The following is a 72,089-nucleotide window of genomic DNA, read 5'->3' on the forward strand; positions in this document are numbered from 1 at the left end:
CCCAAACCGTTATAGGTATATGCAAATATTACAAGTTTTAGAATGAAAAGTTGTTATTTCTTAAACTGACAAGTTGTTAGAAATGGAACATATTGTTTTGCACACAATGTTTCAGTGAATATGGTGTTCAGACTTTAGGACGCCATTTTGTCCTCGATTAGTGTAATTCCCCAAGTCAGGGAATTTTCCATGTTGTGTGCACCCTTACGTTTTAGTCTAAACATAATTAAGATGTTCCCATGTGAAATTACCAAGTTATGGCCTCGTATCTTTGCCAAGTTAAGGTAGGTCCTAAAATGACCTAATTGAACAGCTAAGGTATAAATATGTGTTCTTATTAATATTAGGACACAGAGGAGACGCTCTTCCATTTTATCATGACCGAGAGGTTGACCCCACGTTATTCTATTTTACTGATATTGCAAGCATATACTATAATGTTATAAACTCTGCTATAAATTATTGTAATGGTTTATGTTTTTATATGTCTATATTTGTATTTTTCTTTATTCCATCATGATTCCCTTTTATTCCAGAAGTTGTGTCCGTAAGGAGTTAATAAAAGATTTAAAAAGACAAACATTTATTGCTTCCAAGACAATCCCTATTTTATATAGTATTGTCATTTTATTTATATATTTTAAATAGAGGGACTCTTACTAACTATATAATATTATGGCTAAGATATCTGTACATTCTATGCTTTGAGACATTAAAGTGGTAAATAGGGGAACCGGCTGCGTTTACAAAACAAATGGATCTGTCCGTTATTTACCTGTGAGCCTTATTTATTGAATACATTTACAGGTAAACCCCGGATGGATCAGATTAAATAGAATCAGAACCACCTGAAATAGAATCATACCACCTGAAATGCAGTTGTGCAAAATCTGTTATTCGCTAAACTGGAATGTTAGCCCAACTATTGTACAGCGCTGTGGAATATGTTGGCATTGACCTTATAAATAATACGTCCTTAGTTTGACTGTGCTGCCCTCTGCTGGCCTCCTGTTATTACTGCATGTGTGCCATGTGTTGCTACTAGATATTTGGATATTCACCCAAGTGTTTATTGATGGGTGATTTGAAAGTGTGTGTCAAATTTCAGGCCAAAATAGTCAAAAAGAGCACAGTGTAGACTTGGAGAATGTTTCTAAAACGGCCTATCTTTTGAGATTGACTTTGAATAACTTGCAACTTTTTGTAACAAGACGAGCAGGTAAGGTGCCCACGTGTCCCGTATAGTCCGGGACAGTGCCGCATTTTGTGGATCTTTCCCGGGTTCCTTCATTCCGGGACAATGTAATGTCCAGGAATGAGCTCTGCCCCATATTAGTGAAGAGGGGGCCCCACTGGCTTCCCCACTATGACAGCGCCACAGGCCCCCATTTGCTGCCCGCCTGTGGAGATATGCGAGCGGCAACCCTCCCTCCCAGCACTGCGAGGAAGTGAGGTCACACGCGATGACATCACTACCTACCAGCGCTCTTTGCAAACGGCCGCGCGGGAGGAAAGAGAGAGGAGCTCCCAGGACCAGGTAAGTGGATGGAATGAGGGAGGGGGGTGAACTCTTTATCATGGACTCACTAGTACTACTTCCATGATAAAGATTTCACCCCCCTTCCTCTCAGTGAGTCAGTAGTGGGTAATGGACATGAAATACGGAGGGGATGGACATGAAATATGGGGGAATGGACATGAAATGGGGCGTGTACATCAAATATAAGGGGTAATGGACGCTGAAACCCACACTACGCCGCTGTGTCTGGGGTGAAGAGGGGGTCCAAAAGGGGCAAGGAAGCGTCCCTGAATGGCATTTTCAAAATGTGGTTACCCTACGAGCAGGACGCACAGGAACAGAAGATGTTCTAAGAGGAGTGGGGTAAAACGACACGAGAGGGAAGGGTAAGATGCGTTCCATGTACGGGAAACAAAGGTTTCTGGAAGAGTTTACAATGAAGGCTGTTTTTTAGATGATGGTGCAGGAGAGCGGGGTTAGTGATATGCGGAGAGATAAAGCTGTAATAGTTTAATTGATAAACTATCTTGAATAAATGATTTTTATAGTGATTTTTTTTTTTTTTTTTAAAGGAACTGAGGTTGGGTGACAATCTAATGGAGCCGGGAGTTCCATAGGACAGGGACTATGATAAGATTCCCATACTGTGTGGAGCCAATGCCCTCAGACCATTCCAGAACCAACTCAGTTAAAGACCCAGCATTGTTCCAGTTAAAGACCCAGCGCCGGTCCAGTTCAGAATCTGATCAAATCTGGCTGATCAGCAGCCCCAGGGTTCAATCTCACAAGTACACCTCAAATCTTAATGTAGTCTATCAGATATTCTAACGTTCTGGGACTCCTTAAAGAGAAAGTAATGCTGTATGAGAAGCACATCTAGACATGTTTGGATATACAGGCAATATATATGGGGGGAGGGGGAGTTATTGCTTAGTGCTCCAGGTAATGTGTTCATTATTTCATTAAAAAATAAAAACACAACAAAAAAACACCAGTTCAGATACTAAGGATTTAATTCACTATGTTGGGTATTTCACAAACAGGGTTATTTACACAGATAATGGTGAGGAATTCAGCAGAAAACTGCAACTCAGAGCTGGACCTAGAACGCACTTTTCCAATTCCCTGGTGAATTCCTAGCCATTCACAGGTTTATGAATAACCAGTTTTTTTTATCTAAATTCTAAACCCTGTTATGGTTATATGTTACATTCAGTTTCAGGGCAAAGAGAACCCTCGCAAACACAATGTAAACAGCCTGGCTCCCCAACTGCAACAGACACAATGTAAACAGCCTGGCTCCCCAACTGCAACAAACACAATGTAAACAGCCTGGCTCCCCAACTGCAACAGACACAATGTAAACAGCCTGGCTCCCCAACTGCAACAAACACAATGTAAACAGCCTGGCTCCCCAACTGCAACAAACACAATGTAAACAGCCTGGTTCCCCAACTGCAACAAACACAATGTAAACAGCCTGGCTCCCCAACTGCAACAGACACAATGTAAACAGCCTGGCTCCCCAACTGCAACAAACACAATGTAAACAGCCTGGCTCCCCAACTGCAACAAACACAATGTAAACAGCCTGGTTCCCCAACTGCAACAAACACAATGTAAACAGCCTGGCTCCCCAACTGCAACAGACACAATGTAAACAGCCTGGCTCCCCAACTGCAACAAACACAATGTAAACAGCCTGGCTCCCCAACTGCAACAAACACAATGTAAACAGCCTGGCTCCCCAGCTGCAACAAACACAATGTAAACAGCCTTGCTCCCCAACTGCAACAAACACAATGTAAACAGCCTGGCTCCCCAGCTGCAACAAACACAATGTAAACAGCCTTGCTCCCCAACTGCAACAAACACAATGTAAACAGCCTGGCTCCCCAACTGCAACAAACACAATGTAAACAGCCTGGCTCCCCAACTGCAACAAACACAATGTAAACAGCCTGGCTCCCCAACTGCAACAAACACAATGTAAACAGCCTGGCTCCCCAACTGCAACAGACACAATGTAAACAGCCTGGCTCCCCAACTGCAACAAACACAATATAAACAGCCTGGCTCCCCAACTGCAACAAACACAATGTAAACAGCCTGGTTCCCCAACTGCAACAAACACAATGTAAACAGCCTGGCTCCCCAACTGCAACAGACACAATGTAAACAGCCTGGCTCCCCAACTGCAACAAACACAATGTAAACAGCCTGGCTCCCCAACTGCAACAAACACAATGTAAACAGCCTGGCTCCCCAACTGCAACAAACACAATATAAACAGCCTGGCTCCCCAACTGCAACAAACACAATGTAAACAGCCTGGCTCCCCAACTGCAACAAACACAATGTAAACAGCCTGGCTCCCCAACTGCAACAAACACAATGTAAACAGCCTGGCTCCCCAACTGCAACAAACACAATGTAAACAGCCTGGCTCCCCAACTGCAACAAACACAATGTAAACAGCCTGGCTCCCCAGCTGCAACAAACACAATGTAAACAGCCTTGCTCCCCAACTGCAACAAACACAATGTAAACAGCCTGGCTCCCCAACTGCAACAAACACAATGTAAACAGCCTGGCTCCCCAACTGCAACAAACACAATGTAAACAGCCTGGCTCCCCAACTGCAACAAACACAATGTAAACAGCCTGGCTCCCCAACTGCAACAGACACAATGTAAACAGCCTGGCTCCCCAACTGCAACAAACACAATATAAACAGCCTGGCTCCCCAACTGCAACAAACACAATGTAAACAGCCTGGCTCCCCAACTGCAACAAACACAATGTAAACAGCCTGGCTCCCCAACTGCAACAAACACAATGTAAACAGCCTGGCTCCCCAACTGCAACAAACACAATGTAAACAGCCTGGCTCCCCAACTGCAACAAACACAATGTAAACAGCCTGGCTCCCCAACTGCAACAAACACAATGTAAACAGCCTGGCTCCCCAACTGCAACAAACACAATGTAAACAGCCTGGCTCCCCAACTGCAACAAACACAATATAAACAGCCTGGCTCCCCAACTGCAACAAACACAATGTAAACAGCCTGGCTCCCCAACTGCAACAAACACAATGTAAACAGCCTGGCTCCACAACTGCAACAAACACAATATAAACAGCCTGGCTCCCCAACTGCAACAAACACAATGTAAACAGCCTGGCTCCACAACTGCAACAAACACAATGTAAACAGCCTGGCTCCCCAACTGCAACAAACACAATGTAAACAGCCTGGCTCCCCAACTGCAACAGACACAATGTAAACAGCCTTGCACCCCAAATGCAACAAACACAATGTAAACAGCCTGGCTCCCCAACTGCAACAAACACAATGTAAACAGCCTGGCTCCCCAACTGCAACAAACACATTGTAAACAGCCTGGCTCCCCAACTGCAACAAACACAATGTAAACAGTCTGGCTCCCCAACTGCAACAAACACAATGTAAACAGCCTGGCTCCCCAAATGCAACAAACACAATGTAAACAGCCTGGCTCCCCAACTGCAACAGACACAATGTAAACAGCCTGGCTCCCCAACTGCAACAGACACAATGTAAACAGCCTGGCTCCCCAACTGCAACAGACACAATGTAAACAGCCTGGCTCCCCAACTGCAACAAACACAATGTAAACAGCCTGGCTCCCCAACTGCAACAAACACAATGTAAACAGCCTGGCTCCCCAAATGCAACAAACACAATATAAACAGCCTGGCTCCCCAACTGCAACAGACACAATGTAAACAGCCTGGCTCCCCAACTGCAACAAACACAATGTAAACAGCCTGGCTCCCCAACTGCAACAAACACAATGTAAACAGCCTGGCTCCCCAACTGCAACAAACACAATGTAAACAGCCTGGCTCCCCAACTGCAACAAACACAATGTAAACAGCCTGGCTCCCCAACTGCAACAAACACAATGTAAACAGCCTGGCTCCCCAACTGCAACAAACACAATGTAAACAGCCTTGCTCCCCAACTGCAACAAACACAATAAACACGAGATGATAAAATGATTCACTTTATTAACGCAGCGTACAAACATTATTCGACACCTAGTACAATTCATTGAATGAGCGAGAGTAGAATCGTTTGACAGATTGGCACAGGATGCAGCCCTAACATGTATATCTATATACATACCTGGAACACAGACAGATCTGGTCACTGTGTACTCCTGTCTGTGGTTATCAAATAACCTGATCACATTTACAGTACATGTTGCCCCACAAATACATAGGAATTCCCTAGAATGGATGAATACTGAGCCATCATGGGAAATGTAGTTTGGAATCCACCTACAGAACCATGATTGGTCAGCATATATCTGACTCCGTAGTCTTTTAATAAAAAGTTCACATACCGTAATAATAAAATAAGTGCCAATGCACTGTATAAAAAATAAATACATGGTCTTCAAGCACAGTCTATACTTTCTATGTGATCATTATTAAATCTGTCTGACGCTGGTTTTAAGCCAGCATGTGTATCCTTTGGGCTTCCTGCATATCCAGATAAATTAGGTTATTCAAACATGAACACATTTCCCATGATGCCCAGCTAGGAGACAGGCTGCCGATTATGACACAGTCACAGTGGGAAAGTCTGCCATCGCTAGTGATTAGATCAGTATTGGGTTTGCCCTGATCTGGACAGTTGGGCTCACGGGTGTAAAACATTTCATAGACAATCACAGGTCTACAATACATTACAGACACGTTACAAAAATCTAATTAAAATCATAAGAAAAAAATATCCTCTAAAAAGCTCCGTAGATGTTTATATTATAAAACACACAATAGTAGTCATCATTCACTATAAAATGAATATGAAATAAATATTAAAGCTTTAATTCTGATTCTGCAGGATTACTTTCACCCAGAAACATCTGTACAAATAATCTGACATTCTATTCAATATACTACACATCTGTCTTCTTATACAAATATAAACTGGCAGTGCTACACACAGTATCAGAAATGCTACACAAATTACACAGAACAATGTCATAAAAACAACTATTTCTCCAGATCAGCAATTCAGTTTTCAGTTCACTACAATTTGGGATTTAGCAAATAACTGTAAAAAACAGTGCAGTGACGAAAGTGCTAAGCTTATATATCATTTTAAAGAGGCCTAAGATGTGCAGTTCCTGGCTTATTTAGGGATTTTCCCAGGATGCTCTGCAGTGGAGCGCAGGATGCTAATAAGCAGTTAATCAGTAGGTGAACCGGGAGGAAGACCTCCTGTATTATGGCTGCACTCTCTCTGCGTGCTTAGGAAGGATTCTCTGTATTAATGCGTTATCCCACATAGTGCCAGTAATGGGCACATTACATTTTCCATAAAATCCTCGTTAATTCATCTATCCATCCACCTACCTAAGAATTAGATGGAGGAGGGCAGAGTGCATGTGACATCAGAATGTCTGTGGAAGTATTACACAGCTAAATAAATCCACCCAAAGCATCGTACAGTGTATGCTGTAACCCTTGTGCTAATCTTTTAGTGGGAGTTCAGGTAGCGGACTAAATCAAGGAGGTGGGAATGCCCAGACATTTGTTTATTTAAAGGGATCGTTTTTAAATGTGTAAGAGAAGTAGAAAGCCATACGGATGGTAAGAAAGATGCTCGGCCCTCACAGGCTTCCTGAAAAGTAACTGCGTAAAGATGGATTTTTGCTATGTATTAGTAAGAAGGCAAGCTAGAGCCTAAATATATTGGGTTCTATGAGATACAGGGTTGTGGTTTTCATTCTCCTTCTCATAATAAACAACATAGTTTAAAAGGTGAAATTAAACTTTCAGTACGAGAATAACAAGCCAAAACCAGCAGCCTGTGTATCAGAGTAATTGCAGGCTTATCACCCCTGTGGCATTTGAAGGGTTAATAAAACCAGTGCAGAGGAAGAATGTCTCTGCTCCTCATTAGTCTCACTTGTCACCGATGGGAAGTTTCTAGTTATGCGCTGTTACACAGTTTGTTTCGTAACAAGCAAAGTCGGCACACAGCAAGCCTGGCTTCTGGTGATGGTTATAATTAATTCAGTACGACTAGGATTGAATCAAACGTGCTCTAACATGTTCACTCATCGTGAACTCTGAAATGGTTTCTGACCCTCGACAATGAGATTTTCCATTAATTATTATTATTATTGCCATTTATATAGCGCCAACAGATTCCGTAGCGCTTTACAATATTATGAGGGGGGATTTAACTATAAATAGGACAATTACAAATAAACTAAACAGGAACAATAGGTTGAAGAGGACCCTGCTCAATCAAGCTTACATTCTATAGGAGGTGGGGTGTAAAACACATTAGGACAGGAATTTATATTAGTTTTATAAAATATTTCCCGTAGTGCTGTACAATGCATTATTTCTCCGGCCACACAGATCACGCACTTTCAGAACGTCGCTACCTCCTGCAGGAAGGGTCCTCTGGAACTTTCGATGCGCAGAGTGTGGACTCCCAGGTTGAAGCTGGCGCAGAGGATTGATGTGTTGTCGCAAACTGCCAGGGATGACAGAGGTCCTGACCCATCCAGCCACAAGCTGCTCCGACACACTTTATAGGCAGAGAGTCAACACAATGCTCACTGACTGTTATTGGGTACAAATTCTCACTACACCAACACTGTTCTCTTAAACAGAAGATTTCTAATTAAAATACCAAGGCACTAAACATACACAGCGTTACTTACTAAACAGAGAATTGTTGAACATTCTAAATGAATTTCAAATGCCAAAATAACTCAGCTGGAAACCCTCTCCAAGTCAGCTATGCTTTGAGTTTGACTATTTTAGTTAAAAATGTGAATTCACGACAATTATTATTTTAGTAAATAACTGATAATTTTGTTACCAGTATCTCGGAATAGACTAAATTAAAATATTTACATTAAAATTAATCTCTGCTTAGTTCCAGCCCTACTATTTACTAAGAGAAATAATAAAAACTGTATTCAGTATTCTACTAAATGGAGTTAAAAAGTTACATGTCACATAATAGTCATTATGGTATAATCTTGTACAGACACATGTGTACACAGAAATGTTTAATCACTAAGCAGGGAGTTGTGGTGAAATGATCACCAGATAATTCTAAAGCCACTGTACCCAAACAGCTCACTGTTCAGTGGGTAAACACGTCAAGAATCCCTTTCTGTAAGACTACTCGTCATTCTCAGACTATTATAGTGTAAATATTAGAAAAAAGATGGGGTGTGAGGGTGCTGTACCTCCTGAGTCTCTGTCCCAGATCTTCACTGTGCAGTCATGTGACGAGGTGGCTATTAAAGGCATTGCACACATACTTTTGGGCAGAAAGATACAAGATGCAGTAGTTTGAAGATGTCCCTTGTATTCACGAACCTGGCCTTTTGTCTGCCGCAGGTCCCAAAGCTAGAAGAAGTTAGAAGAGCACAGGTAATTCCACAAACCGGTAAATCAGAGAAAGATTGATTTTTTTATACAACGTTATTGTGCCAAATTGTTCAGTGACCAGAGACTCCTCGCAGGCTAATTCTGTTTGTTAGCTGAACATCTCACATTGCAAAATATGATGTGAGCAGCGACAGAAACACAGACATGCTTCATTTCTAAAGCTTAACTTTTTGGTATTATGGAACGCATAGAAAGCGGCTGATCCCTCCCACATCGCGGCATTGTGACCTTAGATTCCTGCATGACTGATATAGCAGCTTTCTGGCTAACATCAGCCAATCACAGTATAACAGCTCTGTATTCGCTGCCAATAAAAATACTCCGTGTGATGAAAGACAATACTTTCTGCCAATAGACGTTTAGGGAAGGTTAGCCAATAAAAGCCTGGTAACACGTGGGAAGAACAGAAAGCGAAAAGAGAGAGCTGGCCAGCTTACTTTACTAACACTGAAAAGATTTGTTTTAAAACTAAAGGTGGCTTTTCCACATCAATTTTCTTTTGATTTTTTTATGCAGACAATAACCGGTTTCCTGTAACTTCTATTAATGGATCACAATATAGCAATGGTAGAGATTCTAACACAGACCCCATATAAAACATTGTGCTAAACGTACTAAAACCCAGTGTGTTTCTGTCTCACCGTGGCCTCACATCCCTGGCCACCGAAGCCGTTGCTGCAAGTCAAGCAGTAGTTTCCATCTTCACTGACGTCGCAATGCATCTGGATGTACTGTTTCATGGGAAAGGACTGAGCAGCCTGCAGGTTCCGAGAATCCCACACACTGAAAACAAGGCAAAGCAACATGTGAGGATCGACAGACACCGGCTAGTCAACAGAACACCAGAGAGACCACAAAGCATTGCAAAGAGAAACGGTGCCCATCTGATATATATATGTAGTTTGTGCTTTTTTACACACGTCTAAAATTAAATATAATAAAAACGATAAAGTAAAATAGGCTGATTGTAAGAATTTTATCATGCTATCCCAGAAACGAGGCCTGTTTAGAGCAACAAGAGAACGGGCCTGATAAACATGCAGACTGTGGCCTACTGACCGGATCACTTTGTCCTCAGAGGTCTGGACCACGTAGGATTTTCCTGGAACCCAGCACATGTGTGTAACCTGCAGGGCACAGATATGGCGTTACTCATCTGTCCAATACTATAACTACATATAATGCAGCAAGCTCGGCCCGTGGAGAAATTAAACTGCCTCGGAAAGCAAGAAGGAATCTTTCCATGAAACAACGTCCATTATCTCTTTTTTTTTCTTTGGGGAGGGAGTGTTATTTAAAAAGATCTGACTTAATGGACTTACTGTTTTTTTCTGAATAAACCAATGTGAAATCTCTTACTAGATTTCTTGAGATTGTGTTTTTCAGCAGACACTGCCCGGACTCCACATCCCACTTGCACAATGTGTTGTCCCGGGAGCCAGTAAGGAGCTGCATGGAATCTGCAAACAGTAAAAGTCACAGAATAACAGAGCCTGTTAGCTGACAGAGCCTGCCTGCAGCACCAAACTATCTAATCTCAGGGTGTTCTTGTAACTGTATAGCTGACACACTAACATTTACAGAGGGATATTCTTAAAATGGACATGAGCAGGAGACAGATCGGAAATGTAACAACTTCATGTACATTTACGGCTCGGCCTCTGAGCTTTTCGGGAGAGGCCAATAATCGAGACACAGCAAGCATTGTGTGACTATGGATATATAATGGTGCAATAAAGAACACTAAGCAAATGGTTTTTAACCTATACCTGTAGGTATAAAGAGATCTAAAACGCACAAGAGAAGAAGGCTCAGAGTATTTAGGTACCATAACCACTACGCTGCATTCTAATAATATACCGATCTATACAGTACGGGTTAAGTGGATTAGACTGCTCCTTTAAAAATAAACAGAACTGAGCAAGAGTACAAAATGGGGCACATGTTCTGCAATGAAGCCATCCAAAAAACAAAAACCTCACTTTTAGACTTAATTATTGACATGGCTGGATGTGAAATTTCTGAACCATGATTCGATTGCTTTTGGAGCCACAGGAGCTCTGATACCCATTTCTGGCAGTAATTATTTTATAGATTAATGCAAATAATATGCCTTAATGGACTGCCCACTGATACCTTGTTATAGGTAAACCTTTGCACATCTCAAACTATTTGAGTAAAGATTTATTTATTTACAGCAGAGATAAACTTCCTATTATTATTATTATAATAGACAGAACGGGATTGTAACCAAATATTTAAAGAAGTTACAAGATCCTGACTAACACTGAGTTTTCAATCCTTAGATGGTATTTGATGTGGAATATCTTTTGTTAGTGCCTCTATTAAAACTACTTCCAGATGTGTTGCATGTTTCTGTAAAACATTGCTGATTTTCACCCATACAGTGCAATGAATATGTATTAGTTGGATATATTCAGGATTTCAGTTTGCTAGATAAAGCTAGTTAGTGTGTATCTTGCTGACAATATACTGACTGCCAGGCTAATTTAAGCTCTTTGTAGGTCGTCAAGGATTAGGTATTCTTTGTATATTGAGTAATCCACACACAGTGCTGCGATCAATCCATTTACCAGACTATTCATTGGAAAGTGACGCACACAGCAACATTCCTGCCTGTTGTTAATCTGATTAGTGCAAACTCACCCGGACTAACAGCCAGTCCAGTCACTGTTAACTGGTGCCCCAGAAACTTCTGAATGAACCCCAGCTTGCTGTGCAGATCCCACATTAAGACAGTCTTGTCTCTGGAGGAACTGAAGAATCGGTTTGAGCCAAAAACGCAAACAACCTGCAAGGAAAGAAGATCTTGCAATCAGGGTCAAACTTCCAAATGTTTTTATTTGCACAAAATCCAGCAATGATTGGGCCAATGAAATGGTAAAAGAAATGGCTGCATGTTACCATCCAACCTACCACCCTGGCTGATTTGATAGAAGTGCAAGATTTATTCAGCGAAACATTACTGCGGTTTATTTACTAAACTGAGAATTGTGGCAAATTGACAGAGTAATTGCAATCTTTTCCAACTTCTCAGATTAGAGAATAAACCCCAGACTTGACCCCGATTATTTTACTGTTACCATTTTTTTTTTTTTTTTAAATCACCTTGTTTACTTCTCGATCGTGTCCCACAAATCTCTTGAGAGCGGTTCCCGTCCTCCAGTTCGATACAACAACAGCCTTGTGGGATAAATAACAAAATAAATAAAATATCCTGTCTGGGCATCGTGTGGTCACATTCAGCCAGTACCATTATCCGTTTGAAGTTACATTTATAGACAGCCAGTAAAGGACGGCAAGTTGTGTCCCTCTTACGCTAAGCATTCTAAGCTTACTCTGGCTTGGAGAGGAATATGCTGGGGTAACATCTAGCTAACGGAAGGACAATGATGTCATGCAAGTAAACAGAGGGATGTCTGCAGTTTCAGAGATTTTTACAGCACATTTCATTACCTCCTGACACCTGGGCTCATAAAGAACTGGGATTATTAAATAGCCTTAAAAATCGGTGGTGCAGTTTTTGAAGACTTGTCTATTCAACAGTCACCACCTACTACACTCTAAAATTGGTTTTATATAAAAAAACATAAAACACAGGAAAATGTCACGTGGCTAGTCACACAATCTTTACCTGTGTTTTAGGTTTTATCATATAAAACAGTTTTTTGAGTGTAGTATGGAATTCAATGGCTCGACGATACGTACTTTGTCCTTGCCTCCTGACACACACAGGTCGGATTTCAGAGCTACAACAGCGGTAACGGCGTCAGTGTGAGCGCGGCTTTGCTGCTGGATGACTTGCGGAGGGGGACTCTCCCTAACATGGCTGTCAGCCCTGCGTAGAGTGAAAGAATAATAAGATTAACACATTATGTAAAAAGCCAGTGCAGAAATCTGAGTGATAATTTAAATGATTTCAAAACCTGAGAAGCAGATGCTTGGAACAAACCTAACAAGCACTGTATCCAGATATACAGAAAAATTAAACTTGCCAAATACTAAATATAAGCAGATACATCATAATAATCAGGTGTGCTGCAATCATAACGTGCACGGACTATGCACACACTAATCACTAAATAAGGACTATGTGTAAGCTGACATAATTCCAAATAGTCACATTTTTAAAGGAACACTTAAAGCACAGCAAGATGCAGTGGTTATGGTGTCAGGAGTGAGCCTGAAGTTTGTAACTTGAGCTTACCAGACACCAGCTGGATTATTCACTAAACCATTCATTGTCAGGAATTCACTGAGGAATGGCTAATTCGGGGCCAAACTATCTGAATTGGGAAATTCTCAGAGTTATGCTCCCACCTTGGCTAATTTGGTGTTAAATGTAAAAATTCCTTGATTGTTTTCCAATAGTTTACAGTTCAATAAGTAACCCTGCAAGCAGTTTGTCTACCTATAACTGCATTCCTCCTTTAGCCTCAGGTCATTAGATATGGCTTCCAATACAGCTATAACTATCCCATCTAGCTGATCACTGAGCGATTACATTGAGGACAGGGGCATGACGACACTGCGCTTCCTTTACCTATATTTGCTGCTGTTCCTTCTGAATTTGCTCTGTAATTTGCCCATGGCTGGGATCCGATGAGAAAGCAGCTCCAATCAACCGCAACTCAAGAGTCTCGCAAACATCTACTGATCTAAGGGGAATATAAAAAGCACACCATCACCTCCAGTCTGTGCTGGTGCCATTAACTCTTACCTTGCACAATATATTGTAATTCACGTACTGACGGAGTTTAGAATAAGTTTGTATTCTCAATTCACTCCGATTAAACGTAATGAATGAGAAGTGACTTACCTGCATCATGTGACTACAGAGCACAAGCATTCTCAGCCTGGGTAGGTTGCTACTTCTTCTCATCTCACTGATTAAAAGAAAGGAGATACGTTAAAACACTGAGTTACAAAATACCTCCATTAATTCATGGAGCCAACAAACCCTTCACCTGTTCACCTACTGCACCTGTAGGCTAGTTATACACAGACCCAATGAGAGCACACACTACACTTTGTTGGCCGTGATCTTACTTGATATCCTGGTAATTCTATCTGTATCAGCATTTTTTCTAAATGTAACTTCAATATTTTCAACTGTTTCTACAAGAAATCCCATTTATCTTTAAAAAAAAAAAAAAAAAATTTGGAAAAGAGATTGACCTGTCAGATCATCGGGTGCAGTTTGAAAATAAATAATCTCTGGAATTAGGAGGATGTTATGACTGGAACATGGGATTTAATGACAAGGCTGGACGCGTGAGAGTCATAATGTAAGACACAGCTTTAATGAGTCATTAGGAGATAGTCCGATCTTCTTTAGATACTTAGCAGATTACTGGATGTAAAGAGATCGGTCCATACGCAGAAACCTCAATCCAGAATTTCATTATAACTTTCTGAACGCTGTATCAACAATGAAATGGTCTAAACGTTTTACATTGAAAAAACATGTGCTGGAGAGTTATAAAACATGAGATAAGGGAGCTAGGGGTGTCCAATTGTTCATTATCCATCCTTCTATCTATCTATGGTAAAACACCTCCTAAATCCCCTCAGCACCAACATGACCGGCAGGTGACCAATGAGAAGAGCTTCTGAATTATAAGGAGAGGTGTGATTAGTGATAGATTTGCATAGTGCAATGCAGGTAGCCTGGCTCTGAGCTGGAGGAAGGTTTTGCCACAGCACAATGCAGCAGATATAAATACCATAGATTAATTTAATGCACAATATAAATGTCATCATATATAAATAGTACACACATACGCAGTCAATATTAGTGGGTATTTCAACCCTAAGAAGCTATTGCTATCCTTATTACTGCCTCTCTTCTGTTAATGATATGTTGGGAGAAGAGCTGGGGAGGGACAATCACACTGGCCACTCTTGGCATATCAATAATGGGCAGCCTGGTATACATATAACCTTCACTGCCTCCCCAGTTCCTTCTACCCAGCCTCCACTGCCCCAGTCTTTCTGTATCCAGCCTCCACTGCCCCCCTCTCTGTAACCAGCCTCCACTGCCCCCCTCTCTGTAACCAGCCTCCACTGCCCCCCTCTCTGTAACCAGCCTCCACTGCCCCCCTCTCTGTAACCAGCCTCCACTGCCCCCCTCTCTGTAACCAGCCTCCACTGCCCCCCTCTCTGTAACCAGCCTCCACTGCCCCCCTCTCTGTAACCAGCCTCCACTGCCCCCCTCTCTGTACCCAGCCTCCACTGCCCCCCTCCCTGTACCCAGCCTCCACTGCCCCCCTCCCTGTACCCAGCCTCCACTGCCCCCCTCCCTGTACCCAGCCTCCACTGCCCCTTCCCTGTACCCAGCCTCCACTGCCCCCCTCCCTGTACCCAGCCTCCACTGCCCCCTCTCTGTACCCAGCCTCCACTGCCCCCTCCCTGTAACCAGCCTCCACTGCCCCCTCCCTGTAACCAGCCTCCACTGCCCCCTCCCTGTACCCAGCCTCCACTGCCCCCCTCTCTGTACCCAGCCTCCACTGCCCCCCTCTCTGTACCCAGCCTCCACTCCCCCTCTCTGTACCCAGCCTCCACTGCCCCCCCTCTCTGTACCCAGCCTCCACTGCCGCCCTCTGTACCCAGCCTCCACTGCCCCCCTCTGTACCCAGCCTCCACTGCCCCCCCTCTCTGTACCCTGCCTCCACTGCCCCCCTCTCTGTACCCAGCCTCCACTCCCCCCTCTCTGTACCCAGCCTCCACTGCCCCCCCTCTCTGTACCCAGCCTCCACTGCCCCCCCTCTCTGTACCCAGCCTCCACTGCCCCCCCTCTCTGTACCCAGCCTCCACTGCCCCCCTCTGTACTCAGCCTCCACTGCCCCTCTCTGTACCCAGCCTCCACTGCCCCCCCTCTCTGTACCCAGCCTCCACTGCCCCCCTCTCTGTACCCAGCCTCCACTGCCCCCCTCTCTGTACCCAGCCTCCACTGTCCCCCTCTCTGTACCCAGCCTCCACTCCCCCCTCTCTGTACCCAGCCTCCACTGCCCCCTCTCTGTACCCAGCCTCCACTGCCCCCCCTCTCTGTACCCAGCCTCCACTGCCCCCCCTCTCTGTACCCAGCCTCCACTCCCCCCTCTCTGTACCCAGCCTCCACTGCCCCCCCTCTCTGTACCCAGCCTCCACTCCCCCCTCTCTGTACCCAGCCTCCACTGCCCCCCCTCTCTGTACCCAGCCTCCACTCCCCCTCTCTGTACCCAGCCTCCACTGCCCCCCCTCTCTGTACCCAGCCTCCACTCCCCCCTCTCTGTACCCAGCCTCCACTGCCCCCCCTCTCTGTACCCAGCCTCCACTGCCCCCCCTCTCTGTACCCAGCCTCCACTGCCCCCCCCCCTCTGTACCCAGCATCCACTGCCCCCCCTCTCTGTACCCAGCCTCCACTCCCCCCTCTCTGTACCCAGCCTCCACTGCCCCCCCCTCTGTACCCAGCCTCCACTGCCCCCTCTCTGTACCCAGCCTCCACTCCCCCCTCTCTGTACCCAGCCTCCACTGCCCCCTCCCTGTACCCAGCCTCCACTGCCCCCTCCCTGTACCCAGCCTCCACTGCCCCCCCCTCTCTGTACCCAGCCTCCACTGCCCCCTCCCTGTACCCAGCCTCCACTCCCCCCTCTCTGTACCCAGCCTCCACTCCCCCCTCTCTGTACCCAGCCTCCACTCCCCCCTCTCTGTACCCAGCCTCCACTGCCCCCCTCCCTGTACCCAGCCTCCACTCCCCCCTCTCTGTACCCAGCCTCCACTGCCCCCCCTCTCTGTACCCAGCCTCCACTCCCCCCTCTCTGTACCCAGCCTCCACTGCCCCCCTCTCTGTACCCAGCCTCCACTGCCCCCCCTCTCTATACCCAGCCTCCACTCCCCCCTCTCTGTACCCAGCCTCCACTGCCCCCCCTCTCTGTACCCAGCCTCCACTCCCCCCTCTCTGTACCCAGCCTCCACTCCCCCCTCTCTGTACCCAGCCTCCACTGCCACCCCCCTCTCTGTACCCAGCCTCCACTGCCCCCCCTCTCTGTACCCAGCCTCCACTGCCCCCCCTCTCTGTACCCAGCCTCCACTGCCCCCCTCTCTGTACCCAGCCTCCACTCCCCCCTCTCTGTACCCAGCCTCCACTGCCCCCCCTCTCTGTACCCAGCCTCCACTCCCCCCTCTCTGTACCCAGCCTCCACTCCCCCCTCTCTGTACCCAGCCTCCACTGCCCCCCTCTCTGTACCCAGCCTCCACTCCCCCCTCTCTGTACCCAGCCTCCACTGCCCCCCCTCTCTGTACCCAGCCTCCACTGCCCCCCCTCTCTGTACCCAGCCTCCACTCCCCCCTCTCTGTACCCAGCCTCCACTGCCCCCCCTCTCTGTACCCAGCCTCCACTCCCCCCTCTCTGTACCCAGCCTCCACTGCCCCCCCTCTCTGTACCCAGCCTCCACTGCCCCCCCTCTCTGTACCCAGCCTCCACTCCCCCTCTCTGTACCCAGCCTCCACTGCCCCCCCTCTCTGTACCCAGCCTCCACTCCCCCTCTCTGTACCCAGCCTCCACTGCCCCCCCTCTCTGTACCCAGCCTCCACTGCCCCCCCCTCTCTGTACCCAGCCTCCACTCCCCCCTCTCTCTGTACCCAGCCTCCACTGCCCCCCCTCTCTGTACCCAGCCTCCACTCCCCCCTCTCTGTACCCAGCCTCCACTGCCACCCCCCTCTCTGTACCCAGCCTCCACTGCCCCCCCTCTCTGTACCCAGCCTCCACTGCCCCCCCTCTCTGTACCCAGCCTCCACTCCCCCCTCTCTGTACCCAGCCTCCACTGCCCCCCCTCTCTGTACCCAGCCTCCACTCCCCCCTCTCTGTACCCAGCCTCCACTGCCCCCCCTCTCTGTACCCAGCCTCCACTCCCCCCTCTCTGTACCCAGCCTCCACTGCCCCCCCTCTCTGTACCCAGCCTCCACTGCCCCCCCCTCTCTGTACCCAGCCTCCACTGACCCCCCTCTCTGTACCCAGCCTCCACTGACCCCCCTCTCTGTACCCAGCCTCCACTCCCCCCTCTCTGTACCCAGCCTCCACTGCCCCCCCTCTCTGTACCCAGCCTCCACTCCCCCCTCTCTGTACCCAGCCTCCACTGCCCCCCCTCTCTGTACCCAGCCTCCACTGCCCCCCCTCTCTGTACCCAGCCTCCACTCCCCCCTCTCTGTACCCAGCCTCCACTGCCCCCCTCTCTGTACCCAGCCTCCACTGCCCCCCTCTCTGTACCCAGCCTCCACTGCCCCCCCTCTCTGTACCCAGCCTCCACTGCCCCCCCTCTCTGTACCCAGCCTCCACTGCCCCCCCTCTCTGTACCCAGCCTCCACTCCCCCCTCTCTGTACCCAGCCTCCACTGCCACCCCCCTCTCTGTACCCAGCCTCCACTGCCCCCCCTCTCTGTACCCAGCCTCCACGGCCCCCCTCTCTGTACCCAGCCTCCACTGCCCCCTCTCTCTGTACCCAGCCTCCACTCCCCCCTCTCTGTACCCAGCCTCCACTGCCCCCCCTCTCTGTACCCAGCCTCCACTGCCCCCCCTCTCTGTACCCAGCCTCCACTCCCCCTTCTCTGTACCCAGCCTCCACTGCCCCCCCTCTCTGTACCCAGCCTCCACTCCCCCCTCTCTGTACCCAGCCTCCACTGCCCCCCCTCTCTGTACCCAGCCTCCACTGCCCCCCCTCTCTGTACCCAGCCTCCACTGCCCCCCCTCTCTGTACCCAGCCTCCACTCCCCCCTCTCTGTACCCAGCCTCCACTGCCCCCCCTCTCTGTACCCAGCCTCCACTGCCCCCCCTCTCTGTACCCAGCCTCCACTCCCCCCTCTCTGTACCCAGCCTCCACTGCCCCCCCCTCTCTGTACCCAGCCTCCACTGCCCCCCCTCTCTGTACCCAGCCTCCACTGCCCCCCCTCTCTGTACCCAGCCTCCACTCCCCCCTCTCTGTACCCAGCCTCCACTGCCCCCCCTCTCTGTACCCAGCCTCCACTCCCCCCTATCTGTACCCAGCCTCCACTGCCCCCCCTCTCTGTACCCAGCCTCCACTGCCCCCCCTCTCTGTACCCAGCCTCCACTCCCCCCTCTCTGTACCCAGCCTCCACTGCCCCCCCCTCTGTACCCAGCCTCCACTGCCCCCCCTCTCTGTACCCAGCCTCCACTCCCCCCTCTCTGTACCCAGCCTCCACTCCCCCTCTCTGTACCCAGCCTCCACTCCCCCCTCTCTGTACCCAGCCTCCACTGCCCCCCCTCTCTGTACCCAGCCTCCACTGCCCCCCCTCTCTGTACCCAGCCTCCACTGCCCCCCCTCTCTGTACCCAGCCTCCACTGCCCCCCCTCTCTGTACCCAGCCTCCACTGCCCCCCCCTCTCTGTACCCAGCCTCCACTGCCCCCCCCTCTCTGTACCCAGCCTCCACTGCCCCCCCCTCTCTGTACCCAGGCTCCACTGCCCCCCCTCTCTGTACCCAGCCTCCACTCCCCCCTCTCTGTACCCAGCCTCCACTGCCCCCCCTCTCTGTACCCAGCCTCCACTGCCCCCCCTCTCTGTACCCAGCCTCCACTGCCCCCCCCTCTCTGTACCCAGCCTCCACTGCCCCCCCCTCTCTGTACCCAGCCTCCACTGCCCCCCCCTCTCTGTACCCAGCCTCCACTGCCCCCCCCTCTCTGTACCCAGGCTCCACTGCCCCCCCTCTCTGTACCCAGCCTCCACTGCCCCCCCCTCTCTGTACCCAGCCTCCACTCCCCCCTCTCTGTACCCAGCCTCCACTAACCCCCCCATGGCTCCCTCCCCCCCCGGAATTACCCGCTCTGTCCGGCCGTTGTGGCCCCGGGGCTCCATTCTCCCGCTGCCAGGAGTCGCCGTTACTGTGGAGACGGTTACTATGGAGCGAGTGTCACCCCGATAGCCGTCCCCGCCTGACCGCGAGCATTGGTTCCGCCTCCACCCAGACCACGCCCACTCCGACCCCGCCCACTCACACTATGTAAACATAATATTATATAAGCAGGTCACCCAAACTGTGTATATAGCATGGCCTGTGTATATATAATATAACCTCTCAGTATATAATATAACCTAACTGTATATAATATAATATAATATAACCTAACTAACTGTATATAATATAATATAACCTCTCAGTATATAATATAATATAACCTCTCAGTATATAATATAATATAACCTCTCAGTATATCATATAATATAACCTCTCTGTATATAATATAATATAACCTCTCTGTATATATAGCATGGCCTGTATATATATAATATAACCTCTCAGTATATATATAATATAACCTCTCTGTGTATAATATAATATAACCTCTCTGTGTATAATATAATATAACCTCTCTGTGTATAATATAATATAACCTCTCTGTATATATAGCATGGCCTGTATATATATAATATAACCTCTCAGTATATATATAATATAACCTCTCTGTGTATAATATAATATAACCTCTCTGTGTATAATATAATATAACCTCTCTGTGTATAATATAATATAACCTCTCTGTGTATAATATAATATAACCTCACTGTGTATAATATAATATAACCTCTCAGTATATAATATAATATAACCTCTCTGTGTATAATATAATATAACCTCTCTGTGTATAATATAATATAACCTCTCAGTATATAATATAATATAACCTCTCTGTGTATAATATAATATAACCTCTCTGTGTATAATATAATATAACCTCTCTGTGTATAATATAATATAACCTCTCTGTGTATAATATAATATAACCTCTCTGTATATAATATAATATAACCTCTCAGTATATAATATAATATAACCTCTCAGTATATAATATAATATAACCTCTCAGTATATAATATAATATAATATAACCTCTCTGTGTATAATATAATATAACCTCTCTGTGTATAATATAATATAACCTCTCAGTATATATATAATATAACCTCTCTGTGTATAATATAATATAACCTCTCTGTGTATAATATAATATAACCTCTTAGTATATAATATAATATAACCTCTCTGTATATAATATAATATAACCTCTCAGTATATAATATAATATAACCTCTCAGTATATAATATAACCTCTCAGTATATAATATAATATAACCTCTCAGTATATAATATAACCTCTCAGTATATAATATAATATAACCTCTCTGTGTATAATATAATATAACCTCTCAGTATATAATATAATATAACCTCTCTGTGTATAATATAATATAACCTCTCTGTGTATAATATAATATAACCTCTCTGTGTATAATATAATATAACCTCTCTGTATATATAGCATGGCCTGTGTATATATAATATAACCTCTCAGTATATATATAATATAACCTCTCAGTATATAATATAATATAACCTCTCAGTATATAATATAATATAACCTCTCTGTGTATAATATAATATAACCTCTCTGTGTATAATATAATATAACCTCTCTGTGTATAATATAATATAACCTCTCTGTATATAATATAATATAACCTCTCAGTATATATATATAGCATGGCCTGTGTATATATAATATAACCTCTCAGTATATATATAATATAACCTCTCAGTATATAATATAATATAACCTCTCAGTATATAATATAATATAACCTCTCAGTATATAATATAATATAACCTCTCTGTGTATAATATAATATAACCTCTCTGTGTATAATATAATATAACCTCTCAGTATATAATATAATATAACCTCTCAGTATATAATATAATATAACCTCTCAGTATATAATATAATATAACCTCTCTGTGTATAATATAATATAACCTCTCTGTGTATAATATAATATAATCTCTCAGTATATATATAATCTCTCAGTATATAATATAATATAACCTCTCAGTATATAATATAATATAACCTCTCAGTATATAATATAATATAACCTCTCTGTGTATAATATAATATAACCTCTCTGTATATAATATAATATAACCTCTCAGTATATAATATAATATAACCTCTCAGTATATAATATAATATAACCTCTCAGTATATAATATAATATAACCTCTCTGTGTATAATATAATATAACCTCTCTGTATATAATATAATATAACCTCTCAGTATATAATATAATATAACCTCTCAGTATATAATATAATATAACCACTCAGTATATAATATAATATAACCTCTCTGTGTATAATATAACCTCTCTGTGTATAATATAATATAACCTCTCTGTGTATAATATAATATAACCTCTCTGTATATAATATAATGTAACCTCTCAGTATATAATATAATATAACCTCTCAGTATATAATATAATATAATATAACCTCTCTGTGTATAATATAATATAACCTCTCTGTGTATAATATAATATAACCTCTCTGTGTATAATATAATATAACCTCTCTGTATATAATATAATATAACCTCTCAGTATATAATATAATATAACCTCTCAGTATATTATATAATATAATATAACCTCTCAGTATATTATATAATATAATATAACCTCTCTGTGTATAATATAATATAACCTCTCTGTGTATAATATAATATAACCTCTCAGTATATAATATAATATAACCTCTCAGTATATAATATAATATAACCTCTCAGTATATAATATAATATAACCTCTCTGTGTATAATATAATATAACCTCTCTGTGTATAATATAATATAACCTCTCTGTGTATAATATAATATAACCTCTCTGTATATAATATAATATAACCTCTCAGTATATAATATAATATAACCTCTCAGTATATAATATAATATAACCTCTCAGTATATAATATAATATAACCTCTCTGTGTATAATATAATATAACCTCTCTGTGTATAATATAATATAACCTCTCAGTATATAATATAATATAACCTCTCAGTATATAATATAATATAACCTCTCAGTATATAATATAACCTCTCAGTATATAATATAATATAACCTCTCAGTATATAATATAATATAACCTCTCAGTATATAATATAATATAACCTCTCTGTGTATAATATAATATAACCTCTATGTGTATAATATAAAATAACCTCTCTGTGTATATAGCATGGCCTGTATATAATATAATATAACCTCTCAGTATATAATATAATATAACCTCTCAGTATATAATATAATATAACCTCTCTGTGTATAATATAATATAACCTCTATGTATATAATATAATATAACCTCTCTGTGTATATAGCATGGCCTGTATATATCTAATATAATATATAAATATAACCTAACTAACTGTATATAATATAATATAACCTAACTGTATATATAGCATGGCCTGTATATATATAATATAACCTCTCAGTATATAATATAATATAACCTCTATGTATATATAGCATGGCCTGTATATATATAATATAACCTCTCTGTGTATATAGCATGGCCTGTATATATATAATATAACCTCTATGTATATATAGCATGGCCTGTATATATATAATATAACCTAACTGTATTTAATATAACCTCTCAGTATATAATATAATATAACCTCTCAGTATATCATATAATATAACCTCTCAGTATATAATATAATATAACCTATCTGTGTATATAGCATGGCCTGTATATATATAATATAACCTCTCAGTATATAATATAACCTAACTGTATATAATATAATATAATATAACCTAACTAACTGTATATAATATAATATAACCTATCAGTATATCATATAACCTCTATGTATATATAGCATGGCCTGTATATATATATAATATAACCTCTCTGTATATAATATAATATAACCTCTCTGTGTATATAGCATGGCCTGTATATATATAATATAACCTCTCAGTATATCATATAATATAACCTCTCAGTATATCATATAATATAACCTCTCTGTATATAATATAATATAACCTCTATGTATATATAGCATGGCCTGTATATATATAATATAACATCTCAGTATATAATATAACCTCTCAGTATATCATATAATATAACCTCTCTGTATATAATATAATATAACCTCTCTGTGTATAATATAATTTAACCTCTCAGTATATCATATAATATAACCTCTCTGTATATAATATAATATAACCTCTCTGTATATAATATAATATAACCTCTCTGTGTATATAGCATGGCCTGTATATATATAATATAACCTCTCAGTATATAATATAACCTAACTGTATATAATATAATATAACCTAACTAACTGTATATAATATAATATAACCTATCAGTATATCATATAATATAACCTCTATGTATATATAGCATGGCCTGTATATATATATAATATAACCTCTCAGTATATAATATAACCTAACTGTATATAATATAATATAATATAACCTAACTAACTGTATATAATATAATATAACCTCTATGTATATATAGCATGGCCTGTATATATATAATATAACCTCTCTGTGTATAATATAATATAACCTCTCTGTGTATATAGCATGGCCTGTATATATATAATATAACCTCTCAGTATATCATATAATATAACCTCTCTGTATATAATATAATATAACCTCTCTGTGTATATAGCATGGCCTGTATATATATACTGTGAGTATTATTGCTGGGGAGCTCTGTGATACACTCATACACACTGCACATTACTGTGCGTTTTATTGCTGTGGAGCTCTGTGATACCCTCATACACACTGCACATTACTGGGAGTATTATTGCTGTGGAGCTCTGTTATACACTCAGACACACTGCACATTACTGAGAGTTTTATTGCTGTGGAGCTCTGTGATACACGCATACACACTGCACATTACTGGGAGTTTTATTGATGTGGAGCTCTGTGATACATTTATACACACTGCACATTACTGAGAGTTGTATTGCTGTGGAGCTCTGTGATACACTCATACACACTGCACATTACTGTGAGTTTTATTGCTGTGGAGCTCTGTGATACACTCATACACACTGCACATTACTGAGAGTTTTATTGCTGTGGAGCTCTGTCATACACTCATACACACTGCACATTACTGGGAGTTTTATTGCTGTGGAGCTCTGTGATACACTCATACACACTGCACATTACTGTGGGTTTTACTGCTGTGGAGCTCTGTGATACACTCATACACACTGCACATTACTGGGAGTTTTATTACTGTGGAGCTCTGTGATACACTCATACACACTGCAGATTACTGGGAGTTTTATTACTGTGGAGCTCTGTGATACCCTCATACACACTGCACATTACTGGGAGTTTTATTGCTGTGGAGCTCTGTGATACATTCATACACATTGCACATTACTGGGAGTTTTATTACTGTGGAGCTCTGTGATACACTCATACACACTGCACATTACTGTGGGTTTTATTGCTGTGGAGCTCTGTGATTCACTAATACACACTGCACATTACTGGGAGTTTTATTACTGTGGAGCTCTGTGATATACTCATACACACTGCACATTACTGCAAGTTTTATTACTGTGGAGCTCTGTGATACCCTCATACACACTGCACACTACTGGGAGTTTTATTGCTGTGGAGCTCTGTGATTCACTAATACACACTGCACATTGCGGTGAGTTTTATTGCTGTGGAGCTCTGTGATACACTCATACACACTGCACATTACTGGGAGTTTTATTACTGTGAAACACTGTGTTCTAAACTGTTAAGCGCAAGTAATAATAATTAGTAATAATTTATAATGAGAAGGTATCGCACCCCTGGGAGGTAATCTTTATCCGGTGAATCTCTGACTGTTTAAATGAATCTGGTAATGATACCGCTCAGTAAACCAGGACGCCAGCTTGCGATGCTGTGTCTGTATCTAAGGAATGGATCAAAGGACATCAACAATGTTGTATTTTGTAAAATATTTTGCAAGGTGGCAATGCTGGGTTCGCCCACTCTCAGATAAAGAAGAGGCCAGACTGATCATCTGATTGTTTCTATGGGTCTCTAGAACAGAAACCCAGTGGTTATGCTGGTAAAACTGGTTAGACATGTCAGACTTGACACCCAGCAAACTGTCAGTGTTTTACTGGAAAACAGTACTCAACTGCTAAGATTTCTACAGTCCCATTCAGTGTACATCGCTGATTCATAAATAAAACAGAAACCGTTCCTCCAAAAAATAGAGTTAGAGGAGAACATACACCGCCCTGCCCCTTGCTAAGCTATAATATTATTATAGTCACTTAATGAATCAGAGATCGGCCTAATGACGCAATCCACTCAAAATTCTTTTACGCAAAACACTTTCGTTTCACAGAACGATTTCCCAATGTGCCACAAGTATCATTAGCCGCTCGACGGAGCCTGAACGGAGCCAAAAGACAATCCAAGTAACACAGGCACTTTAACCCCTTAAGGACCAAACCTCTGGAATAAAAGGGAATCATGACATGTCACACATGTCCTGTGTCCTTAATGGGTTAAACTTCTTTTACGTCATTATCCACATGGGCATCAAGCCGTCCTACTAAGGAGTAACAACAACGATCATCCTACTAAAACCATACATAATAAAAACAAAATATTGCAAAATCTCTATTATTATTATTTTATTTAATGTCACTGGAATAAAAATAAAGAAATATCTAAGAGCAGGATAGTATGACCTTAATGGGGAACTGTCCATTGCCAGGATTTCTAAGATTCGGTGGCGGTCTACAAGCAAGTAGCTGGGTTACTACCACTTAGGTCGCCCTTTTCCTTGGGCTTATAGCCCCAGAGTGATTAAGCTCTCTTCTGCGGTGTTTATAGCTTTCTCAACCAAACCCTAGCTGAGACTTAGTGAAGGGTAAATAAGAACTGATTTATTGGGAAAACACGTCATCTTTTATACCTGGGGACTCAACAGGAGGTGCCCAGGGAGAAGAAGAAATCTGCGACATCCCCGGTGCCTTGGTGTCTGTGCCTGAGCAGGTAATTTAATCAGTGGCCAGACACCTTGGCACTCGGACACTAAACACAATATAACAATCGCCCCTCCAAAAAGCGCCCTGATTGCTGGTTCTGGGACCGAGTGCGCCCTAGTTGAAGTTTTAGCAGATCTCTGCGATCTGCTCCAGAGAGTTTCGGGGTAGCTCCCGGTCGGTGTAGAGAGGTCTGTGAGGTCTGTAAAATGAAATTAAATGTGGAGTTCTACACCGCTGTATGCACCTCTAACTGAGAACTGGATGGAGCAGGATGGTGGAGAGATGGAATGGCAGGGAGAGGGGGCAGGATGGAGGAGAGGGGGCAGGATGGAGGAGAGATGGAATGGGAGGGAGAGGGGGCAGGATGGAGGAGAGATGGAATGGGAGGGAGAGGGGGCAGGATGGAGGAGAGATAGAATGGCAGGGAGAGGGGGCAGGATGGAGGAGAGATAGAATGGCAGGGAGAGGGGGCAGGATGGAGGAGAGATAGAATGGGAGGGAGAGGGGGCAGGATGGAGGAGAGATGGAATGGGAGGGAGAGGGGGCAGGATGGAGGAGAGATGGAATGGGAGGGAGAGGGGGCAGGATGGAGGAGAGATAGAATGGCAGGGAGAGGGGGCAGGATGGAGGAGAGATAGAATGGCAGGGAGAGGGGGCAGGATGGAGGAGAGATAGAATGGGAGGGAGAGGGGGCAGGATGGAGGAGAGGGGGCAGGATGGAGGAGAAATGGAATGGGAGGGAGAGGGGGCAGGATGGAGGAGAGGGGGCAGGATGGAGGAGAGATAGAATGGGAGGGAGAGGGGCAGGATGGAGGAGAGATAGAATGGGAGGGAGAGGTGGCAGGATGGAGGAGTCCGAGGAGAGGGGGCAGGATGGAGGAGAGATGGAATGGGAGGGAGAGGGGGCAAGATGGAGGAGAGATAGAATGGGAGGGAGAGGGGGCAGGATGGAGGAGAGATGGAATGGGAGGGAGAGGGGGCAGGATGGAGGAGAGATAGAATGGGAGGGAGAGGGGGCAGGATGGAGGAGAGATGGAATGGGAGGGAGAGGGTGCAGGATGGAGGAGAGATGGGAGGGAGAGGGGGCAGGATGGAGGAGAGATAGAATGGGAGGGAGAGGGGGCAGGATGGAGGAGAGGGTGCAGGATGGAGGAGAGATGGAATGGGAGGGAGGGAGAGGGGGCAGGATGGAGGAGAGATAGAATGGGAGGGAGAGGGGGCAGGATGGAGGAGAGATGGAATGGCAGGGGGAGGGGGCATGATGGAGGAGAGATGGAATGGGAGGGAGAGGGGGCAGGATGGAGGAGAGATAGCATGGCAGGGAGAGGGGGCAGGATGGAAGAGAGGGGCAGGATGAAGGAGAGATGGAATGGCAGGGAGAGGGTGCAGGATGGGGGAGAGATGGAATGAGAGGGAGAGGGTGCAGGATGGAGGAGAGATGGAATGGCAGGGAGAGGGTGCAGGATGGAGGAGAGATGGAATGGGAGGGAAAGGGGGCAGGATGGAGGAGAGATGGAATGGGAGGGAGAGGGGACAGGATGGAGGAGAGGGGGCAGGATGGAGGAGAGATATAATGGGAGGGAGAGGGGGCAGGATGGAGGAGAGATAGAATGGGAGGGAGAGGGGGCAGGATGGAGGAGTCCGAGGAGAGGGGGCAGGATGGAGGAGAGATGGAATGGGAGGGAGAGGGGGCAAGATGGAGGAGAGATAGAATGGGAGGGAGAGGGTGCAGGATGGAGGAGAGATGGAATGGGAGGGAGAGGGGGCAGGATGGAGGAGAGATAGAATGGGAGGGAGAGGGGGCAGGATGGAGGAGAGATGGAATGGGAGGGAGAGGGTGCAGGATGGAGGAGAGATGGGAGGGAGAGGGGGCAGGATGGAGGAGAGATAGAATGGGAGGGAGAGGGGGCAGGATGGAGGAGAGGGTGCAGGATGGAGGAGAGATGGAATGGGAGGGAGGGAGAGGGGCCAGGATGGAGGAGAGATAGAATGGGAGGGAGAGGGGGCAGGATGGAGGAGAGATGGAATGGCAGGGGGAGGGGGCAGGATGGAGGAGAGATGGAATGGGAGGGAGAGGGGGCAGGATGGAGGAGAGATAGCATGGCAGGGAGAGGGGGCAGGATGGAAGAGAGGGGCAGGATGAAGGAGAGATGGAATGGCGGGGAGAGGGTGCAGGATGGGGGAGAGATGGAATGAGAGGGAGAGGGTGCAGGATGGAGGAGAGATGGAATGGGAGGGAAAGGAGAGATGGAATGGGAGGGAAAGGGGGCAGGATGGAAAGGGGGCAGGATGGAGGAGAGATGGAATGGGAGGGAGAGGGGCAGGATAGAGGAGAGATGGAATGGGAGGGAGAGGGGACAGGATGGAGGAGAGGGGGCAGGATGGAGGCGAGATAGAATGGGAAGGAGAGGGGGCAGGATGGAGGAGAGATGGAATGGGAGGGAGAGGGGGCAGGATGGAGGAGAGATGGAATGGGAGGGAGAGGGGGCAGGATGGAGGAGAGATGGAATGGGAGGGAGAGGGGGCAGGATGGAGGAGAGATGGAATGGGAGGGAGAGGGGGCAGGATGGAGGAGAGATGGAATGGGAGGGAGAGGGGGCAGGATGGAGGAGAGATGGAATGGGAGGGAGAGGGGGCAGGATGGAGGAGAGATGGAATGGGAGGGAAAGGGGGCAGGATGGAGGAGATATAGAATGGGAGGGAGAGGGGACAGGATGGAGGAGAGATAGAATGGCAGGGAGAGGGGGCTGGATGGAGGAGAGGGGCAGGATTGAAGAGAGATGGAATGGGAGAGGGGGCAGGATGGAGGAGAGGGGGCAGGATGGGAGGGAGAGGGTAATTCCATGGAGCTGTAGTGGTTAATATATAGCTTATTACAGCCCAAGTCTACCTAATGGTAAAGCACTTCCATGGCAACCAGCAGTTACTGTGTGTGATACTATGTGTTCCTTGTGAATGGAGAGAGAGGATTTGGCAGTAAGCCATATAGCTTTATATATCAGTTATTAACCCTTACCCTGCCTCTCAGTGACACACAGGGGATCAGAGTGCCCACTCAGAGTATACGGGGTCACTCCAGTTTGTCAGTACTAGAGGCAGCCTACCTGGGGACAGGTGCAGGACTCACTCCCAGGACTCTAGCCAGCCAGTGATTCTAACCCCTCCCAGGGATAGCCTACCTTTGCCCAGGTAGGTAGAGTGCTCACTCCCAGGACCCTTCCCAGCAGTGATTGTAACCCTTCCCAGGGACAGCCTACCTGGGGACAGGTGCAGGACTCCCTCCCAGGACCCTTCCCAGCAGTGCTTCTAACCCCTCCCAGGGACAGCCTACCTGGGGACAGGTGCAGGACTCACTCTCAGGACCCTTCCCAGCAGTGCTTCTAACCCCTCCCAGGGACAGCCTACCTGGCGACAGGTGCAGGACTCACTCTCAGGACCCTTCCCAGCAGTGCTTCTAACCCCTCCCAGGGACAGCCTACCTGGGGACAGGTGCAGGACTCACTCTCAGGACCCTTCCCAGCAGTGCTTCTAACCCCTCCCAGGGACAGCCTACCTGGGGACAGGTGTATGTCTCCCTCCCAGCTAGGAGTATAACACCTTGAGAGCCCAGCCTACCTGGGGACAGGTGTATGTCTCACAGGTCCCTTCCCAGAGCCAGCCATTCCCTGCCCGCTCCAGGATGGCACACACAGAGGCTGGGGAGCCCAGGCTGCCAGTATGGGTGATCACTGGCTCCCACTCCTGGACCAGCACAGCTCAACAGAAGGGAGTGAAGTCCCCCTTCGCAGTGGAGTGGAGACCTGAGGACGGGCTGGCCACCTTGTCCATGGACCCAGAGGGAGAAACTATAGATCTGGGAGAACCATCTCCCCCAGCTGCCCCCCAGCAGGCTCCCTGCCCCCCAGCTGCCCCCCTGGATCCCCAGCAGGCTCCCTGCCCCCCAGATGTCCCCCCGGATCCCCAGCAGGCTCCCTGCCCCCCAGCTGCCCCCCCGGATCCCCAGCTGGCTCCCTGCCCCCCAGTGAGTGACTCTCCAGTGAGTGCCAGCTGCAGGGAGCACGGGCAGGAGCTGAGCTGGTTCTGCTATGAGGAGCTCAGGTTGGTGTGCCCCCTCTGCAGGAGCCTGGGGAGCTGCCAGTCACACAGGACCAGGCTGGCGGAGGAGAGGGCTGCTCACATCAGGGTGAGTGAGTGGGACTGCATTGCAGGGTCTGAGATCACTCACACTCAGTATGGGGCTAACTCGGGCTGCGGGGCTGGGGATGAGTCACTGCTGCAGGATGACTGGCTGGCACCCTCTGGGCTGTGAGTGAGTGAGTGAGTGAGTGGGCTCTGAGTGTGTTCAGCGAGTGAGTGAGGTGGATGTGCGTGGAAGGGTCAGTAAGTAGGCTGTGAGTGGGCTGTAAGTGGAAGGGGTTTTGTGGTATACTTACTGACTGAGTAGGCTGTGAGTGGAGGTACTGGGAGTGAGTGGAAGTGCTGTAAGTGAGCGGGCTCTGAGTGGAGGTGCTATGAGTGAGTGGGCCGTGAGTAAGTGGAGGTACTGGGAGTGAGTGATCTGTGAGTGGAGATGCTGTGAGTGGAAGTGCTGTGAGTGAGCTCTAAGTGAGTGGAGGTGCTGTAAGTGAGTGGGCTGTAAGTGAGTGGAGGTGCTGTAAGTGAGTGGACTGTGAGTGAGTGGAGGTGCTGTAAGTGAGTGGGCTGTGAGTGGAGGTGCTGTAAGTGAGTGGGCTGTGAGTGCAGGTGCTGTAAGTGAGTGGGCTGTAAGTGAGTGGAGGTGCTTTAAGTGAGTGGGCTGTGAGTGAGGGAAGGTGCTGTAAGTGAGTGGACTGTGAGTGGAGGTGCAGTGAGTGCTGTTGGCTGTGAGTGCAGGTGCTGTAAGTGAGTGGATTGTGAATGGAGAGAGAGTTTGCAGTTTGTACAGTAAAACTAATTCCTGTTTATTAATGAGAGCAGTGATTGAACAGACAGCAATGTCTGACATTTATTTCCTGTTCTGGTAATTATTGGCTGTAGTATTCATTATTCACACACAGATATAATCAATTCACTGGGAAGAACCCACCATACATCATTTATATGGCATGTGTGGGCTGGCTATAATGTATTATCTCTAGGGTGTAAGATATAATATAACTGTACTATCTATAGGGTGAGAGATATAATGTATTATCTCTAGGGTGTAAGATATAATATAACTGTACTATCTATAGGGTGAGAGATATAATGTATTATCTATAGGGTGTAAGATATAATATAACTGTACTATCTATAGGGTGTAAGATATAATGTATTATCTCTAGGGTGTAAGATATAATATAACTGTACTATCTATAGGGTGAGAGATATATTGTATTATATATAGGGTGTAAGATATAATATAACTGTACTATCTATAGGGTGAGAGATATAATGTATTATTTATAGGGTGTAAGATATAATATAACTGTACTATCTATAGGGTGAGAGATATAATGTATTATATATAGGGCGAGCGATATAATGTATTATCTATAGGGTGAGAGATATAACTGTACTATCTATAGGGTGAGAGATATAATGTATTATCTATAGGGTGTAAGATATAATATAACTGTACTATCTATAGGGTGAGAGATATAATGTATTATCTATAGGGAGTAAGATATAATATAACTGTACTATCTATAGGGTGAGAGATATAATGCATTATCTATAGGGAGTAAGATATAATATAACTGTACTATCTATAGGGTGAGAGATATAATGTATTATATATAGGGCGAGCGATATAATGTATTATCTATAGGGTGAGAGATATAACTGTACTATCTATAGGGTGAGAGATATAATGTATTATCTATAGGGTGTAAGATATAATATAACTGTACTATCTATAGGGTGAGAGATATAATGTATTATATATAGGGCGAGCGATATAATGTATTATCTATAGGGTGAGAGATATAACTGTACTATCTATAGGGTGAGAGATATAATGTATTATCTATAGGGTGTAAGATATAATATAACTGTACTATCTATAGGGTGAGAGATATAATGTATTATCTATAGGGAGTAAGATATAATATAACTGTACTATCTATAGGGTGAGAGATATAATGTATTATCTATAGGGAGTAAGATATAATATAACTGTACAATCTATAGGGTGAGAGATATATTGTATTATCTATAGGGCGAGCGATATAATGTATTATCTATAGGGTGAGAGATATAACTGTACTATCTATAGGGTGAGAGATATAATGTATTATCTATAGGGTGTAAGATATAATATAACTGTACTATCTATAGGGTGAGAGATATAATGTATTATCTATAGGGAGTAAGATATAATATAACTGTACAATCTATAGGGTGAGAGATATATTGTATTATCTATAGGGCGAGCGATATAATGTATTATCTATAGGGTGAGAGATATAACTGTACTATCTATAGGGTGAGAGATATAATGTATTATCTATAGGGAGTAAGATATAATATAACTGTACTATCTATAGGGTGAGAGATATAATGTATTATCTATAGGGAGTAAGATATAATATAACTGTACAATCTATAGGGTGAGAGATATATTGTATTATCTATAGGGTGAGAGATATAATGTATTATCTATAGGGTGTAAGATATAATATAACTGTACTATCTATAGGGCGAGAGATATAATGTATTATCTATAGGGAGTAAGATATAATATAACTGTACAATCTATAGGGTGAGAGATATATTGTATTATCTATAGGGCGAGCGATATAATGTATTATCTATAGGGAGTAAGATATCATATAACTGTACTATCTATAGGGTGTGAGATATAATGTATTATCTATAGGGTGTAAGATATAATATAACTGTACTATCTATAGGGTGAGAGATATAATGTATTATCTATAGGGTGAGAGATATAACTGTACTATCTATAGGGTGAGAGATATAATGTATTATATATAGGGTGAGAGATATAATGTATTATCTATAGGGTGTAAGATATAATATAACTGTACTATCTATAGGGTGAGAGATATAATGTATTATCTATAGGGTGTAAGATATAATATAACTGTACTATCTATAGGGTGTGAGATATAATGTATTATCTATAGGGTGAGAGATATAATGTATTATATATAGGGTGAGAGATATAATGTATTATCTATAGGGTGTAAGATATAATGTATTATCTTTAGGGTGTGAGATATAATGTACTATCTATAGGGTGTGAGATATAATGTATTATCTATAGGGTGTAAGATATAATATAACTGTACTATCTTTAGGGTGAGAGATATAATGTATTATCTATAGGGTGTAAGATATAATATAACTGTACTATCTATAGGGTGTGAGATATAATGTATTAAATATAGGGTGAGAGATATACTGTATTATCTATAGGGTGTGAGATATAATGTATTATCTATAGGGTGTGAGATATAATGTAATATCTATAGGGTGTGAGATATAATGTATTAAATATAGGGTGAGAGATATAATGTATTATCTATAGGGTGTGAGATATAATGTATTATATATAGGGTGTAAGCTATAATGTACTATCTATAGGGTGTGAGATATAATGTATTATATATAGGGTGAGAGAGATAATGTAATATCTATAGGGTGAGAGATATAATGTATTATCTATAGGGTGTGAGATATAATGTACTATCTATAGGGTGTGAGCTATAATGTATTATCTATAGGGTGTGAGATATAATGTATTATCTATAGGGTGAGAGATATAATGTATTATCTATAGGGTGTGAGATATAATGTATTATATATAGGGTGAGAGATATAATGTATTATCTATAGGGTGTGAGATATAATGTACTATCTATAGGGTGTGAGATATAATGTATTATATATAGGGTGTGAGATATAATGTACTATCTATAGGGTGTGAGCTATAATGTATTATCTATAGGGTGTGAGATATAATATATTATATATAGGGTGTGAGATATAATGTATTATCTATAGGGTGTGAGCTATAATGTATTATCTATAGGGTGTGAGATATAATATATTATATATAGGGTGTGAGATATAATGTATTATCTATAGGGTGTGAGCTATAATGTATTATCTATAGGGTGTGAGATATAATATATTATATATAGGGTGTGAGATATAATGTACTATCTATAGGGTGTGAGATATAATGTATTATCTATAGGGCGAATGAGATATAATGTATTATCTATAGGGTGTGAGCTATAATGTATTATCTATAGGGCGAATGAGATATGTGTTCTATAATTAATAATTAACTGTTGTTATTAAATGTATTCTATCACTTATATTTTATAACCATGAGTTATGCCTATCGGTGTGACTAATAAATAGATCTGTGTTTATTTGATGTATTGATAGGACTGCATTCCCATCATGCATTGCAGGTTAATGCCTAGGAGCCGCTTGTTACCAGGGACCTCGGCAAACAATCACAATGTAAACAGTCATTTATTGTAACCTGTGAATTTGGGGCAGGGTCGTCTTAACAGCATTATTGGCCCCGGGCAAGCACTGGGGCCACGACCTACACAGCCACTCACAGGAATAAACAAGTGTAAATTATCGATAACATTAAGCTTATATTTATTGGTAGCTCCGACAAAAGCAGTGTTTAAACTTTACAAAACATGCTAATAGCTGAGTGTTAACTTTATCTTGCTTATGTACAATTAATAAGTGCACGTTGTCTTCATCAAGGTCAATATACGTATACACAACAGTAAGATCACATGTACAGATAACAGCTGATACTGAGGTGATTAGTCCACTTAAACATCTTAATAACGAGGGTTTGAAGGTTCTGAATAAATCTCCTGGAATAATATACTGAAACGTTGGCAAGCCTATGGGCACCTATGCTAGTGGGTCCCCCGGGTAATCACCCAGCGTGCCCATGCGTTAAGGCAGGTCTGCCAAGAGGCGGACACTGGCAGAGACTGAAACCTTGATTCAGTCTGACATTTGCTACAATCTACTCTGAGGTCAATAAAAGTTGAGTTTTTTAATGGAATTTATTATGCTCCGAGCAGTTTGGGCACTGACCCTTCTCCTGCACCCACAAGCACTACATATTAAAAAGATAGAAAATAAACATCCAATCAGGAGTAGGAGGTCCAATGCATGCTGGGTAATACCACGTTTTACGCACAGAATACGAGGAGTGGGAATGTCTTACTAACGTATCTTAAAATCTGCCAGAAACTTTTAAAAAAACTCTCCAGGTTAACGTTACATTTCAAGTCGTCATTGGTAAAATCTGATTATTTCGGGCATTTTACTCAGTAAGCCGGGAATTGCAGACAATGGACAAAGGCTCTGCAACATTTCAAGGCCGGAATAACCAAACTGTAAAAATTATCCAACGCGGCTAATTTCAGCTGAGATTTTCAAGTTTCCATTTTTTTGATATTTCGTCTTTTTTTGGACCAAACTTTGCCTTGTCGTTTCTCTACAATTATCGGTTTAGTGATTAGCCCCAGATGTGCGCCAGCCATGGGGTCTGTATAGAACATAGCGGTCAGTTAATGTCCGTCCGGCCCTGACCAGAAAATTGATTACACATCACTAATGAACGGCGTATGCCGGAGCGACAGGAGTGGATGTTATAGAATAACCTGATGCTTGGAAGCCGTTACAATATAATATCGATCTTTCCTCTAACATGTAGGACAACGTTGAGGGTTTATCCACTAAGCAGCGAGCTGTGGTCAGATCACATCAAGGTTTTCAAATTTACGATTGAATAATCTTGTTGGAGAAAGATATCCATTTGAGCTATTCCGGAGGAGAGCTATTCTGGAGGAGAGCTACTCTGCTATTTAGTAACAGGATTCTGCTACTTTGAGAGCTGATACAATTTTGCTCCAAGAAAGTACTATTCATTTGGTTACAGACTTTCACCATTTAACTGTTTTTAGATGCTTCTATATATAAATATTTTTATGATTCATAATCTATTTATTTACAATTATTGGCATTGCACTTTATCCTTACTTGATAATCTGTATTATCTGTTTAGTTCCCAAATTTGGGCAGCGCCCTTCCTGTATATTCCTACATATTTATTTTACATGTTTTAATGTGCCTGAGTGTATAACAGAGCTCCACAGCAATAATACTCCCAGTAATGTGTCTGAGTGTATAACAGAGCTCCACAGTAATAATACTCCCAGTAATGTGTCTGAGTGTATAACAGAGCTCCACAGCAATAATACTCCCAGTAATGTGTCTGAGTGTATAACAGAGCTCCACAGCAATAATACTCCCAGTAATGTGTCTGAGTGTATAACAGAGCTCCACAGCAATAATACTCCCAGTAATGTGTCTGGGTGTATAACAGAGCCCCACAGCAATAATACTCCCAGTAATGTGTCTGAGTGTATAACAGAGCTCCACAGCAATAATACTCCCAGTAATGTGTCTGAGTGTATAACAGAGCTCCACAGCAATAATGCTCCCAGTAACGTGTCTGAGTGTATAACAGAGCTCCACAGTAATACTACTCCCAGTAATGTGTCTGAGTGTATAACAGAGCCCCACAGCAATAATACTCCCAGTAATGTGTCTGAGTGTATAACAGAGCTCCACAGCAATAATACTCCCAGTAATGTGTCTGAGTGTATAACAGAGCTCCACAGCAATAATACTCCCAGTAATGTGTCTGAGTGTATAACAGAGCTCCACAGCAATATTACTCCCAGTAATGTGTCTGAGTGAATAACAGAGCTCCACAGTAATAATACTCCCAGTAATGTGTCTGAGTGTATAACAGAGCTCCACAGCGATAACACTCCCAGTAATGTGTCTGAGTGTATAACAGAGCTCCACAGCAATAATACTCCCAGTAATGTGTCTGAGTGTATAACAGAGCTCCACAGTAATAATACTCCCAGTAATGTGTCTGAGTGTATAACAGAGCTCCACAGCAATATTACTCCCAGTAATGTGTCTGAGTGTATAACAGAGCTCCACAGCAATAATACTCCCAGTAATGTGTCTGAGTGTATAACAGAGCCCCACAGCAATAATACTCCCAGTAATGTTTCTGAGTGTATAACAGAGCTCCACAGCAATAATACTCCCAGTAATGTGTCTGAGTGTATAACAGAGCTCCACAGCAATATTACTCCCAGTAATGTGTCTGAGTGTATAACAGAGCTCCACAGCAATAATACTCCCAGTAATGTATCTGGGTGTATAACAGAGCTCCACAGTAATAAAACTCCCAGTAATGTGTCTGAGTGTATAACAGAGCCCCACAGCAATAATACTCCCAGTAATGTGTCTGAGTGTATAACAGAGCCCCACAGTAATAATACTCCCAGTAATGTGTCTGAGTGTATAACAGAGCTCCACAGTAATACTCCCAGTAATGTGTCTGAGTGTATAACAGAGCTCCACAGCAATAATACTCCCAGTAATGTGTCTGAGTGTATAACAGAGCTCCACAGTAATAATACTCCCAGTAATGTGTCTGAGTGTATAACAGAGCTCCACAGCAATAATACTCCCAGTAATGTGTCTGAGTGTATAACAGAGCTCCACAGCAATAAAACTCCCAGTAATGTGTCTGAGTGTATAACAGAGCTCCACAGCAATAATACTCCCAGTAATGTGTCTGAGTGTATAACAGAGCCCCACAGCAATACTACTCCCAGTAATGTGTCTGAGTGTATAACAGAGCTCCACAGTAATAATACTCCCAGTAATGTGTCTGAGTGTATAACAGAGCTCCACAGCAATAATACTCCCAGTAATGTGTCTGAGTGAATAACAGAGCTCCACAGTAATAATACTCCCAGTAATGTGTCTGAGTGTATAACAGAGCTCCACAGCAATAATACTCCCAGTAATGTGTCTGAGTGTATAACAAAGCTCCACAGCAATAATACTCCCAGTAATGTGTCTCAGTGTATAACAGAGCTCCACAGCAATAATACTCCCAGTAATGTGTCTGAGTGTATAACAGAGCTCCACAGCAATATTACTCCCAGTAATGTGTCTGAGTGTATAACAGAGCTCCACAGCAATAATACTCCCAGTAATGTGTCTGAGTGTATAACAGAGCTCCACAGTAATAATACTCCCAGTAATGTGTCTGAGTGTATAACAGAGCTCCACAGCAATAATACTCCCAGTAATGTGTCTGAGTGTATAACAGAGCCCCACAGCAATAATACTCCCAGTAATGTGTCTGAGTGTATAACAGAGCTCCACAGCAATAATACTCCCAGTAATGTGTCTGAGTGTATAACAGAGCTCCACAGCAATAATACTCCCAGTAATGTGTCTGAGTGTATAACAGAGCTCCACAGCAATATTACTCCCAGTAATGTGTCTGAGTGAATAACAGAGCTCCACAGTAATAATACTCCCAGTAATGTGTCTGAGTGTATAACAGAGCTCCACAGCGATAACACTCCCAGTAATGTGTCTGAGTGTATAACAGAGCTCCACAGCAATAATACTCCCAGTAATGTGTCTGAGTGTATAACAGAGCTCCACAGTAATAATACTCCCAGTAATGTGTCTGAGTGTATAACAGAGCTCCACAGCAATATTACTCCCAGTAATGTGTCTGAGTGTATAACAGAGCTCCACAGCAATAATACTCCCAGTAATGTGTCTGAGTGTATAACAGAGCCCCACAGCAATAATACTCCCAGTAATGTTTCTGAGTGTATAACAGAGCTCCACAGCAATAATACTCCCAGTAATGTGTCTGAGTGTATAACAGAGCTCCACAGCAATATTACTCCCAGTAATGTGTCTGAGTGTATAACAGAGCTCCACAGCAATAATACTCCCAGTAATGTATCTGGGTGTATAACAGAGCTCCACAGTAATAAAACTCCCAGTAATGTGTCTGAGTGTATAACAGAGCCCCACAGCAATAATACTCCCAGTAATGTGTCTGAGTGTATAACAGAGCCCCACAGTAATAATACTCCCAGTAATGTGTCTGAGTGTATAACAGAGCTCCACAGTAATACTCCCAGTAATGTGTCTGAGTGTATAACAGAGCTCCACAGCAATAATACTCCCAGTAATGTGTCTGAGTGTATAACAGAGCTCCACAGTAATAATACTCCCAGTAATGTGTCTGAGTGTATAACAGAGCTCCACAGCAATAATACTCCCAGTAATGTGTCTGAGTGTATAACAGAGCTCCACAGCAATAAAACTCCCAGTAATGTGTCTGAGTGTATAACAGAGCTCCACAGCAATAATACTCCCAGTAATGTGTCTGAGTGTATAACAGAGCCCCACAGCAATACTACTCCCAGTAATGTGTCTGAGTGTATAACAGAGCTCCACAGTAATAATACTCCCAGTAATGTGTCTGAGTGTATAACAGAGCTCCACAGCAATAATACTCCCAGTAATGTGTCTGAGTGAATAACAGAGCTCCACAGTAATAATACTCCCAGTAATGTGTCTGAGTGTATAACAGAGCTCCACAGCAATAATACTCCCAGTAATATGTCTGAGTGTATAACAAAGCTCCACAGCAATAATACTCCCAGTAATGTGTCTCAGTGTATAACAGAGCTCCACAGCAATAATACTCCCAGTAATGTGTCTGAGTGTATAACAGAGCTCCACAGCAATATTACTCCCAGTAATGTGTCTGAGTGTATAACAGAGCTCCACAGCAATAATACTCCCAGTAATGTGTCTGAGTGTATAACAGAGCTCCACAGTAATAATACTCCCAGTAATGTGTCTGAGTGTATAACAGAGCTCCACAGCAATAATACTCCCAGTAATGTGTCTGAGTGTATAACAGAGCCCCACAGTAATAATACTCCCAGTAATGTGTCTGAGTGTATAACAGAGCTCCACAGTAATACTCCCAGTAATGTGTCTGAGTGTATAACAGAGCTCCACAGCAATAATACTCCCAGTAATGTGTCTGAGTGTATAACAGAGCTCCACAGTAATAATACTCCCAGTAATGTGTCTGAGTGTATAACAGAGCTCCACAGCAATAATACTCCCAGTAATGTGTCTGAGTGTATAACAGAGCTCCACAGCAATAAAACTCCCAGTAATGTGTCTGAGTGTATAACAGAGCTCCACAGCAATAATACTCCCAGTAATGTGTCTGAGTGTATAACAGAGCCCCACAGCAATACTACTCCCAGTAATGTGTCTGAGTGTATAACAGAGCTCCACAGTAATAATACTCCCAGTAATGTGTCTGAGTGTATAACAGAGCTCCACAGCAATAATACTCCCAGTAATGTGTCTGAGTGAATAACAGAGCTCCACAGTAATAATACTCCCAGTAATGTGTCTGAGTGTATAACAGAGCTCCACAGCAATAATACTCCCAGTAATATGTCTGAGTGTATAACAAAGCTCCACAGCAATAATACTCCCAGTAATGTGTCTCAGTGTATAACAGAGCTCCACAGCAATAATACTCCCAGTAATGTGTCTGAGTGTATAACAGAGCTCCACAGCAATATTACTCCCAGTAATGTGTCTGAGTGTATAACAGAGCTCCACAGCAATAATACTCCCAGTAATGTGTCTGAGTGTATAACAGAGCTCCACAGTAATAATACTCCCAGTAATGTGTCTGAGTGTATAACAGAGCTCCACAGCAATAATACTCCCAGTAATGTGTCTGAGTGTATAACAGAGCCCCACAGCAATAATACTCCCAGTAATGTGTCTGAGTGTATAACAGAGCTCCACAGCAATAATACTCCCAGTAATGTGTCTGAGTGTATAACAGAGCTCCACAGCAATAATACTCCCAGTAATGTGTCTGAGTGTATAACAGAGCTCCACAGCAATATTACTCCCAGTAATGTGTCTGAGTGAATAACAGAGCTCCACAGTAATAATACTCCCAGTAATGTGTCTGAGTGTATAACAGAGCTCCACAGCGATAACACTCCCAGTAATGTGTCTGAGTGTATAACAGAGCTCCACAGCAATAATACTCCCAGTAATGTGTCTGAGTGTATAACAGAGCTCCACAGTAATAATACTCCCAGTAATGTGTCTGAGTGTATAACAGAGCTCCACAGCAATATTACTCCCAGTAATGTGTCTGAGTGTATAACAGAGCTCCACAGCAATAATACTCCCAGTAATGTGTCTGAGTGTATAACAGAGCCCCACAGCAATAATACTCCCAGTAATGTTTCTGAGTGTATAACAGAGCTCCACAGCAATAATACTCCCAGTAATGTGTCTGGGTGTATAACAGAGCTCCACAGCAATATTACTCCCAGTAATGTGTCTGAGTGTATAACAGAGCTCCACAGCAATAATACTCCCAGTAATGTATCTGGGTGTATAACAGAGCTCCACAGTAATAAAACTCCCAGTAATGTGTCTGAGTGTATAACAGAGCCCCACAGCAATAATACTCCCAGTAATGTGTCTGAGTGTATAACAGAGCCCCACAGTAATAATACTCCCAGTAATGTGTCTGAGTGTATAACAGAGCTCCACAGTAATACTCCCAGTAATGTGTCTGAGTGTATAACAGAGCTCCACAGCAATAATACTCCCAGTAATGTGTCTGAGTGTATAACAGAGCTCCACAGTAATAATACTCCCAGTAATGTGTCTGAGTGTATAACAGAGCTCCACAGCAATAATACTCCCAGTAATGTGTCTGAGTGTATAACAGAGCTCCACAGTAATAATACTCCCAGTAATGTGTCTGAGTGTATAACAGAGCTCCACAGCAATAATACTCCCAGTAATGTGTCTGAGTGAATAACAGAGCTCCACAGTAATAATACTCCCAGTAATGTGTCTGAGTGTATAACAGAGCTCCACAGCAATAATACTCCCAGTAATGTGTCTGAGTGTATAACAAAGCTCCACAGCAATAATACTCCCAGTAATGTGTCTCAGTGTATAACAGAGCTCCACAGCAATAATACTCCCAGTAATGTGTCTGAGTGTATAACAGAGCTCCACAGCAATATTACTCCCAGTAATGTGTCTGAGTGTATAACAGAGCTCCACAGCAATAATACTCCCAGTAATGTGTCTGAGTGTATAACAGAGCCCCACAGCAATAATACTCCCAGTAATGTGTCTGAGTGTATAACAGAGCTCCACAGCAATAATACTCCCAGTAATGTGTCTGAGTGTATAACAGAGCTCCACAGCAATATTACTCCCAGTAATGTGTCTGAGTGTATAACAGAGCTCCACAGCAATAATACTCCCAGTAATGTGTCTGAGTGTATAACAGAGCTCCACAGCAATAATACTCCCAGTAATGTGTCTGAGTGTATAACAGAGCTCCACAGCAATAATACTCCCAGTAATGTGTCTGAGTGTATAACAGAGCTCCACAGCAATAATACTCCCAGTAATGTGTCTGAGTGTATAACAGAGCTCCACAGCAATAATACTCCCAGTAATGTGTCTGAGTGTATAACAGAGCTCCACAGCAATAATACTCCCAGTAATGTGTCTGAGTGTATAACAGAGCTCCACAGCAATAATACTCCCAGTAATGTGTCTGAGTGTATAACAGAGCTTCGCAGCAATAATACTCCCAGTAATGTGTCTGAGTGAATAACAGAGCTCCGCAGCAATAATACTCCCAGTAATGTGTCTGAGTGTATAACAGAGCTCCACAGCAATAATACTCCCAGTAATGTGTCTGATTGTATAACAGAGCTCTACAGCAATAATGCTCCCAGTAATGTGTCTGAGTGTATAACAGAGCTCCCCAGCAATAATACTCCCAGTAATGTGTCTGAGTGTATAACAGAGCCCCACAGTAATAATACTCCCAGTAATGTGTCTGAGTGTATAACAGAGCTCCACAGCAATAATACTCCCAGTAACGTGTCTGAGTGTATAACAGAGCTCCACAGCAATAATACTCCCAGTAATGTGTTTGAGTGTATAACAGAGCTCCACAGCAATAATACTCCCAGTAATGTGTCTGAGTCTTTGTCTTTGACTGGCCATGCTCGATTGTCCTCACTTTGTCTCTGGTTTCCCACACTCTGTCTCCGGTTATCCATGCTCTGTCACTGGCTGTCCATTGTCTGTCTCTGGTTGTCCACACTCTGTCTCTGTTTGCCTACAGTCTGTATCTGTTTGCCCATGTCCCATCACTGACAGCCAGCCATACACTATGCTCCTGTAAGATTAGCTCAGTGACTCCCAGATAGGGCAGGACACATCTTTTCAGAGAAAAGCCCTAAAAGTTCCTATTGCAGAATGTGATAACAAAGCATCTTTTTGTCTCTTACATCTGGGACCAACACAATAGGCCCTTTCTAATCTGAACCCAATGCCTGGCTATTTGCTGGCCAAGGCGAGAGGCACTGTAGGAATTGGGTTACCTTTTGGACAAAACTCTTCAAAAATGGTGCAAGCAGGGAATTACCTGTAAATCTAATCCCAAATGTTAGAGATTTCTTCCCTGGTTAATGTTTAGCTATATATTTCGCTGGATTGGCAGATTCCAGTTGATTATTGTCCTGGAATATCCGTCAGTGAGTGAATTATTCTGTAACGGGTTGGAACACTCCATGTGAAGGGCTGAAAACCATCCAGCCATAAACGAGTACATTTATTTTCAAACATTTACACCAGACGCACTAAAAATCTCCAGCCATTCGCCTTCCCCGATTTCCAAGATTAGTTACGTCTAAACCCTATAGCCTGGTGATGAGCAGTGCATGACAGGTTCTGCTGTGTTGTATGTCGCACTCAAAGGAAGGAAATTAATTTATTAATAAAGAATGGACTCCCTGTTTTTATTAATTCCTTTCCCTCCTACAGGAATTCTACTTATTACAGGGCTGGGCAACACTTTTCATGCCCTGCCCATCAACATGAAAAATTAAAAGATGCGCCAGGCAACTCTGCTGCCCACTTACCCCCCTTCCAAACCAATAGAAATGCAGCTTAACTAACATCGCCGTCACTGTTTGTGTAACTTACTGCCGTGTCCGGCCTCTCAGTCAGGGGGGACACTGCAGTCTGGAGAGTGGCGGTCTATGGGGCCCTGCCGTGTGATTAATTACACAGCGCTAAACATTTATCTTCCCGACTGTGAATAGTTTTATAGGATCTACTGAATACGCTAGGGATGTCTAAACTTAATATCAAACCGTAATAAACTGAATTACAAAACTGAGACTAAAACAGCCGGACTGTGACGAGATGCAGAATCTTCCTGTTTCACAGATTTACAAATTAATTTTTTTTTAAATGTGGTTTTTAGTTCGTTATAGTGGATTATTTAGTGAATAATCCCCCCAGTCTAGCAGCACCCCACACATCATAGCCTTCGGACTATCTGCAGGAAAGATACAGAATGTACTGGGATGAGCTGAATAGCAAAAATAGCCAAACATGTAGAAATGTTGGGAAATAACCTCAAATGGTGAATTCTTTAAAGCCGGCTATTTTGTCCTACATATTCATCCCAGTTCACTGTTTACTCATAGGAAAGCCATGTTTTACAGCAGAGGTGCTTCTGGGATCAAAGCAATCGGTGTACACCTAGTATAAGAGTCATGTGTTAATGCAGGGGATTTGGCTTGATTTGCACTGCCCATCTCCTCCCATGCAGTAAAAAGGCTTTATTTCCCTGTGATATACATCCCTTGGCCGCTCTGAGGGCAGTGTAAATATTGCTGAGCTCTGCGTTTCCTCGCCCATGACGCAGCACAGCAGGTCATTCTGGGATGGCCTGCATTGACAGCATCATTATGTATGGAAACGGTGAGCTCCGGCCTGGAGAACAAGGACACGTGCGAAAATTACTAATGACATCTCTTCTTTCTGTCCTAGAATAAAATTGTGGATCAGTGTGAGAGACTGCAACTACAAACTGCTGGGATTGAGAAGTACCTCACAGACACCCTTCCAGCCAAGACCCCACGAGTGGCGGTAATCTCCTTCTCAATTATTACAAATATCAGAAATTGTTCAAATAAAATGTAATCCTCTGGGTTCCAACGGATAGGGAGGGATATATTCCCCAACTTGGCATGTGCTAAATTCTGGATTGATGGATCTAGAATCATTACAGCTTCCCAGAACGTAGAGGTTAAGTAAGTGACCTTGAACAGTCCTTAGCTATGCTTTCCTTCCATCAACAGTCTATATTTTTTCCAAATCTAAGGTTGAACATTTGGAGAATCCCGGTGTTATTTTTGCTATGATCTTCTAGACTTGTGTGAAACGCACTCATTTAGAACAGGAGAGGCAGTGATCTAGAACAGAAAGAGACTCCCGAGACTTGACAATTGGCCAGAATCTTCATGGTGTCTCACAATTACTAGGTGTGCATTCACTCACTTGTCTTCGCCTTCTAGTCTAGTGATCACTAGATATTCTTCTAATGATCTTGCAACACTGGGTGGATACTTCAATAATCAGCACATTTCTCCAAACTCTGGCCACTCTTTTCCGAATCCTTATGACACAAAGTAGGAAATCACGCTCTGTGTAGGTCACAGACATTTGAAGTAGTTAAACGGGAACTAAAATGCAATATATCTAAATTCATTCAGCAACACCAACTCAATTGAGTATCGAAATACGAGAAATAATCAATTTAGGAACAAACTATGATCAAAGAGTTGAAAAGTAAATAGATTATCTCCCATTTGCAGAGCACAGCGAGAACGGCCAGGGAACTGGTGATCCAGAGACTCACATTCATCAGGAACGTGTGTGATAATGAAGAGCAGAGACTTCTGGAAGAGGTCCACGTGGAGGAGGAACGAGCCCAACAAGGAATCCTCACACAAAGGGCCCACTGGACCGAGGCTGTCCGCAAACTGTCTGGAATTAGGACTTATCTCGTGGACTTGCTGACTAAGCTGGACGATCTTAATCTTATCGTAAGTACGGATCCATCGCTGAGTCTAGAGCTGATAATTAGGATCTAGAATCTACATTAAATTTACCCAAAATATCCTGATTCAGTTAGTTATAAAATGGCGACATATTCTAGAGCCATTCTAGATACCCGTGTACATCAGGAATACTGAACGAGACATACAGAACTTTGTGCTGTTTAATGATTAGGGAGCCATGTGAGTGGCAGGCCATATAGTAACAGATCTGTCTGTTTGCTTTACAGAACTCAGAGAATGAAATGGACGAGAGGTCAGTAACTTTACTAAATCATAATTCTACTCACAGGAGTTACTAATACAAGATTTTATTGTACGTCTATAGAAGTGAGCTAGATTCAGGGTCAGTGAATCTGTATTAGAGAGCTAGATTCTCTGTATTAGAGCGCTAGATTCAGGCTGGGTGAATCTGTATTAGAGAGCTGGATTCAGGGTCAGTCAAACTGTATTAGAAAGCTAGATCCAGGCTCAGTGATTCTCTATTAGAGCGCTAGATCCAGGCTCAGTGATTCTCTATTAGAGCGCTAGATCCAGGCTCAGTGATTCTCTATTAGAGCGCTAGATCCAGGCTCAGTGATTCTGTATTAGAGCGCTAGATCCAGGCTCAGTGATTCTCTATTAGAGCGCTAGATCCAGGCTCAGTGATTCTCTATTAGAGCGCTAGATCCAGGCTCAGTGATTCTCTATTAGAGCGCTAGATCCAGGCTCAGTGATTCTGTATTAGAGCGCTAGATCCAGGCTCAGTGATTCTGTATTAGAGCGCTAGATCCAGGCTCAGTGATTCTGTATTAGAGCGCTAGATCCAGGCTCAGTGATTCTCTATTAGAGCGCTAGATCCAGGCTCAGTGATTCTGTATTAGAGCGCTAGATCCAGGCTCAGTGATTCTGTATTAGAGCGCTAGATTCCCGCTCAGTGATTCTGTATTAGAGCGCTAGATCCAGGCTCAGTGATTCTGTATTAGAGCGCTAGATCCAGGCTCAGTGATTCTGTATTAGAGCGCTAGATCCAGGCTCAGTGATTCTGTATTAGAGCGCTAGATCCAGGCTCAGTGATTCTCTATTAGAGCGCTAGATCCAGGCTCAGTGATTCTGTATTAGAGCGCTAGATCCAGGCTCAGTGATTCTGTATTAGAGCGCTAGATTCCCGCTCAGTGATTCTGTATTAGAGCGCTAGATCCAGGCTCAGTGATTCTGTATTAGAGCGCTAGATCCAGGCTCAGTGATTCTGTATTAGAGCGCTAGATCCAGGCTCAGTGATTCTGTATTAGAGCGCTAGATCCAGGCTCAGTCATTCTCTATTAGAGCGCTAGATCCAGGCTCAGTGATTCTGTATTAGAGCGCTAGATCCAGGCTCAGTGATTCTCTATTAGAGCGCTAGATCCAGGCTCAGTGATTCTCTATTAGAGCGCTAGATCCAGACTCAGTGATTCTCTATTAGAGCGCTAGATCCAGGCTCAGTGATTCTGTATTAGAGCGCTAGATCCAGGCTCAGTGATTCTGTATTAGAGCGCTAGATCCAGGCTCAGTGATTCTCTATTAGAGCGCTAGATCCAGGCTCAGTGATTCTGTATTAGAGCGCTAGATCCAGGCTCAGTGATTCTCTGTTAGAGCGCTAGATCCAGGCTCAGTGATTCTCTATTAGAGCGCTAGATCCAGGCTCAGTGATTCTCTATTAGAGCGCTAGATCCAGGCTCAGTGATTCTCTATTAGAGCGCTAGATCCAGGCTCAGTGATTCTCTATTAGAGCGCTAGATCCAGGCTCAGTGATTCTCTATTAGAGCACTAGATCCAGGCTCAGTGATTCTCTATTAGAGCGCTAGATCCAGGCTCAGTGATTCTCTATTAGAGCACTAGATCCAGGATCAGTGATTCTCTATTAGAGCGCTAGATCCAGGATCAGTGATTCTCTATTAGAGCGTTAGATCCAGGCTCAGTGATTCTCTATTAGAGCGCTAGATCCAGGCTCAGTGATTCTCTATTAGAGCGCTAGATTCCAGTCATCCCAGTCATTCTGTGTGATATAACAGATCAGTAATTATATAATTATAATGTCCTATAACACTGACTAAGAAATAGGATTCTGTTCTGTAATCTCGATATATAAATGCCTATAATTGTGCTCGCAGTCCATTCCTACATAAAACGTTGTTCTCCCTTTCAGGACGGAGGAAGCGGAAGGAATCTTGGAACCTGAAGAGTCTGACAAGTTAAACTTTAACCCGAGCTGTGTGCAGAGTCCATTGCTGAACAGATTGTGGGCTTCCTCTATGCTGTGCTGCAGCACGGGTCAGTACCAGGCACTGCTGCACGGGCATCTTCAAGGTCCCGGGATGTAAATTGCCAATGTTTACCTGTGCCGGGGGAAACAGATTGTTACCTTCCCAGTGTACTGAAAGGGTTCATTGCATAGTGGCTACAGCGCATACGCTCTGAGTTTGGAAGGGCCAGTAGGGAACACATTGGAGATGATACCCCCATTTCAGTGTATTATATAGATATTGAATTAAGGAGACAGGGGACCTCCTTACACCATAACCTTATAGCTGTAGTTATAATACACTGTGTGCGGGGAGACAGGGGACCTCCTTACACCATAACCTTATAGCTGCAGTTATAATACACTGTGTGCTGGGAGACAGGGGACCTCCTTACACCATAACATTATAGCTGCAGTTATAATACACTGTGTGCGGGGAGACAGGGTACCTCCTTACACCATAACCTTATAGCTGCAGTTATAATACACTGTGTGTGTGGGAGACAGGGGACCTCCTTACTCCATAACCTTATAGCTGTTATAATACACTGTGTGCGGGGAGACAGGGGACCTCCTTACACCATAACCTTATAGCTGCAGTTCTAATACACTGTGTGCGAGGAGACAGGGGACCTCCTTACACCATAACCTTATAGCTGCAGTTATAACACACTGTGTGCGGGGAGACAGTGGACCTCCTTACACCATAACCTTATAGCTGCAGTTATAACACACTGTGTGCGGGGAGACAGTGGACCTCCTTACACCATAACCTTATAGCTGCAGTTATAATACACTGTGTGCGGGGAGACAGGGGACCTCCTTACACCATAACCTTATAGCTGCAGTTATAATACACTGTGTGCAGGGAGACAGGGGACCTCCTTACACCATAACCTTATAGCTGCAGTTATAATACACTGTGTGCGGGGAGACAGGGGACCTCCTTACTCCATAACCTTATAGCTGTTATAATACACTGTGTGCGGGGAGACAGGGGACCTCCTTACACCATAACCTTATAGCTGCAGTTCTAATACACTGTGTGCGGGGAGACAGGGGACCTCCTTACACCATAACCTTATAGCTGCAGTTATAATACACTGTGTGCAGGGAGACAGGGGACCTCCTTACACCATAACCTTATTGCTGCAGTTATAATACACTGTGTGCGGGGAGACAGGGGACCTCCTTACACCATAACCTCATAGCTGCAGTTATAATACACTGTGTGACAGGGACCTCCATACACCATAACCTTATAGCTGCAGTTATAATACACGGTGTGTGTGGGAGACAGGGGACCTCCTTACACCATAACCTTATAGCTGCAGTTATAATACACTGTGTGCGGGGAGACAGGGGACCTCCTTACACCATAACCTTATAGCTGCAGTTATAATACACTGTGTGCGGGGAGACAGGGGACCTCCTTACACCATAACCTTATAGCTGCAGTTATAATACACTGTGTGCGGGGAGACAGGGGACCTCCTTACACCATAACCTTATAGCTGCAGTTATAATACACTGTGTGCGGGGAGACAGGGGACCTCCTTACACCATAACCTCATAGCTGCAGTTATAATACACTGTGTGACAGGGACCTCCATACACCATAACCTTATAGCTGCAGTTATAATACACTGTGTGTGTGGGAGACAGGGGACCTCCTTACACCATAATCTTATAGCTGCAGTTATAATACACTGTGTGCAGGGAGACAGGGGACCTCCTTACACCATAACCTTATTGCTGCAGTTATAATACACTGTGTGCAGGGAGACAGGGGACCTCCTTACACCATAACCTTATAGCTGCAGTTATAATACACTGTGTGCGGGGAGACAGGGGACCTCCTTACACCATAACCTCATAGCTGCAGTTATAATACACTGTGTGACAGGGACCTCCATACACCATAACCTTATAGCTGCAGTTATAATACACTGTGTGTGTGGGAGACAGGGGACCTCCTTACACCATAACCTTATAGCTGCAGTTATAATACACTGTGTGCGGGGAGACAGGGGACCTCCTTACACCATAACCTTATAGCTGCAGTTATAATACACTGTGTGCGGGGAGACAGGGTACCTCCTTACACCATAACCTCATAGCTGCAGTTATAATACACTGTGTGACAGGGACCTCCATACACCATAACCTTATAGCTGCAGTTATAATACACTGTGTGTGTGGGAGACAGGGGACCTCCTTACACCATAATCTTATAGCTGAAGTTATAATACACTGTGTGCGGGGAGACAGGGGACCTCCTTACACCATAACCTTATAGCTGCAGTTATAATACACTGTGTGCGGGGAGACAGGGGACCTCCTTACACCATAACCTTATAGCTGCAGTTATAATACACTGTGTGCGGGGAGACAGGGGACCTCCTTACACCATAACCTTATAGCTGCAGTTATAATACACTGTGTGCGGGGAGACAGGGGACCTCCTTACACCATAACCTTATAGCTGCAGTTATAATACACTGTGTGCGGGGAGACAGGGGACCTCCTTACACCATAACATTATAGCTGCAGTTATAATACACTGTGTGCGGGGAGACAGGGGGCCTCCTTACACCATAACATTATAGCTGCAGTTATAATACACTATGAGCAGGGAGACAGGGGACCTCCTTACACCATAACCTTATAGCTGCAGTTATAATACACTATGTGCAGGGAGACAGGGGACCTCCTTACACCATAACCTTATAGCTGCAGTTATAAAACACTGTATGCGGGGAGACAGGGGACCTCCTTAAAACATAACCTTATTGCTGCAGTTATAATGCACTGTGTGCGGGGAGACAGGGGACCTCCTTACACCATAACCTTATAGCTGCAGTTATAATACACTGTGTGCGGGGATACAGGGGACCTCCTTACACCATAACCTTATAGCTGCAGTTATAATACACTGTGTGCGGGGAGACAGGGGACCTCCTTACACCATAACGTTATAGCTGCAGTTATAATACACTGTGTGCGGGGAGACAGGGGACCTCCTTACACCATAACCTTATAGCTGCAGTTATAATACACTGTGTGCGGGGAGACAGGGGGCCTCCTTACACCATAACCTTATAGCTGCAGTTATAATACACTGTGTGCGGGGAGACAGGGGACCTCCTTACACCATAACCTTATAGCTGCAGTTATAATACACTGTGTGCAGGGAGAAAGGGGACCTCCATACACCATAACATTATAGCTGCAGTTATAATACACTGTGTGCGGGGAGACAGGAGACCTCCTTACACCATAACCTTATAGCTGCAGTTATAATACACTGTGTGCGGGGAGACAGGGGGCCTCCTTACACCATAACCTTATAGCTGCAGTTATAATACACTGTGTGCGGGGAGACAGGGGACCTCCTTACACCATAACCTTATAGCTGCAGTTATAATACACTGTGTGCAGGGAGAAAGGGGACCTCCATACACCATAACATTATAGCTGCAGTTATAATACACTGTGTGCGGGGAGACAGGGGACCTCCTTACACCATAACCTTATAGCTGCAGTTATAATACACTGTGTGCTGGGAGACAGGGGACTTAGAGAGCCTTCCTAAGAACTTCCTGTAAAGAGTAATCTAATGTTTACACTTCCTTTATCGCAAATTCTGTTTAATTTAGAATTTCTTATATCCTGCCCTGTTAATAGTTTGCTTGACCCTGGAGGGGCCTTATGTATGCAATTAAAGTTCAAATTACAGGGCAGGAAATACAAAATTCCAAAGTAAGTTACATCTGATTGAAAATGAAACCATCTTTATTCATGCAGGTTGTGTGAGTCACAGCCAGGGGATAAACAAATGTTATTTAACTCCTAAATGGCAGTGAATTGAGCAGTGAAACTTCAGAGACATGATCTATACACAAAAACTGTTTCATTAAGCTAAAGTTGTTTTGGTGACTATAAAGAATCCCTTTAACAAACCACTTTATTAGAACCTTCCCACTGTGGAGTGGCCAGAAAGTCCAAAATAAACTGCTTATAGTGAACGGTTACCTGAACTTTGACTATTCCTACCAATGCGGACCCATCAAACAGCATGCAGAGTTTTGGGTCACGATCCAACCACAGGTTAAGGCACAAGGCAACATAGCAAAGGGTAAAGGCTGTGCTCTGTAGACCAAACCTGGGCAGGTTAGATGTTCGTTCATGCATGCCACCACATGATGTATGATTTGCAGAACATTAAAACTAACTTTCATCACTTACAGTTTGTGAAGAAATCACGTTTGATAAGAAGACCATTAGTCCCTTGCTGGCAGTATCTGAAGGCAACGTCCTGACATTTCTCCAAAAGAAGGCCAAGAACTACCTAGATGGACCTGAACGCTTCAATCACTGGCCCAACTGTTTGGCCACCAACTCATTCCAGAATGGTATCCATGCGTGGAAGGTTAATGTGGAAAACAGCGGTGCCTACAAGCTAGGTATTGCCTATGGGTCCTTGGCTCGTAAGGGTGCAGGCAACGACACCAGGCTGGGCTACAACAGTGTTTCCTGGGTCTTTTCCCGCTATGACAAAGACTTCCGCTTCTCCCATGATTCTCAGCATGAGCCGGTTGAACTGCTCAAAAGCCCCAAACACATTGGCATATTGGTGGACCTGGAAGAAGGGGAACTGATCTTTTTTGACCCTGGATCATGCGTCATTCTTTACTCCCACCAGACAAAGTTCACTGCTCCAATCTTTCCTGCCTTTGCTGTAGCTGATCAGAATATCAGTCTTGCAAACTAGCTCAAGAAGAGAGTGTTTATATATTTATATGGACTGATTTTAATATATATATATATATATATATATATATATATATATAGAGAGAGAGAGAGAGAGAGAGAGAGAGAGAGAGAGAGAGAGAGAGAGAGAGAGAGAGAGAGAGAGAGAGAGAGAGAGAGAGAGAGAGAGACTTGCAAATCACAGTTGGGTTGACCTCGGCTTGGTCTAGGTCTGGTTTAGAGCGTTGTGAAGTTAAATAGGTCAAAGCTAGCATGTCAGTTAAACGTGCCCACCACGTACACATCTACATACCATGGACTGACATGAATAAATGTTTTAACAGTGGTATGTCTCCATAAATATTCCACCATCACTGTGTGGAACAGGTCTGTTAAGGGTTCTCCTCCAGTTTAAAGAGATGTTTGGTGCAATAGGTTTCAATTATAAAACTTTAGCACCTCACCAAATCTAAACTAGGGTCAGAGACCCGCCCTCCCTCCTGAGAATGTGAACCATTTCTAATGTGATATGAGGAGCTTTAACAATTGGTCTTTAAAGGAACATCATAGGGTACGGAATACAAACATGTATTCCTGACCATCTAGCCTGCTTGGCTAACATTATCAGACATGTTATCCCAATCCAATCACAATACTTTCCCATACAAAAGCATTGGATTGGCAGAGACTGTTAAGGAGGCAGATCAGGGGCAGAGGCAGCACAAGCCAATCAGCATCCCCTCATAGAGATACATTGTATCAATGCATCTCTATGAGGAAAATTCAGTGTCTCCATGCAGAGGGTGGAGACACTGAATGGCAGTCACACTGTGCAGCACTGCACCAGGAAGCACCTCTAGCAGCCATCTGAGGAGTGGCCACTGGAGGTGTCCCTAGGCTGTAATGTAAACACTGCATTTTCTCTGAAAAGACAGTGTTTACTGTAAAAAGCTTAAAGGGAATGGTTATACTCACCAGAACAAATATAATAAGTTCTGGTGACTAGTGTCCCTTTAAGTAAGTCCCCTTTTTTAATTGCCACTTATTCCAGGCAGAAGGGCTGTATAGTGCTTTAAATCCTGAACAAATGGGACATCTGTGCCAGGAAAAGGAAAAAAAAAAAAAAAAGAAAAAAGAGAGAGAGAGAGAGAGAGAGAGAGATATTAGGCAGATGTTTTAATGTTGTGGCTGATCAGTTTATAACAGTAATATATTATGCAGTGTTTTGAAATAGAGATCTAAAAACAACAAATAAATAATAAAAACGTTAAAGTAAACAGGAATGAGTGTGGAACTCATCATCTTAATATCCGTCTCCTGCAACAAAACATTGAAAAGTGTGACTGTGCCCTGATGAAAGTGTTTTCTCTAAGGTAAATAGTCCTGCATGGAAAGGGTTAAAGCATTGATTCCTCCTGAGACCACGACACAGGGGATTTTATACCAGGCCCCTGTAATACTAATATGCTAACCGTACAGGTAACATAGTGGCAGTATATGGCTTGTGTTTGTTAGAATACTAGCACCTTCTATCGTTATATTTTATGTGACCAAAATAAATGATTAGAAATGCCTTCTAATAAAATCCTAAATGATCCTGTGTGTGTTTTTATCAGCAGCCTGGTAGAGTACTGCTAATTTATATTATATATATTTAATACATTGCTAAACACACACACACACACCAGTGTATTAACTATCCACTCACTTCAGATGGAAGGGGTTTTCATATATCTATCTATATAGTGTGTACATGATACAGTGTACAGTGTGTGACAAAGGTTGCTACATTGGAGAAACTGGCATTAAGCTGTATCTCAGAATGAATCTACACAGACACTCAATCAAGAACCACAAGGAAAACGGATATTGCACCCCTGTTGGTCATCACTTCACCCAGACTGGTCACTCCATCCAAAACCTCAGGATTAAAGTTCTTAAAGGCAATTTCAAAGACTTTAATGAACATGAAGTCATTTGAGATGAAAATTATCGCACATTTCAACACCATACATGAAGGACTTAAAGGATCACTATAGGGTCAGAAACACAAACACGTATTCCTGACCCTATAGTATTAAACCCACCATATAGGTGGCTTGCCCCCCCTTAGCCCCTCTATAAAAAGTATAAAATTCACCTTATTTCCCGCGCGGGTCTGCTGGCACTGGCTTTGCCCTCTTTGTGACATCATCGAAATGGCCGTTTTTTTGCCAATCCAATGCTTATCCATAAGGAAAGCATTGGATTGGCTAAAATCTGCACAGGGGCAGGGCCAAATTTTATTTTGGCCAATTAGGACCTCCTCATAGAGATGCATTGAATCAATGCATCTCTATGAGGAAAATTCAGCGTCTCCATGCAGAGCGTGGGGACGGTGAACGGCAGGCCTGCTTACCGTGCAGCACTGCCCCAGGAAGCATCTCCAGTGGCCATCTATGGAGTGACCACTTGCAGGTGTCCCTGAAAAGGCAGTGTTTACATGAAAACACCTGAAAGGAGCTATTATGCTCACCAGAACAACTACATTAAAGGACCACTCTAGTGCCAGGAAAGCATACTCGTTTTCCTGGCACTAGAGTGCCCTGAGGGTGCCCCCACCCTCAGGGACCCCCTCCCGCCCGGCTCTGGAAAGGAGTAAAAACTTACCTTTTTCCAGTGCTGGGCGGGGAGCTCTCCTCCTCCTCTCCGCCTCCGTTCCTCCCCGTCGGCTGAATGCGCACGCGCGGCAAGAGCTGCGCGCGCATTCAGCCGGTCACATAGAAAAGCATTCATAATGCTTTCCTATGGACGCTTGCGTGCTCTCACTGTGATTTTCACAGTGAGAATCACGCAAGCGCCTCTAGCGGCTGTCAGTGAGACAGCCACTAGAGGAAATAGGGGAAGGCTTAACTAATTGATAAACATAGCAGTTTCTCTGAAACTGCTATGTTTATAAAACAATTAGTTAACCCTAGCTGGACCTGGCACCCAGACCACTTCATTAAGCTGAAGTGGTCTGGGTGCCTAGAGTGGTCCTTTAAGCTGTATATTATACATTAAGCGGTAGTTGTTCTGGTGACTATAGGGTCCCTTTAATGCAGATTCTGGCTTTCTCAAACATTACCAAAACTTTATATAAACACACATCTTAATGTCTTATATAGTTCTTTTTCAATATTCCCGCTTCACCTTTATTGGATCAATTTATATACATACATATATGCAGCGATTTACTTGCATACCCTGCTCTGCTGTTTGGGTTTTTTTTCCAACTAGCTTGACTCTCCTCTTTACTTACTTTTTCTAGTACAACCCCAGCGAACACACGGTGGAGCTCTGAAGAATATTTCCACTTACCCTCACTGTATGGGTGAGGTATATTATCCTATAATGAAAAATACTAGGGGGGTGAATACTTTTGCAGGGCACTGTATTTTTGGCTGAGATTAATGGGCATTGCCTACAAGGTTACAGGGTCACATCGGGATTTTGGGTTAATGGTTTTGTTCTCCCCTGTACTTGGTAGAAAATACCAGGATAAAAAAAAAAAAAAAAAAAAAAAAGCCCAGTGCGCATTTATTTTTAAGTATAAATAGTTTATTTCAAGATGTCTTTCAGCCGTGGAATGATCTGCTCCGGGGAGTGCAGTAAATGTTCCCTCGGAATCCCGTGTTTCTCTGGTTGGGTGTCTGTCTCTGGCCGGATCAGAAAGCTGTGTATTCCTGCATCCCGGGCGGCTCTGTAATCATTCATGTAATCGTCCCCTACATGAACTGCTTCATGTGGCTCCACTTTGGCCATGCTCAGGGCCTTGCGGAAGATCCCCAGGTCAGGCTTAGCAATTCCCGCTCTCTCAGAGGTCAGCACAAACTCAAAGTAGGCATCTAGGTCACACTGTTTCATAACATCATCCAACCTTCGGTCGAAGTTAGAGATCACAGCCATCTTCAGTCCCAGGTTCCTACAGCCCTCAAGAGCTTCCTTAGCTCCAGGTAACACTTCCCAGTTGCTGGCGGTGGAAAAATCTTGGTACAGCTTTTCTGCTATTGGGTGAATGGACCTATTATCTTCAACACCGGAGAGACGGAAAGTCTGTGATACCACATCCAACCACCACTGCTGGGAGGTCAGGCCTTGCCTCAATCCATAGTTGGGGAAGAGCCGGGAATGTGTACTGTAAGCCAGCCGGAAAGAAGTCTCTAGCAAGGCTGGGTTAACAGAAAGGCCTCGCTTCTTGGCTTCAGCGTGATATTGCTGTCCGACAGGCAAACGCATACGTAGCAAAGTGTCCTTCGCGTCCCATGTCAAAAACTTTAATTTCATCTCAAGTCAAAATTGTTCGTTCTGAAATAAAAAATATATAGGAGTCAACAGTTAAAGGTTACATTTTTTGGAAGATCATATTTAGACTAAATCACAGTTTTCTAAATAACATTGATTACAGCGTATAAGAAAAATCAAAACAGCAAAGTGAATATAAAGCACTCGGCCATGGCTGCCTAATTACAAGTAACATTAATTAAAAGGTGCTGAGACGCCCCATACGACCAATAGCAAAGTAAATGAATAATCTGAAGCCACATCGTGCCAGCCAGATGTTTACAAGGTGCTTTTTATGATTTGTGGAGAAGACTGTTAAATTATAAAACGCCATAAATGGGACACTCTCGTTAAACGTATCCTGAGCCGTAAGAGTTCTTTCAAGCCATTTACGCTGCCAAACACACACTAACCTACAGGAAATTGATGGCTAAATCTAACCCTCCGGAAGGATGGCTGGGAGTTTTGGGTAGGGTAGTGAGCCAAGATTAGCCAATAGCCACAGACCAATCAGAGATAGTGATTATAGTGTGAATTCTTGGGAATTCAAATTAACTCAGAATTACTTTGACTATTTAGACCAGAACGAGCAAGGTGTAAAGAGATGACTTGGAGAATGTACACTTTATTGAATAACACCAGCTGCTCCGCTGTATAAACATTTCCGATTGCTGTGTATGATGGTGTGTATACAGTCATTTATACAAACTTGCATACTGTATAGGCGTACCGAAAAAAAAAAAACCAAGGTTCGACCCAATATCTGTGATTTAGCTTTACACAATATTTAGCAGCCAAATAGTGCCGAATGTGGTTACCCAATACATCCCTTCCTTGTGCTTTTAATACGTTTTCAGGTATAATTAGAATTACACAGGATTTCCGTGTGAGAACCAGTTTATCCAGTCGCCCAGTTAAGCTGTTGGGTAATGATTGAGTCACAGTTTTAACTGAAACTTGCAACTAGCAAACAGATTATATGCTCAAGTGATTATTATTATTTTTTTTAATAATGGTGACGCACCATCACTTTTTATACCCCTTACATGCCCATAGTAAGTTTCTAATACCAGTCTGTTCTGACATTTCACACGCTCTCTAATTGTCTCCCATACTTGTACAGATATACAGATTTTCTCTTTAAAAAAAAACATTCCATTCCTATGTATTACACATGCAGAACCTTGTATTGGGATCCAGTGCGATCATCGAGATACAATGTGACGTTGGATTTGTATTTGTTAAACAAACAATTACATTAGCCAACATGGAAACATTATTTGTGTTCACAACAAACACAGAGTACGAGTTATAAGTCGCTGATTGATGGACACCCCAAGACAATTTATATTGTGTGTGAAATGAATGGGACTTTACATGAAACGTTTAACTGTTTTAATGAGAGCATCCCTAATATACAGTGTTCTTCCTAACTCCCTCCCCCCCCTGCTCCCAGTATCAGCCTGTGTACCTTATACAGAGAGTATCCCTAATATACAGTGTTCTTCCTAACTCCCTCCCCCCCCTGCTCCCAGTATCAGCCTGTGTACCTTATACAGAGAGTATCCCTAATATACAGTGTTCTTCCTAACTCCCCCTTGCTCCCAGTATCAGCCTGTGTACCTTATACAGAGAGTATCCCTAATATACAGTGTTTTTCCTAACTCCCTCCCCCTGCTCCCAGTATCAGCCTGTGTACCTTATACAGAGAGTATCCCTAATATACAGTGTTCTTCCTAACTCCATCCCCCTGCTCCCAGTATCAGCCTGTGTACCTTATACAGAGAGTATCCCTAATATACAGTGTTCTTCCTAACTCCCTCCCCCTGCTCCCAGTATCAGCCTGTGTACCTTATACAGAGAGTATCCCTAATATACAGTGTTCTTCCTAACTCCCTCCCCCTGCTCCCAGTATCAGCCTGTGTACCTTATACAGAGAGTATCCCTAATATACAGTGTTCTTCCTAACTCCCTCCCCCTGCTCCCAGTATCAGCATGTGTACCTTATACAGAGAGTATCCCTAATATACAGTGTTCTTCCTAACTCCCCTCCCCCTGCTCCCAGTATCAGCCTGTGTACCTTATACAAAGAGTATCCCTAATATACAGTATTCTTCCTAACTCCATCCCCCTGCTCCCAGTATCAGCCTGTGTACCTTATACAGAGAGTATCCCTAATATACAGTGTTCTTCCTAACTCCCCCCCCTGCTCCCAGTATCAGCCTGTGTACCTTATACAGAGAGTATCCCTAATATACAGTGTTCTTCCTAACTCCATCCCCCTGCTCCCAGTATCAGCCTGTGTACCTTATACAGAGAGTATCCCTAATATACAGTGTTCTTCCTAACTCCCTCCCCCTGCTCCCAGTATCAGCCTGTGTACCTTATACAGAGAGTATCCCTAATATACAGTGTTCTTCCTAACTCCCCCCCCTGCTCCCAGTACCAGCCTGTGTACCTTATACAGAGAGTATCCCTAATATACAGTGTTCTTCCTAACTCCATCCCCCTGCTCCCAGTATCAGCCTGTGTACCTTATACAGAGAGTATCCCTAATATACAGTGTTCTTCCTAACTCCCTCCCCCTGCTCCCAGTATCAGCCTGTGTACCTTATACAGAGAGTATCCCTAATATACAGTGTTCTTCCTAACTCCCCCCCCTGCTCCCAGTACCAGCCTGTGTACCTTATACAGAGAGTATCCCTAATATACAGTGTTCTTCCTAACTCCCCTCCCCTGCTCCCAGTATCAGCCTGTGTACCTTATACAGAGAGTATCCCTAATATACAGTGTTCTTCCTAACTCCATCCCCCTGCTCCCAGTATCAGCCTGTGTACCTTATACAGAGAGTATCCCTAATATACAGTGTTCTTACTAACTCCCTCCCCCTGCTCCCAGTATCAGCCTGTGTACCTTATACTGAGAGTATTCCTAATATACAGTGTTCTTCCTAACTCCCCTCCCCTGCTCCCAGTATCAGCCTGTGTACCTTATACAGAGAGTATCCCTAATATACAGTGTTCTTCCTAACTCCCTCCCCCTGCTCCTAGTATCGGCCTGTGTACCTTATACAGAGAGTATCCCTAATATACAGTGTTCTTCCTAACTCCCTCCCCCTGCTCCCAGTATCAGCCTGTGTACCTTATACAGAGAGTATCCCTATTATACAGTGTTCTTCCTAACTCTCTCCCCCTGCTCCCAGTATCAGCCTGTGTACCTTATACAGAGAGTATCCCTAATATACAGTGTTCTTCCTAACTCCCTCCCTGCTCCCAGTATCAGTCTGTGTACCTTATACAGAGAGTATCCCTAATATACAGTGTTCTTCCTAACTCCCCTCCCCCTGCTCCCAGTATCAGCCTGTGTACCTTATACAGAGAGTATCCCTAATATACAGTGTTCTTCCTAACTCCCTCCCCCTGCTCCCAGTATCAGCCTGTGTACCTTATACAGAGAGTATCCCTAATATACAGTGTTCTTCCTAACTCCCTCCTCCCCTCCCAGTATCAGCCTGTGTACCTTATACAGAGAGTATCCCTAATATACAGTGTTCTTCCTAACTCCCCCTGCTCCCAGTATCAGCCTGTGTACCTTATACAGAGAGTATCCCCTAATATACAGTGTTCTTCCTAACTCCCCTCCCCCTCCTCCCAGTATCAGCCTGTGTACCTTATACAGAGAGTATCCCTAATATACAGTGTTCTTCCTAACTCCCCCCCTGCTCCCAGTATCAGCCTGTGTACCTTATACAGAGAGTATCCCTAATATACAGCGTTCTTCCTAACTCCCTCCCCCTGCTCCCAGTATCAGCCTGTGTACCTTATACAGAGAGTATCCCTAATATACAGTGTTCTTCCTAACTCCCCTCCCCCTGCTCCCAGTATCAGCCTGTGTACCTTATACAGAGAGTATCCCTAATATACAGTGTTCTTCCTAACTCCCCCCTGCTCCCAGTATCAGCCTGTGTACCTTATACAGAGAGTATCCCTAATATACAGTGTTCTTCCTAACTCCCTCCCCCTGCTCCCAGTATCAGCCTGTGTACCTTATACAGAGAGTATCCCCAATATACAGTGTTCTTCCTAACTCCCCTCCCCCTGCTCCTAGTATCAGCCTGTGTACCTTATACAGAGAGTATCCCTAATATACAGTGTTCTTCCTAACTCCCCTCCCCCTGCTCCTAGTATCAGCCTGTGTACCTTATACAGAGAGTATCCCTAATATACAGTGTTCTTCCTAACTCCCTCCCCCTGCTCCCAATATCAGCCTGTGTACCTTATACAGAGAGTATCCCTAATATACAGTGTTCTTCCTAACTCCCCTCCCCCTGCTCCCAGTATCAGCCTGTGTACCTTATACAGAGAGCATCCCTAATATACAGTGTTCTTCCTAACTCCCCCCCTGCTCCCAGTATCAGCCTGTGTACCTTATACAGAGATTATCCCTAATATACAGTGTTCTTCCTAACTCCCTCCCCCTGCTCCCAGTATCAGCCTGTGTACCTTATACAGAGAGTATCCCTAATATACAGTGTTCTTCCTAACTCCCTCCCCCTGCTCCCAGTATCAGCCTGTGTACCTTATACAGAGAGTATCCCTAATATACAGTGTTCTTCCTAACTCCCTCCCCCTGCTCCCAGTATCAGCCTGTGTACCTTATACAGAGTTTATCCCTAATATACAGTGTTCTTCCTAACTCCCCTCCCCCTGCTCCCAGTATCAGCCTGTGTACCTTATACAGAGAGCATCCCTAATATACAGTGTTCTACCTAACTCCCCCCCTGCTCCCAGTATCAGCCTGTGTACCTTATACAGAGAGTATCCCTAATATACAGTGTTCTTCCTAACTCCCCTCCCCCTGCTCCTAGTATCAGCCTGTGTACCTTATACAGAGAGTATCCCTAATATACAGTGTTCTTCCTAACTCCCTTCCCCCTGCTCCTAGTATCAGCCTGTGTACCTTATACAGAGAGTATCCCTAATATACAGTGTTCTTCCTAACTCCCCCCTGCTCCCAGTATCAGCCTGTGTACCTTATACAGAGAGTATCCCTAATATACAGTGTTCTTCCTAACTCCCTCCCCCTGCTCCCAGTATCAGCCTGTGTACCTTATACAGAGAGTATCCCTAATATACAGTGTTCTTCCTAACTCCCTCCCCCTGCTCCCAGTATCAGCCTGTGTACCTTATACAGAGAGTATCCCTAATATACAGTGTTCTTCCTAACTCCCTCCCCCTGCTCCCAGTATCAGCCTGTGTACCTTATACAGAGAGTATCCCTAATATACAGTGTTCTTCCTAACTCCCCTCCCCCTGCTCCTAGTATCAGCCTGTGTACCTTATACAGAGAGTATCCCTAATATACAGTGTTCTTCCTAACTCCCTCCCCCTGCTCCCAATATCAGCCTGTGTACCTTATACAGAGAGTATCCCTAATATACAGTGTTCTTCCTAACTCCCCTCCCCCTGCTCCCAGTATCAGCCTGTGTACCTTATACAGAGAGCATCCCTAATATACAGTGTTCTTCCTAACTCCCCCCCTGCTCCCAGTATCAGCCTGTGTACCTTATACAGAGATTATCCCTAATATACAGTGTTCTTCCTAACTCCCTCCCCCTGCTCCCAGTATCAGCCTGTGTACCTTATACAGAGAGTATCCCTAATATACAGTGTTCTTCCTAACTCCCTCCCCCTGCTCCCAGTATCAGCCTGTGTACCTTATACAGAGAGTATCCCTAATATACAGTGTTCTTCCTAACTCCCCTCCCTGCTCCCAGTATCAGCCTGTGTACCTTATACAGAGAGCATCCCTAATATACAGTGTTCTTCCTAACTCCCTCCCCCTGCTCCCAGTATCAGCCTGTGTACCTTATACAGAGAGTATCCCTAATATACAGTGTTCTTCCTAACTCCCTCCCCCTGCTCCCAGTATCAGCCTGTGTACCTTATACAGAGAGTATCCCTAATATACAGTGTTCTTCCTAACTCCCTCCCCCTGCTCCCAGTATCAGCATGTGTACCTTATACAGAGAGTATCCCTAATATACAGTGTTCTTCCTAACTCCCCTCCCCCTGCTCCCAGTATCAGCCTGTGTACCTTATACAAAGAGTATCCCTAATATACAGTATTCTTCCTAACTCCATCCCCCTGCTCCCAGTATCAGCCTGTGTACCTTATACAGAGAGTATCCCTAATATACAGTGTTCTTCCTAACTCCCCCCCCTGCTCCCAGTATCAGCCTGTGTACCTTATACAGAGAGTATCCCTAATATACAGTGTTCTTCCTAACTCCATCCCCCTGCTCCCAGTATCAGCCTGTGTACCTTATACAGAGAGTATCCCTAATATACAGTGTTCTTCCTAACTCCCTCCCCCTGCTCCCAGTATCAGCCTGTGTACCTTATACAGAGAGTATCCCTAATATACAGTGTTCTTCCTAACTCCCCCCCCTGCTCCCAGTACCAGCCTGTGTACCTTATACAGAGAGTATCCCTAATATACAGTGTTCTTCCTAACTCCATCCCCCTGCTCCCAGTATCAGCCTGTGTACCTTATACAGAGAGTATCCCTAATATACAGTGTTCTTCCTAACTCCCTCCCCCTGCTCCCAGTATCAGCCTGTGTACCTTATACAGAGAGTATCCCTAATATACAGTGTTCTTCCTAACTCCCCCCCCTGCTCCCAGTACCAGCCTGTGTACCTTATACAGAGAGTATCCCTAATATACAGTGTTCTTCCTAACTCCCCTCCCCTGCTCCCAGTATCAGCCTGTGTACCTTATACAGAGAGTATCCCTAATATACAGTGTTCTTCCTAACTCCATCCCCCTGCTCCCAGTATCAGCCTGTGTACCTTATACAGAGAGTATCCCTAATATACAGTGTTCTTACTAACTCCCTCCCCCTGCTCCCAGTATCAGCCTGTGTACCTTATACTGAGAGTATTCCTAATATACAGTGTTCTTCCTAACTCCCCTCCCCTGCTCCCAGTATCAGCCTGTGTACCTTATACAGAGAGTATCCCTAATATACAGTGTTCTTCCTAACTCCCTCCCCCTGCTCCTAGTATCGGCCTGTGTACCTTATACAGAGAGTATCCCTAATATACAGTGTTCTTCCTAACTCCCTCCCCCTGCTCCCAGTATCAGCCTGTGTACCTTATACAGAGAGTATCCCTATTATACAGTGTTCTTCCTAACTCTCTCCCCCTGCTCCCAGTATCAGCCTGTGTACCTTATACAGAGAGTATCCCTAATATACAGTGTTCTTCCTAACTCCCTCCCTGCTCCCAGTATCAGTCTGTGTACCTTATACAGAGAGTATCCCTAATATACAGTGTTCTTCCTAACTCCCCTCCCCCTGCTCCCAGTATCAGCCTGTGTACCTTATACAGAGAGTATCCCTAATATACAGTGTTCTTCCTAACTCCCTCCCCCTGCTCCCAGTATCAGCCTGTGTACCTTATACAGAGAGTATCCCTAATATACAGTGTTCTTCCTAACTCCCTCCTCCCCTCCCAGTATCAGCCTGTGTACCTTATACAGAGAGTATCCCTAATATACAGTGTTCTTCCTAACTCCCCCTGCTCCCAGTATCAGCCTGTGTACCTTATACAGAGAGTATCCCCTAATATACAGTGTTCTTCCTAACTCCCCTCCCCCTCCTCCCAGTATCAGCCTGTGTACCTTATACAGAGAGTATCCCTAATATACAGTGTTCTTCCTAACTCCCCCCCTGCTCCCAGTATCAGCCTGTGTACCTTATACAGAGAGTATCCCTAATATACAGCGTTCTTCCTAACTCCCTCCCCCTGCTCCCAGTATCAGCCTGTGTACCTTATACAGAGAGTATCCCTAATATACAGTGTTCTTCCTAACTCCCCTCCCCCTGCTCCCAGTATCAGCCTGTGTACCTTATACAGAGAGTATCCCTAATATACAGTGTTCTTCCTAACTCCCCCCTGCTCCCAGTATCAGCCTGTGTACCTTATACAGAGAGTATCCCTAATATACAGTGTTCTTCCTAACTCCCTCCCCCTGCTCCCAGTATCAGCCTGTGTACCTTATACAGAGAGTATCCCCAATATACAGTGTTCTTCCTAACTCCCCTCCCCCTGCTCCTAGTATCAGCCTGTGTACCTTATACAGAGAGTATCCCTAATATACAGTGTTCTTCCTAACTCCCCTCCCCCTGCTCCTAGTATCAGCCTGTGTACCTTATACAGAGAGTATCCCTAATATACAGTGTTCTTCCTAACTCCCTCCCCCTGCTCCCAATATCAGCCTGTGTACCTTATACAGAGAGTATCCCTAATATACAGTGTTCTTCCTAACTCCCCTCCCCCTGCTCCCAGTATCAGCCTGTGTACCTTATACAGAGAGCATCCCTAATATACAGTGTTCTTCCTAACTCCCCCCCTGCTCCCAGTATCAGCCTGTGTACCTTATACAGAGATTATCCCTAATATACAGTGTTCTTCCTAACTCCCTCCCCCTGCTCCCAGTATCAGCCTGTGTACCTTATACAGAGAGTATCCCTAATATACAGTGTTCTTCCTAACTCCCTCCCCCTGCTCCCAGTATCAGCCTGTGTACCTTATACAGAGAGTATCCCTAATATACAGTGTTCTTCCTAACTCCCTCCCCCTGCTCCCAGTATCAGCCTGTGTACCTTATACAGAGTTTATCCCTAATATACAGTGTTCTTCCTAACTCCCCTCCCCCTGCTCCCAGTATCAGCCTGTGTACCTTATACAGAGAGCATCCCTAATATACAGTGTTCTACCTAACTCCCCCCCTGCTCCCAGTATCAGCCTGTGTACCTTATACAGAGAGTATCCCTAATATACAGTGTTCTTCCTAACTCCCCTCCCCCTGCTCCTAGTATCAGCCTGTGTACCTTATACAGAGAGTATCCCTAATATACAGTGTTCTTCCTAACTCCCTTCCCCCTGCTCCTAGTATCAGCCTGTGTACCTTATACAGAGAGTATCCCTAATATACAGTGTTCTTCCTAACTCCCCCCTGCTCCCAGTATCAGCCTGTGTACCTTATACAGAGAGTATCCCTAATATACAGTGTTCTTCCTAACTCCCTCCCCCTGCTCCCAGTATCAGCCTGTGTACCTTATACAGAGAGTATCCCTAATATACAGTGTTCTTCCTAACTCCCTCCCCCTGCTCCCAGTATCAGCCTGTGTACCTTATACAGAGAGTATCCCTAATATACAGTGTTCTTCCTAACTCCCTCCCCCTGCTCCCAGTATCAGCCTGTGTACCTTATACAGAGAGTATCCCTAATATACAGTGTTCTTCCTAACTCCCCTCCCCCTGCTCCTAGTATCAGCCTGTGTACCTTATACAGAGAGTATCCCTAATATACAGTGTTCTTCCTAACTCCCTCCCCCTGCTCCCAATATCAGCCTGTGTACCTTATACAGAGAGTATCCCTAATATACAGTGTTCTTCCTAACTCCCCTCCCCCTGCTCCCAGTATCAGCCTGTGTACCTTATACAGAGAGCATCCCTAATATACAGTGTTCTTCCTAACTCCCCCCCTGCTCCCAGTATCAGCCTGTGTACCTTATACAGAGATTATCCCTAATATACAGTGTTCTTCCTAACTCCCTCCCCCTGCTCCCAGTATCAGCCTGTGTACCTTATACAGAGAGTATCCCTAATATACAGTGTTCTTCCTAACTCCCTCCCCCTGCTCCCAGTATCAGCCTGTGTACCTTATACAGAGAGTATCCCTAATATACAGTGTTCTTCCTAACTCCCCTCCCTGCTCCCAGTATCAGCCTGTGTACCTTATACAGAGAGTATCCCTAATATACAGTGTTCTTCCTAACTCCCTCCCCCTGCTCCCAGTATCAGCCTGTGTACCTTATACAGAGAGTATCCCTAATATACAGTGTTCTTCCCAGCTCCCTCCCCCCTGCTCCCAGTATCAGCCTGTGTACCTTATACAGAGAGTATCCCTAATATACAGTGTTCTTCCTAACTCCCTCCCCCTGCTCCCAGTATCAGCCTGTGTACCTTATACAGAGAGTATCCCTAATATACAGTGTTCTTCCTAACTCCCTCCCCCTGCTCCCAGTATCAGCCTGTGTACCTTATACAGAGAGTATCCCTAATATACAGTGTTCTTCCTAACTCCCTCCCCCTGCTCCCAGTATCAGCCTGTGTACCTTATACAGAGAGTATCCCTAATATACAGTGTTCTTCCTAACTCCCCTCCCCCTGCTCCCAGTATCAGCCTGTGTACCTTATACAGAGAGTATCCCTAATATACAGTGTGTCCTTCACTAATCCCCTCCCCAAACTTACTTTCAATGATAAGGACAGGGGGGTCCGATGATCAAAACATTCCCCGTGGAAACAAGAGGAAGGCAGAAAGGTTCCGCCTATGGCAGTCAGTCTGACATTTTGCTTGTCCCTTTCTGTATTATCAGTGGAATTTATCCAATTTGTATGAAATCACCTGATAGCAAAGACAAAATGGATTGTGGGCACACCCGAAACATGGTGCTACTGTAGTGACCAATATTAATTCACGTAATGTTGATACCGGAGAAACTGACGGAAGCCAAGCACAGAGAGATGGACACAGGTTTCTTCAGGAAGGAAGAGATTCTTTATTGGATCACCGATCGGGACTCAGAGGGACTAGCGTCACCAAAATACAGCAAAGTCTGAGTACTGAATACATAGAGTACATTCCTTATATAGCACTGTAGCTCCTCCCACAATTAACTACACCCACACATACCCTTAACCTATTTAATAAATAGAGTCTAAACTCATCCATCCGGTCTAACCACGTGGCTCATCTGATACAAAGGAGAGGGACGCGTAATTCCAGTTCTTACATTCCTGCACCTGGTCAGTACAGTGATAACAGTATCTTAGCTACGTGTAATTAACCAACTGATACTACAAACACATATACATACATATGCCTTGTGGCAATCTTAGCCTGCTAAACTTGTATTTTACTGGAATTACATCACATTCCCCCCTTTGATGCCTCTGATATTTCACAATTACTTGAGGCATCACTTAACCTTGGTTTGCATATACCTCAGGTTACCATGAACCAGACCAGACTTATCTTATGATGTGAATCTTTTAACACTCATCTTCCTGCATTGGTTCTCCTTGATCTAGAGCCTTATACTTATATATCGCCATTATCTGTGCAGCAGCCTTCCTCTCTGCTATACTTCCTATCAGGCTTTGCACAGACCTAACTACTAAGGGTATAAGACACGGTAGGAGTAGACACAACAGTAAAATCAGTAGGACTCCACCTACCACTGCCTTAAGCCCTCCAAACCACTCATACCAGCTACCAAACCAACTACTTGGATTGTACCCTTTCCATACCTGAGTAGGCACATGCACTAGTTTAACCATATGGCTAGTAAGCTCAGCTATTGCTTGCCCTTCGTCATCTATTTGAAGACAGCAATTGCTCAGGTTAAACTTCCCACATACACCTCCCTCTACTGCCAAAAGGTAATCCAAGGCTAATCTATTTTGGTACACTGCTGTCCTCATCCTGGTATTATGCTTCGCTAGAAGATTGAGTGCTTGTGAGGTCTCATTAGTAATAATCTCAACCACCGCCTGTAATCTTATAATACGGTTGAGCATATAAATTGGGGTTCTATAACCAAAGGTACCATCTTCTGCCCACGTGGCTGGCCCATAATAATCTATGATACGCTGGGGAGGCCATTCATTATCTTCCCAGGTGCCTATCTCTAAGGGTCCCCTTTTCTTCCTATGATTCACATCATACACTTTAACACCTAAAGTCTCACCTGTTTCAATCGGTAACAAGAAGAAGGATGGTTTGAGCATACCCAACACACATGCCCCTTCCCAGTCCTGTGGCAACTCCGAATAGGCTTTCTTACCACAGATCCAGTACAAATTTGCTGGGGCTCTCCAGGTAGATGTGATGGATAAATCAAACCACACATCCTTTAAACTGGCATATCTAGCAAACGGGTTAGATGGTTCTGAGACATTTGAAGCCGACCACCAAGTTGTATTTTTAGTATCATCATCATAAGCTTTTTGCCCTAGACAAGTTAATTCTCCTACAGAAGTATTATACATTATTCCTTTCCTTGCTATGCAAACATAACCTATGATGGAGGTCTTTAATCTCCACTCAGATCTACCTCTAACACTCAAATGATAATCGGCTTGTGTAGATATTAGTTGGTCAACTGCCTCAGAACCGGACATTACCTCCTTTGCTTCCCAAGGCCATTGGTCTCCCATGTTAGTACCTCCACACACATAGCAGTTGGTAACATTAAGACTACCGGCAATACTTTCAGCTAGGTCAATGAACAGGTTTTTAGCGTTATGGGGGATCTTATTATCTATACTCATCTCTTCATAAAAGGAATGGTATACTTGATGAGTCTGGGAGGATACCGTATCAGTCTCTATTCCTATAAACAATAATGTCCCAGGATCTAAACCCGTCCCGTATATCTGAAACCCAAATAAATTTCCATACTTATCTAGGAACTTGTCGGGGTTATTAATAAGTATATGGACTGGGTTGCATTCCATAGACTTACAATAAGGGCTAGTCGGCAACTTAGTCACTATCATGTCTTTATCTACTGTCTGTCCCCAAGTCGCCCACCCCACACAAGACCAATATGGACAAAAGTTATAGTCTTTATTTGGGCATCTAGGACTCACATATTTATTTTTACTACTGGGACAAATATATTTATCATTAGACCCATACGTCCTCTCCCATCTAAGATCCCCACATACATTCCACGGTTTTCTACCACTTGATATCGCCTTACATGCATCAAATAGCAGAACACCCGAAGAATGTACGGATTCTAACACCGTCTTATTAATTAGGGTCCCCTGAGGATCTCCATTCCTGAGAGTCAACCAAATTGTACGAGGTTGATACTCTGGACTGAAGCACTTAGGTTCTCCTACTCCTAAATAGCACACACTATAGTCTATATTTAGGTATCTACATCTTGATACCTCTCCTTTACATTCGTATTGTGAATGCCAAATTAGGGTTTGGGAAATATGGTTACCTGTTCTCGTAGTCTTAATGCATACCTCACAGCTAGGAGTGTCGGTACCTCTACCTTCCTGAATATAAAAACACATATAAATAAACACAATCAAAAGCACATCTTTCGCCGTCATCCTCAGTCTTCGTCCGTGCGATGGAACCTCAGCTTCCAGGATGTGAGGGCTGCAGGGAATGGAGTTCTGCTCGTCTTCACAGGTGTCCCTTCGAGACTTTCCTGGCTTATACACTATGTGTTGGTAAGCGGACAGGCTTTATTATGGCCTTCTCACTCACACCTGTAACAATAAAATTTGTAATCCACAATAATTCCTCGTTACTCCGACTGAGTAGTGCGTTTCAACCGGATCTTGCAGGGATTCTCTGGATCTGCTGTAATTTGCCAAGAATCGACTGCTGCTGGTTTAACCCTGGAGTGATGTATCCACGGAGTTACTTCGGCTACTTTTATCGCTGTAGGGGTAGACAAAAGAACAACATAAGGACCTCTCCACTTGGGCCCTAACGGTACATTATTCCACTCTTTAATCCACACTTGGTCTCCTGGATGATAACTATGAACAGGGGGATAAATATTCACAGGTAATCTATCTTGTACCCATTTCTGTACCTCCTCCATAGTCTTACCCAACTCTACAACCTGCTGCCGGGTAATTCCTTCTCCCAACTGACTCAAGTCCCCCCTTAAGTTACCAAGTACGGGAGGTGGTCGCCCATACATGATTTCAAAAGGAGAGAGGCCCATCCTTCTGGTAGGGGTACTGCGGATTCGCAATAAAGCTATGGGTAAGAGAACGTTCCACTTAAGTTGGGTTTCCTGACACATTTTAGCCAACTGGTTCTTTATAGTTCTATTCATTCTCTCT

At 43.9% G+C, this 72,089-nt stretch overlaps 3 protein-coding genes across 5 annotated transcripts; 1 reads left to right on the top strand and 2 right to left on the bottom strand.

The window, feature by feature from the left end:
- Window positions 1-5,549: 5,549 nt before the first annotated feature.
- WDR31 (WD repeat domain 31) lies at window positions 5,550-19,943 on the bottom strand. 3 transcript variants are annotated; one of them, XM_063433023.1, is made up of 11 exons: window positions 19,829-19,943; window positions 13,837-13,903; window positions 13,561-13,667; window positions 12,726-12,855; window positions 12,126-12,200; window positions 11,664-11,808; window positions 10,356-10,456; window positions 10,056-10,123; window positions 9,638-9,779; window positions 8,792-8,954; window positions 5,550-8,118 (listed from the first exon to the last, which is right to left on the bottom strand). In XM_063433023.1, the coding sequence occupies exons 3-11, from the start codon at window positions 13,605-13,607 to the stop codon at window positions 7,958-7,960; spliced, it is 1,032 nt and encodes a 343-aa protein (XP_063289093.1). In that variant the 5' UTR covers window positions 13,608-13,667; window positions 13,837-13,903; window positions 19,829-19,943; the 3' UTR covers window positions 5,550-7,957. The 3 variants fall into 3 exon arrangements, with proteins under 3 accessions (XP_063289093.1, XP_063289095.1, XP_063289094.1); XM_063433025.1 differs by having other exon boundaries at window positions 13,561-13,670; XM_063433024.1 differs by having other exon boundaries at window positions 13,561-13,675.
- A 10,635-nt stretch (window positions 19,944-30,578) lies between these two features.
- BSPRY (B-box and SPRY domain containing) lies at window positions 30,579-53,905 on the top strand. Its single transcript, XM_063431773.1, has 6 exons — window positions 30,579-31,103; window positions 45,746-45,844; window positions 46,573-46,803; window positions 47,046-47,071; window positions 48,980-49,104; window positions 53,326-53,905. Exons 1-6 carry the CDS (start codon window positions 30,600-30,602, stop codon window positions 53,847-53,849), a joined length of 1,509 nt encoding a protein of 502 aa, XP_063287843.1. The 5' UTR covers window positions 30,579-30,599; the 3' UTR covers window positions 53,850-53,905.
- Window positions 53,906-57,391: 3,486 nt separating this feature from the next.
- Window positions 57,392-68,512, bottom strand: HDHD3 (haloacid dehalogenase like hydrolase domain containing 3). Its single transcript, XM_063433503.1, is given in 2 exon segments — window positions 57,392-58,153; window positions 68,457-68,512. A coding segment is annotated over 1 exon segment (741 nt). The 5' UTR covers window positions 58,133-58,153; window positions 68,457-68,512.
- Between the last annotated feature and the right edge of the window lie 3,577 nt (window positions 68,513-72,089).

This window comes from Pelobates fuscus, chromosome 9 (genome assembly GCF_036172605.1).
Source record: "Pelobates fuscus isolate aPelFus1 chromosome 9, aPelFus1.pri, whole genome shotgun sequence".
NCBI lineage: Eukaryota > Metazoa > Chordata > Amphibia > Anura > Pelobatidae > Pelobates > Pelobates fuscus.

Bases quoted from the DNA above. Each gene is read 5' to 3' on its own strand.
- BSPRY (XM_063431773.1), top strand. From the start codon at position 30,600: ATGGCACACACAGAGGCTGGGGAGCCCAGGCTGCCAGTATGGGTGATC. The intron at 45,845-46,572 runs GTAATCTCCTTC...TCCCATTTGCAG, and splicing joins CCAAGACCCCACGAGTGGCG to AGCACAGCGAGAACGGCCAG. The intron at 47,072-48,979 runs GTCAGTAACTTT...TCTCCCTTTCAG, and splicing joins GAGAATGAAATGGACGAGAG to GACGGAGGAAGCGGAAGGAA.
- WDR31 (XM_063433023.1), bottom strand. From the start codon at position 13,607: ATGGGCAAATTACAGAGCAAATTCAGAAGGAACAGCAGCAAATATAG. The intron at 10,124-10,355 runs GTAAGAGATTTC...TGTGCCCTGCAG, and splicing joins ACACAATCTCAAGAAATCTA to GTTACACACATGTGCTGGGT. The intron at 8,119-8,791 runs GTACAGCACCCT...CTGCCTATAAAG, and splicing joins CTGGGACAGAGACTCAGGAG to TGTGTCGGAGCAGCTTGTGG.